A 72,089-nucleotide genomic window follows, 5' to 3' on the forward strand; every position below is an offset into this window, starting at 1 on the left:
AGGGAGACAATGCCATTGAGGGGTGCCAACTAAAACAAAGATGCACTCATGCTTACTCCCATTTTCCACCAACAGATTACTCAGGTAGCAGTGGCAAAATGCACTCTTGCATTGCACACACACTCCCTTCCCGCCAACAGAGTTAATGAATGACTTGAGGGTTCTCCCCCCTTGGGATCCAATTGGTGAGTACTGTTCAGGAAAACAAGATGCTGCTGGCCCAGTGCCTACCTGTTGCTTCTGCCAGTATGCAGCAAGAAACAAAACAGGACAACTTTTCAGTGGAAAGGTGCCGTTATAACTGTTTCTCAAACTGGCTTCATCATTCCAGATGCTGCTGTAACAAAACAGCAAATTCTGGATGTATTTCCAGCTCATCTTGCCTACCCCTACAGCATATACTTACAGGATCACCTCTCCCATTGTATACTCTTGTGCTGATTGTGGTTTTCAGAGTAGGACCTGTTGGTCATTCTGTCATGCAGGAGCCATGGACATTTTTGACTGTCATTCCTAGGTGATGGAACAGCATACCTGAATAGGAGGAACACCGCTACTTTGATCTTCCTTTCATACACTCTGCAAGAATTTAGAGGAGCTTTCCCAGCTGACACTAGTAAGATTCTATATTAGATGTTGCAGACCTGTATTTTCATTATAAAAAACCCCAATAGTATTACATGTTATGAATTTGTTTAACATCATTGCAGTCCATCTTGAGACCCCTTGTAGGAGAAAAGATGACTAAACGCACTCCAAGTAAATAAGTATTGGATGCTCAGACTAATACAGCTGTAACTTTAATTATTTTAAGTGTGTGGATGAAGAACTATTATCTCCTTGTTCTTTGGAACTACCCTTCATTTGACAAAAGGGGTAATGCAATTCACCCATGCTTTTTGAAGGCAAAGGTTCTCTCCTGCTTGTGAGGGGGCTGAGATCAGACTAACACTGGTCAACTAGAAAATCTTGGCAACATCTATTGAGCGCTGGTGGTATCTGGAGCAGCCTACATCATGTAGTAGAGCAGAAGTTATGCCTTTGCTAGTAAAATTACGTAAGTCCTCCTTCACAGTAAAGAGGTTCTTCCCCCTCCCAGAGGGACTTCCTGGAACAAGGCAGTGATTACAGCTAGAACCAGTGGAGCATTTCTATGGAAAGGAGGCTGTTGATTCTCGTGCAAACTCACGCCCCCCCCCCCCCGTGTGCTGTAATGGGGTGGGGGGGGGAAGAGGAGAAAGTCACATTTGCAGGCAGAAATTCTTTCTATACAAACACTGTAGTGGATCCAAACCAGTAGCAGCAGCAGTGAAAAGAACAGAGGCTATCTCCAGCTTTCAGTATGTTGGAGGCTGTATCAAAAGTTAGTTCAGATTCACTTTATAATGTGCAAAGTGAGTTAATCCAGTCCTGAATTTCTCTATGATTATGTCATCAAAGCTAGCTATGCTTTAGAAAGATAATCCTGAGCTGCTGTTTTCTTGTGCCAGATCAGGAAAGATTTGTCACAAATGAACAATCATGGCTACAGCTACTCGGAGGCTAAAGTTCCTCCGTAAGTATGCAACAGGTTGTAAGAATGAAAGTGGGAGAATTTCCCTGTATAACCACACACTTTTTAGGAACTGCTTTAATGACTTATCAGGCTTCTGTTCTCAATGTAAAAACCCTCAAACACTTCCACTTTTTCTTGAATGAAGGTGCATGTTAGGCTGGAGACCTATACACACCTGACAGTGATTCCAACTGAAGTGGAGAGTTGCCTTTCCACACCTTCTTGAACTCCAGGGCATCTTTGATGTGGGCTAACCAAACCAGCACAGATTTAGAAGTTAAATAAAAATTAATGAACCTGAATCAGACTCAAGATCAAATATCTGTGCTTTTCCCTCTCTCCACAGACTGAGACTTGCCCGTTAGGGACGGTTTTAAAAAATCCTCATTCAAACCAGACAGTAAAAGGCCAGAGGATATGATACCCTAGAACTCTGCTCCGCCCCATCTGCAGATGGGGAGAACGAAGGCTGAAGCTAAGCATATCTGGCCCTATGAACTACTTGAATAAGGGAACAACTAAGTACGTGTGAAGAACATCATGTCCTCCCTCCCCATGCCACATCCATCTTTAGCATCATAAATCATGTCTGCACACAGAAGTTAAAAAGTGTTAAACATTTGTGTTTATTATTAAATACATTCTTTTCTATTAAATAGACATTTAAACTGTTTTATATAAAATTCATTTTGAAAAATATATATATAAAGCACACACACATACACACAGTTTGAACCAGATCTGTAATTTCCTTTGAAAAACTTCCCAACTGGTTTCTCCTATGTAGAGAGAGAGGTGGGGGTAACTATGGGCAAATATAGGCATTAAGGGGTTTAGCCCAAGGTCTGCTTTGCCAGCAAGTACATACTCAGGATGGAGTATAAAAACTGCTGCCCCAGCTCAGCATCACAAGCTTAGCCACCCACACAAGAGGATCATTCCTATCATTTGATAGAAGTCATGATTATATCTATTCCACTCAATGGGTTAAGCAATTCAAAATAGGTTTAAGTTCTTGTCTGACACCCATCTCAAGTATGATACGGTCACCCTGAGCTGCCCCCAAGATATCATGAATTCCTTCTCTATAGCTGCACATCCTGCTGCTCTTTGGACACAGCTCATCTCCAACATAATACCTTCCAGGCCATGGATTCCCCTTGGTATATTGGGCTCAGCATACTAAGAAAAAGTCATTTGGCTGACCAAGCAAGGCAGTATGCATGCCATGTTTCTCCCTAGCATCTGGCAGTCAAGATTTACTATTAAAAATATAGGTGGTTCTTTCAGCTATTGCATCTAGCTGCTCTGATGGGGAAGATCATGATCTCATGTGGCTCTCTTCACAGCATCCTTTAAGCCCATCTAATCTACAGGAGCTGCTGATAACTCTGATTGGTACAGTTTGTTCCAGCATGCAGTTAAAAGGCAAAAATCTCTCCTGAATGATGGTAAACTTGCACACCAAAGGAGCGGTGGAAGTGGTTTTGTAGGCACTGCAGAACTATCTCTATATTATAGTCAACAGTGCAAGAAAAAGTTACTCTTCTTTACTAGGAAACAATTTTTCCTTGTTCAACCAAGTATGAGGCATGCTGGATCCAAGGCTCAGTGAAGCCACTAATGGCCTTAGATGTAAACCTCCATTATCCTTGCTGCTGTTAGCAAGGATCTTGCCAGCCTCTGACATGTCAACAAGCTGTTTTACAAGTTACAGCAGAGAAACTAGGATGATGGAAGAGTAGCAAGTGGATATTTGAAGCTGATCTCTTCTTTCAAGACAAGCTAAAAAAACATGACTGCTGGGATTACTGGATTAGCTAAATGAGCATCAAGATGTATGCTGCTAGAGAAACACACAGCCATTTGCCCTAGCAGCTCGGGATGTTGCACCCACAGTAAAACAGAATGCTTTACAGAATATAAACGTATTTGGCACACTGAGAAGACAAGTCTCAAAACTTTGCAAACACGGGCTCACTTGCATCATTATTGCAACACTATTAAGTGTCAATTCCTTACAGTGAGGTTAGTTACACCCACACCTTCCTCTGACAAAAGTTTCTCTAGCACATAGTGCAGAAAGGCAGCATTTTGAGCCCGAGGCCAGCTCAGGGTCATTAATGATTTGCCACAAACACTTAAGAGAAAGCTAGCAAGGGAAATAAAAAGGGTGGACCAAGAAGAGGCAGAGACTGGCCCTGCCTCTTGCCATCCTGCCTGGATAGCCACAAAACCATATTATGCACACATGCCAGTCACAGCCTGGATCCTAGGTGCAAGACTGGAATGTTCTCTGAACATGGCAACAACACATTTGAGTATATACAGTGCAACCAACAGCTTTGCTTCATTTAAAAAATGGGCAGTGGCAACTTCAGTTGGCACTCTATAATTAACTCTCCACTATAACATGGAAAGGGACAGTGGTGACAAGGTTCCTCTTTAAGAAAGCCTCCTGTGTACTGGCTCTGCAATCTTCCAAGACTAAAATTTAAAGCGCAAAACTACATGTTACACGGCAAGCATGCATAATGCTTATATGACAGTGGGCACTTGCAGGAGATAATTTCTTGAGGGGAGGGGAAAGTAAACCTCTTTTGGTCTTTATTTCACTTTCTGCAGACAGACTGAAACAGGGCATGAGTTCAGCTGAAGAAATATAGCTGGGGAGTGTTTACCTGATTCTCTCCTGCAATGTGAGAGGTACCTACTTTTTGTTCTTGCAAAAGAAAATCAGGAAAAGCTTACTAGGCCAATTGGAAGGATGCACTCTCCTCCCCCTCACCACTGCTCTGGTAAAGGGTGGGGAGAAAAGTGATAGAGGCAAAAATCAGGTCCGCAACAACAATTCCGATTTTTAAATCAGTAAGTTTAATCTATTGTCCAGTTAGTTGGTGACTCTTCAGCTGGTCAAGGTGTTTAAACTAAACAACTTCTAACCATCTGCAGTTTATAAGAGGCAGTTCCTTCTCTACAAGAAAAAAAAATACATGAATTTATTAATGCATTCATGTGTTATAGAAGGCATCCTCTAATATGAAGTATGCTTATCTTTGGAAGCACTGTTTCTCATATGCAATTTTATGCAGATTTAATTAAGTTTATTAAAAGGTAATGGTGTGAAACCTAGTTAAAAAGAATTAAAAGTGGATCCCACGTTAAAAAGTTGTAATTAAAAGTTTGCAGTTCTAGAACAGGAACTATTGAAACCCACTGGGATAGCCAATAGCAGCTCTGATCAATACACTAGGCTATGAGGGAAGTTAAGAAAGCGGGGGGGGGGGGCAAGTCCGGCAGGGGGGAAATACTGGCCCAGAAAATAACTTACACACATAGCATGAGTCAAAGGGGGGAAATATAGGCCTGCTTCATAGCAGCCACAAGTTGCCATGAGTAATTTTGCTTCAGATAATCTGACTAAAAAGCAGCTAGACGGCATAAAAGCCTGTTCCTTTAGAAGTGAACCCAGCCACTCTGTTAGAGTTAGTCAAACAGATTTTTTCCCTTCTTGTCCAGACATGTGGCTGTTCAATCTCAGCTATTCCTTGGAGGCATTCTGGAGTAGATGTTGCCCTTTTCATGCCAGAAAGCAGCAGGCACAGCAATTCCTAGAAACGCTTACCCCTCCATCAGATTAGGAGTTTTAATGCCCAAGTCAGTTTCCAGACTGTTGGCATCTTCTGGGTTTCTTCCTGTTTAATTCAGCAAGTTGGCCAACTGGCAAAGCAAGGGTTTCACTGCAGCATGTGGCAATAAGGATGCCAGACCTGAGTGCCGAAGTGTCCATTTTCTTCCCGACTCCCTCGGTTGCCACAGAGAAAGAGACTTCCCCACAGGAAGAGATGGTAATTATATCCCAGGTTTCAGTTTAACTTCTTGCCAAAAGGACCATATGAAGAAGGGGATTCCGTCCAAACCCCATGTGATTTCTCATCCAACAAAGAGAAAAGCCCAGCTGAAAAGAAGAGACCAATCAGACCACAATATCCAGTGCAAAAAGTAGCTAACAAATTTATCTCCCCTCCAAGGGCTTTGCTGGGCCATTGCAAGGTACAGATTTTCATGCTAAGACAGGATCCTCCATCTCAAAGGATCCTCCATCTGAAAGGAATCTAGACAATCACCAAGAAGAATTCTGGCTGGCTAACAAGGTCTATCCCAATCCACCTCATCCAACTTTGGAAGCTAAGCAAGGTCAGCCCTTATTAGTACTTGGATGGGAGACCACCAAGGAAGCCTAGGTTGTTACACAGAGGCAGGCAATAGCAAGTCACCTCTGAAATCCCTTGCCCTGAAAACCCTAACAGGGTTGCCATAAGTCAGCTGTGCCTGGACAGCACTTTCCACCACTACCAAGGTCTCTTGTTCAGAGCCATTGGTGAGGCACAGAGGTCACACTGGAAGTTTCTCCATCATGAAATGTAGAAGATTCCAATTTTGAGCCATGCATCTTTTGCCATCTGTGGCTAGCAGAAGTTGTGAATGGGCTCATCATGTGCCCCATTTCACACACTGTGCCTAACAGGACAGCAGAACTGCCAGAGCTATGGGACAAAATTTATGGAGAAGTGTGAGCCCTGCCTTTGGGACAACTGCCAAGACCATTACCTTCTAACAAAGGTGTTACCTCAAAGCTCCCCATAAGCATTTATATATAGCACTTCTGTATACAAAAGTACTTCCGATATGCAACTCTCCCTCTAGTACAGGCAGCTAAACTAAAATGTAAAGTGTATATTAAGATTTTACTTTTTGCCATGAATCTTCCCTCACTTGCACTCTGTGGCTTGAGCCATACTTTGAACATACATTGTTCCCTCGAACTAAGAAGAAGCATGATACTGAAGTGCTTCTAGACAGATCACCATTAACTCTGTATTGGCAGAGCCTGTACAGGACCAATTCATGTTATACTGCAGCTGCATTTAACCAAACTTCTTCACAAATACGGGGGGGGGGGGCAGCAGCTCATAGGTCAACAGAGAAAGGTTAGCGTTTATCCTTGTAAGGTTCCAGATGCATCTTATGCAAGGTAAAGCATCTGGGGAGGGGGATTTTCAGTGGAAAGAAGCTAGCAGGAGAAAGGTTCTCTGCCAAAGGGAACAGTGCTTTGTCAATACAGCTGCTTCATTAACATATAATCCCCCTTCCCATACCACCTTGCCCAAGGCGGCCTAGTGAGTTTATGGCCAAGGCAAAATATTAAAAGTGCACCTGGCATACACTTAGCCCAAGCCTTCTGAGGGAACTGTGAGCCAAATATTTTTTGGCTCAGCCTCTATCTGTCCTTCTGCCATATGTGTGGGGGAGGTGGGGGAGGTGGGGAGATAAAGGGAACGACTGGAAGCAGTCAAGTGTTTAAGCTACATTTAGAGTCTCTCTACACGAGACATCTTACACAAGAAGTGTAGGGAGACGCAATGCTAGCTGTGAAGCCTAGTTCAATTTCTCCTCTCTACAGAGCCAACAAAAAATCACTCCTCAGCGGGTTTGTTAATTTCCTCTTCATCTCTCTGAAGGCTCTGTCAATTTCACCTCCCCTTCCAGGAGGCTAAGATAAACCCTCTGAGGAGCTATCTTTGCTGGCTCTGTAGAGAGGTAAAATTGACAGAGCCTTTGGCTCTGTCTTTTAAAACTATGCTTCCCGCCTAGCATTGTGTCTCCCTCCACTTGAGCATTCTCATGTAAGATATCTTGTGTAGAGAGACTCTCAGAGCGGAACCACAAGTGACAAAAGGCACAGATTGGACACTTGTCAGCTTCCCTCAAGTTTTGATGGGAAATGTAGGCAGCTTGGCGGAATGTTGGACAAGTGACAGTTGAAGAGTCCATTGGACAGCAGTCAGAGAGCGAAGCTGCAAGACCAGGATGCCTACATTTCCCATCAAAACTTGAGGGAAGCTGACAAGTGTCCAATCTGTGCCTTTTGTCACTTGTGGTTCTGCTCTCAGTGAGGTCACAGGAATGCAAGGCAAGCCACACGCACTTCTGCAACAACAACGGCAATTTTCCCCATGGATAGTTCTGGAAGGGTGCATTTTGAGACTTTTCCTGCAAGGTTTGTTCAAAATGCCTCTCTCCAAGCTCCAGTCCAAATCCATGGCCTTTTGCAAAGCAGAGTGACCTTCACCCAGAGTTCTGAGCTTTGGTCTACGCAAGAGGCCCAACTTCCATTCACATTAACTGATGTCATGCTCATGTACAGAATTTACAAAGCCAGTCACGCAAGAGTGGGAGTTCTACAGCTTTCCCCCACAAACTAGGAATGTTTGGTAAGTTGCAGAGATCCCTATCTGCTACTGCCCTTGAGGAGAAAGCCACATTCCACTGCACCCATTTCCTTTGGTTGTAAACATGAAATGAGGTAGCAGGTTGCATGTGGCCAACGGCACTTGCCTGGCTATTAGGAACAATAACTCTTGTTTCTGGAATTTCCTAGCAAATCCTCCCAAAAGTGGCCCTGCTGGATCAGTCTAGGGGTCCATCTAACCCAGCAGCCTCTCTCCAATAGTGGCCAGCCAAAAAGCTCCCAAGCACAAAATAAAGGCACCAGCTTTCTCTGGATGACTGTCGCCAGCATCTGGTAGACTGATATGTTGCCCCCAAGCATGAAGATTTCATTTCCATCCAGACTGTGTGCAGACCTCAAGGTTTCATTTCCATCCAGACTGTGTGCAGACCTCAAGGTTTGTTACAAGATGAGACCATACATTCTCCTCTGGTCAAGATGCACCATCTCACCTCATAGTTCCCCCTGAATCTGCAACTCCAAATGCTCCTCCTCTGCCCTCAGTGGGCTGCAAAAAAAGGAAAGAAAGAAAAGCAGAATGAGATACTGAAATCAAAGGAGGAACATAATGTATCACTGGAGGACTCTGCCCTCCACAGTAGGATGGTAGATAATTGAGGAAGCAAGGCTCAGCAGTGTTAGGTCCATAGGCTTCTATGTGATGCACCCAAGAATTCTCTTTTTAAGGACTGAGTGTTCAGAGCTTGCAAGTATTCAAGAGGCATTGTTAACCATGGCAAGGAGAAGCCAGACACAAGAGCCCTAGCTTTACATTCCAGTTGCTGTGACAGACTCAGCTTCAAATGCTGGGGATTGCCAGGCAGTAAAGAGGAGAGGATGATTGGCATGCCCTCCCTCTTCTGTGGCTAGCCTGAAATGGCAGTTGGTGTTAGAAAGTTGAGGTGACAGTTGGTGCTACTAGAGGGAGGGGTGACAGTTGGAGTAAACTGAAGAGTGAAAGGAGTTCGAGTCTGGCTTCTGACCAGAGAGGGTCAGTCAAAGAGTCCTTGGTGTAAGGAAGTAATGGGAAGGTGTCCCCTTAACAAGAAAAATCATACTGTTTATGAAGCACTTTTAGTCCTTGTACTAAAGTGGGACAGACAAGACTAACTTCTGTGTAGACACAAGAGATCTGGGAATGATAGTGGACCAAGGAAGTGGGTAGAAAGGAGTCTCCCCTTTGGCCACAGGAACAGGGTTATAGCTGCGGTATAACTATAATACCTGCTCAGTATCTTAAAAGGGATTTGACTCAGTGTAGTACCCTAAGGTCTGCAGAAAAGGGGAAGCCGTGCTGTGTAGGTGTTAGACTTGGAGCACCTAACTTGTGAAGGAGTGCCAACCTCAGAAAGATCTCACTTTAACATCTTTAAATCTGATCACACCAACATCTCTCATACAAGCCAGCAACTTAAGATCCACACCAAGTGTTTTGTGCCTCACACCTGTGAAGTATTCAGTTCAAACACCTCTTAAGTTATTTCAATTTTAAACACCTGCCTACATGCCTTCTTATTTTACCTACTTGTAAATAAAATGTCTGTTTCATTTTGAATCTCCCTGACCTTCGTGTGCCAGTTCCTTTCTAAGGGAAGCACAAAACCCTGATTTTTCTCCTACTTAAACTTGTCTGGGTAACCATACCACTTATATAGTTCTTAAGGGTGGCACAAGAAAGAAGCTTGAAGCTAAACTCAACCACGCTACTAAGGGCTTCCCAGCCCAGTATTCTGCTGCATGCGCTTGGTGAGGAGAAGATTTACCTCAGGGTAGAGGAAGGTCAGCCCAAGCCTAAGTTAGACAAGCGTTTGTGACAGTTGCATGGCCTTCTAGCATCTTACCTTCCTTCCTGTTCTTCCATGTTACTTCCCACCCTCTGCTGTCGCCTCCTTGTTAGCATCTGTTGAAAAAGAAGAAAGACTGAGCACTAGAAAAAAGACCTCAACACACAGAACAAGTAAGGAGACTTCATTGCCCATTGTGTCCCAGTGGATGAGAGGAGGAGGGGATCTTGGACAACTGTGCTTCTGCCTGGGTGAGCCTCAGCTGTTATTGGAGCAGCTATACATTGCTCTAGCAACTGTTCACATTGTGGGGAACTACTACTTGTTTGTATTCAAACCACTAACCAGGTGCACTGATAACGAGCAATTTGGGAAGTAGCTTGCTGCACATCTTTTGGTGTGTGGAGGGAAGTCATCTCAGGAAGGTAAGGCATGCCACCAGTCTCCTAAGCTCTTTCGAATGCCTTGCAGTTTGCACACTTTCCTCCTCTGGAAGATTAGTGTTCAAGCACACTCACATGCAAGTGCTGAGTTTCTCCTTCTAATCCTACCTTGGATTATATGCCCACCAGCATACCACTACAGATCATTTGTAGTATTACAGTATTGGCAGTAGCAAACGCTTTCTGCTATGGGAAGATTATCTAGAGTTTTTAGATCCTTAAGAATAAGTGTACTGCATCCTTCTCTCCTGCCAACAAGATCTGGCTTTTTTTGCACACTGAGTGAAAAACAGCTCCCTCTGAAAAGTCAGGAGATACTCCTGGCTTCCTCTCCCTTCTCACAGTAAAAATATGTTGGATTTTTGCCCACAGAGGAAAAGGAAAGAATGCTCAATAGGAACTGTTAACACTTATCCAGAGCCTGAAGGGTAAGAGCTGTCAGCAAGATGAAGCACATGTTCACAGCATTGCAGTAATGTGCCAGGGGATTGCCACATCAATACACACTTATCCAGTTTCTGCTGAGAAGAGGTATTATGAGTTAGCTGCCCCAACTCAAATTCAACCCCTGGCCTACACAGACACGTAAGGTTACAGAACACTTCTCATTTCACAGATGGAGGCATGGCATAAGGAAGACCATTCACCAAGCTCATCCGGGCACTGACTCCTAGTGCTGTACTTTTAACAGCTGAAAGCACTTTCTAACTTTAGGATGCTGTGCCAGAAGGCATGGCTCTACCTTGAGATTGTAGAACATGTGTGTGTTATGCACAGGGAATCCAAGAGAAACTAGGAAATGCACCAGGACAGATGTTCCTTCTAGGATCTAGCTGACTAGTCCTTTTCAGCATCCTGAGCAAGTAAGACAGGTGGGGGATAAAAGGGATTGATGAGCTCTGCCATGCACTATTGAGAGTTCTGCTGGAATGGGGAGTATGCTTTAGAATAATTAAAGGCAGAGGCAGGGAAGTTCAAGGGGAAAATATTTTGTGAAGCCGGAACAGACCTTACCCTGGATCTATGCAAGTAGAACAGGAGGCCTCCTACTGCCAACAGGATTCCCAAGATGCTGGGCCCCAGCACATAAATCAGAGCCATCCTTTGGCTATCTCTGAGTTCTGGATTCTTGCTGGACTTGTCTGTGTTCGGAGGAATGAAGCTCAGATCAAAGTTGGGCCCCGAAAGGTTATCCTCAGGCTCCCTGTCCTTGGCCAGGCCCTCTTCTTCTCTTCCTGCTCGTCTCTCTCGGAGCTGGGTACTCTGCTGTATTCCTGGGGCTCTGCCTCTGCTGCCCTGGTCCCCCCATGAGTTGCTTTCCAGGGGTATGAGCCTTGGAGATGCTTTAAAGGGCTGCTGGGTCACGGAGAGTGGTTCCTCAGAGCCAAGGATGGGGAACAGTGGTGGATCACTGGGTGGGAGAACTGCCCAACTGCGACTGAAGGCCCTCCCTGAGCTGTCCAATGGCTCCAAAGTGGCAAAGGATTCCAGGCTTAGGCTAGATGTGCTGCTGCTATCAGTTCTACCACCCAAATCAGATGCAAATTCCGAAATGGCCTTGTCCACAACTCTTGTCTGAAGCCACTGATTATTGGGGGAAGGTTTGGCTAAGCCAGAAAGAAACAGATGCTGAGAAGGTGACTCACTGGGCCATATTTGGTTGCTACCAGCTCCAGAACCAGGGAGAGTAGATTCAGTTCCCATGGATTCACTTTGCTGCTGGCTGGAAAGAGAGGGGGGGATGTTACTGGGCCTTGGGAACCAAGGATGTGGGGTTAGGGCTGAATCCTGGAAGGCCACAGAATCAGGTCCCTGCAGTACAGCTGCCAATGCCAATTCTTCTGAGGATATGGCAGTGTGAGCAGCAGACCCAAAGTCCATGTTTGGGCCTTTGTAGGTACTCCTGGGCACCCTGGGCCTGGTACTACCCTCTGGCTGGCCTTGAGTCTGCGTGGTGCCAAGCAGCCTGAATAGTTCAAGAGTGCTGGCAGCTGTCTCTTTGCTGTCCAGCTGGTGTGCAACGGAAGGAAGAGACTCAGAAGTCGGAAGGAAAGAAGTCGCAAGTCCCTGAGGGATGAGGACTGTGGCTGAACACTTGCAGTCTTGGTCAGTCACCACACCTGAAAGATCCAGATACAGAAAGAGAGGCTATAGAGTAAACAGCCTCTAGGATGCAAGGGACAGAAGAGAGGCTTTAGGCTTGGCTCAGTCCCTGCCCTCAAACCACCATAAGAAGACTGACTTCAGTCTGGCAGACAAGTGTCAGAACCAACAAGACAAGCCACAAGTAGGAATTGGCAGAAGGAAGAGAAGGCCCAGAAAGGACTTCTAGGCAGCTACAAGATCAGCTAGGAGAAGCAGCAGCAAAGAAAGCTCATGCAGCTTCAGTCTGGATCCAGCTGGTTAAAGAGCCAAAGCAAATACATACCCTAGAACATGGAAGATGAGACTACATGGCTGCACGCAGAAAGGAAAGCCATACATCACCACTGCAAGAAGTTATTCAAGCAAGATACAAAAGGAAGTAGCAAGTTAGTCATACTTTGCTCTTCTTCTCAGGAGCCACACAGACAGAACACAGGAACAGAATATGCTGCATTCTCCATATCAGTACTACAAAGCACCACCCAGAGGGAAGAAGGCCTCCTGGATATCCAGAAGAACCCAGATATGCATGAGACTGTTTGGCTAAGCTAAAGAGATAGATGGCAAGAAGCCAGCTCATGGGATCATGTCTGTCTACTGCCAGCTCCAGGGAAAACACAGATTGGTCATATAGGTGAGCATCTCTCCTTAATCATACAAGCAGCTTTCAAAAGTACAATGGGCATCTCAGCCAGAAAGACTGTCTTGTTATCAGTTCCCATGCCTACTGTGGCTCTTAAGAGGGATGCAAGCTACCAAGAGTGTTGCAATGCTTGGTCAGGATGAATTTAACAAAGTTCAAGTTTGTAAGCCAAGGCACACCAGGCTATTTCTGGACTCTAGCATATCCATCCAACTACAGATAGACAACAGACAGGTACATGGGAGCTAATTGATTTTTCCATGAGCAAAACCCTTGAATGTCAAGAGTGTTCTCATTTCCAGTGGAATAACCATGTTTGTTAGCCTTAAGTGACAACTCATTCTTTGTGTTTGCCACAACAAATGGTTTTTTTGTAGCATAAGCTGTTGTGGGTTAGAGCCCACTTCCTGAGATGCATGAAGTGAAGCCTCAGGAATATTGTGCTTTAAAAGCCTTTATCCACATATTTTGCAGCTTCTCTGGAGCCATGAGGTCCTGTGTAGTTCTTTACTAGATGTAATCCAACAGTATTAGAATCCCAGGAAAATGCAATATCCTTCATGTTAAACAAAAACCCCATACTCTGGACCTTTTATATTATTGAGCTGTGTCCATATAGAGTTTTGGCTCCACTTTGGCCTCCTTACAGCAGCACTGTGGCCAAGAACATCTAAATGTCATCCTCTACTTGTCCTACTTCTGTCTTTTCCCTACTTCACTGCAATCTTTCCTAAACCTGGTCTGATATGATGTTGCAAAAACACTGCAAACAAAGGACCTTTGGGTTCCATGTGGCTAGGAAAGTGCATTTTTCTTTGATCTGCCCACATTGCTGCCATTTCCATTTCAGCCCCCATCCCAGATCCCCCCCCCCCGCAGACACACACACTGGAGGGTTTTAAAAAATTAGAAATGCTACATAGTTAATAATTCCCATCTTTCACTTTAAAAAAAGAACTGGGAACTAGTAGATCATGAAAACAAATTATAATGCTACAGCAGTTTAACAATTCCCAGTCATATTTTTAAAAGTGCTCTGGTGTGTGTGTGTGGGGGGGGGTAGGGGCTTAAATGGCATCCATGAGGGGCTGGAGGCAAGGAAAGTGTGGGGGAAACTGCTAGGTAGATGTTCAGCTGCAGCAAGAGCTACAGCTACCTATGCATAAGCAGCCCTTGACTGAAACTGAAGAGGCGTACACAGTACATTTTCGGAACTTGAAGTGTTCTAAATAACCATGTGAGAGATTTGTTATAGTGACATCTTGTAAGATGGGTACAGATGCTTGCTCAAGGTAGTTAGCAGTCTCAAGTGTTGGTCACAAACAACCAAAACATACAACTAAACACATGTTTTTAGTAGACATAAAAGCATACTACAGACATGCACATAAAAATGCAAGCAACAGATCAAACTCACTGTAAATATACACAACCTTCCCTCACCCACAAAGATAAAGGCGCAAGAACCAAGTCATTACTGACCCAGGGGGGACGTCGTATCACGACGTTTTCTTGGCAGACTTTTTGTTACGGGGTGGTTTGCCATTGCCTTCCCCAGTCATCTACACTTTACCCCCAGGAAACTGGATACTCATTTTACCAACCTCAGGATAGAAGGCTGAGTCGACCTTGAGCCAGCTATTTGAACCCGGCTTCCGCCAAGATTGAACTCCGGTCGTTAGCAGAGCTTGGGCTGCAGTACTGCAGCTTATCACTCTGCGCCATGGGGCTCCTGTCCCTCATCCATAGAATCCATCATTTAGCTTTATAAACATAATGCATGAACTGCTGTTTGCAGATACAAATCCCCATTTACCTGAAGAGGAGGTAGCTTCGTCATGCAAGTCTGAGCACTTCTCGAAGATACTGCTGCAGTCTTGACTGAAATTTTCCTCTTTAAAGATAAGCTCTGCAGCCAGACTGAAGTACCTGTGCACCAGCTTTAGCATCTCTTCTGCAGACAAAGATAACTTCTTGATGCAGCGTGCTGAGCTCTAAACCAAAATACACCACAAGTGAGACACTGATTGTCTGATTAAAAAAACATCATCTCTGAAAGCAGCTGACATAGCAAGGGGCAGTCACCTCAAACCAGCAAGAGGAGTAAGTCTGCAGAAGCAGGTTGCTGCATCTCTAGCAACTGAGACTGGTTTGGATTCCCAGAGAAGCATCAGGAACTGCATATCCAGTGCCCAAGATGGCAAGGAGGAGTGCAACTGGTGAAAGATATTTTGGAACAATAAAAATAAAAATATGCAGTTGGGATGTTACAGGATCTTTCAATTAGAAGCCTGCAACACCTGCATGACCACATTCTACACACTACTTTAAATTGCAACAGATGTGCCAGCTAGGGAAGCAGCAAGCTACTGGGGTTCAAGTGCTGGGACACCCATAAGACTTGGCTTTGTGGCCTTTTGAAAGTCAACATCATTTACTTAGCAATTGTAAGAACAAGGAACCTGATCAGCAGGAAGTACCTGGCTCTCATCAGCTTTAGTTTTAAAGCAATCCTTGTCAAGATATTCATGACTTTGGAGCAATGCGTGTTGAATTTCGAAGTTTGTAGTATTTTTCTTGAATTTCATTTCATTGCGGAGAAGGTCTCCCAGTGGGCGATATGCAGCTTTGACAAAGCAGATATGGTGGTTCTAGAAGGCAACAGAGATGAGCACCAGTCTTTATTGTGGAAACCGTCCAAAATGTACCAGAGAGAAAGACTCCACTTTACAGAGATTAAACTGAGGAACTGCATATTATCTTGGAGTCTTCTCCTATAAGATTTACTCCTAGACCTTCTTCATCCAAGATTGGTAACTTAACCTCAAATTCATCCGTGCCAAATTTACTCCAGAGCAGCAATTTTTTTACTGTCTTTCAGAGGACACTGGGAGTGATCAAGAGCTTACCAGCAACTCCACAGTGAAAAGATCAGCAACAGCAGACAAGTGGTGGAATATGCTGTTTACCATTAATCTTTACCTGCAACATGCCACTACTGGAGTCAAGGTTAGATTTGTTCCAGTTAACTCAATTTAAAAGCACAGTAAGACCAGGGCAGTGGATCACTTGATCCAAGAGCCTGCTCTGGAATATGCCCCAGAATTCTTGGCAAATGTTTTACTGCAACATCAATAATCTAGTTCTCTAGCAGCCATGCAAAATCTCCTTTGCTGGTAAGTTGATATTGAAGGGGTAGAGATGTGACAGCTGGGGGTAGGGACCTGGTTTCCTCCCCCCCACCCCAGGACTTTTCTACAATGTCTCTAATTAAATCATAAGTCTAGGAGAATATTAAGAAAAAGAATTTCACATAAAGTATTTGCAAGGAGCAAAATGCTTTTAAGACTAAAACAGTTGCCCAAGGTGAGTGTTTTTTAATGTAAGACAATGTACAGCAATAGCAGTTTGACAACTACACCACTGCACTAGGTGCTCCTAGATGGCTATAGCAGCCTCTTGTGGAAGGAATAGTAAACAAATATTCATCCAACAGTTCTTACCAGATCACTCTCTTCCACATAGTTAAAGGATAGCTGGCAGGAACTCTTCATCTGGGTATCCATCTGTAACAGAAGCAGCATGGAGTTAGGGCACATCCTTCAAGGACTTCAGTTCCTATTACCTTAAAATCAAGCTTATTGGTAAGAATCTCTCTTCCAAGCCACATTAAGAGCCTATTACAGGATTCTGGAGACCTAGGATGACACCATGCTGTTTATTCTTAGGGGCTTAAAGTCCTCATCCAGCTGCTCTTCAAAACTCTTGGAGATCAATAACAAACAAGAACACAATACTACAGTAGAGTATAGTGATGCTTAAAGTACAGCTGCATTTCTATATACATGAACATCATCTGGGATGTTGCTAGAGTACCAGCAAGCCAAAGTAAGTGCAGTTTCAGGTCAGGCCAGCCACTTGCATCCTAATTGTGAGGCGAAAAAATTGCTGTGTATGTTATCTACCTGCAATTTTATGTTATTTGCAGGTTTTTATAGATGATGATAATAATAATAATAATAACATTCGATTTATATACCGCCCTTCAGGACAACTTAATGCCCACTCAGAGCGGTTTACAAAGTATGCTATTATTACCCCACAACAATCACCCTGTGAATACCGACTGGGGTTGGGACCAGAGTGGTTTTTAATTATTTTTATTAGGCTGCTGTTTTCTGATTTTATTGAATATATATTTTTGTATTATTTTAACTCTTGTAATTGATGTGAATTGCTTTGAGATCTTAATTGAAGAGAAATGGTATAAAAATTGAATAAAACAAAATAAATACACCAGCTAAAGATCCATTATCTCTGCTGTTTATCTAGCAAGATGCAGAAATTTTCCATCTATACTACCCTTTCCTATCTGCTTCCTTCTGCTCAACCCAGATACTGAAGATTAGGCAATATACAGCATGTGTATTGCTTTTCCCCCAGAACAATGTGCATTAATCAAAAGATCAAGATTCCCTTTTAGTCTGAATGAACAAATGTATTTCAAATTGTCAGAGACAGCATACATGACATAACAGTTATCAGACTGAAGAATAGGAAATAGGTGTAGCTCTTGCAGTTCTCTAGCTAGCTACAGATGCTGCTCATCTGCTTCCAAACAAGTGGGAGTCTGGTAAGAATCTGTCATCTTCTGCCCTCCATCTTGAGTGCCAATTCCATTTTTCTAGTGACCTTGGCCATCAACTCTGCACTCAAAGCGATTCGGTTTCGTTTTCTCGGCCATGTCGGACGCTCCTCTCCGCAGGTCCTGGAGGAAGCGCCCGAGCAGCCTGACCGGGCGGCTGATCTGCGAAGATTAGCCCCCAGGACTCCCAGTGAGGGAGGCGGGAAGAGCCCCCCTGAAATCGATGCAGGGGGTAAATTGCCCGTTTGTTCCTATGGAGGCCGGCAGACGTGCGCGGCACCTCGAGTGCTGCCGGGCCATGGAAAACGGCAAAGAGCAGAACTAGGCAGAAGCCTGTAAGTAAGCGAATCCCTTCTGTTATTACAAGCGCACGCGAAGGAGTGGTGGGATCTGAAGCTATGAAGGCTCGGGTTTCTTCCCCCTCGCTGAGTTTCAGAACTTGGTCGGCGGTCCCCCCCCCCCCCCAAATGGCAGCGAAAAAGCAGAGTCCCACTTTGGGCAAGTCAATCTCGGCTGCCCTGCAGGGGAAAGGAGAGTCGCTCGAGGACTTGGTGAAGAGGTCGGTTATCGAAGCCATAAAGCCCTTTGTTGACAAGCTGAATGAAACAGATCAAAGGGTGGGCTTAATTGAGAGCGAAGTGAAAACCATTAAGAAAGTAGCGGGGGGGGGGCAGAGAAGTCTGCTCGGGAAAATGCGTCACTCGTGAGGGCAACGAACAAAGAGTTAAAGCTGGTGGAGAACCAGCTGATCAGGCTACAAGTGGAATGAACACAGACAATTTTGCGCCTCCAGAACGTGAAAGAGGAGGAAAATGAGGATTTAAGGGATCTGGCCTCGGAACTATTGGCGACACCCGCGAGGGCAACTAAAGAAGAGGTAAAAAGCGCCATTTTGGAAGTCCGTCGGGCTTCTTCAAAATATGCAACGAAGCGTCAGCTGCCTCGTGAGATCATCATCGATTTTTCATCTAAGAGGATCCGAGACACTATCCTATATAACTCATATAATGCGGACCTGGACTTTCTGGGTAATAAAGTTAAGATACTGAAGGACGTTCCGTTCCTAGTTCGGAAAAGGAGATTTAAGTATAAAAAGTTTGCAGCTCTTCTGAGGGAACGTGGAATAAAGTATAAATGGCTATTTCCGGAAGGTATCTGGTTTAGTTACAAAAATCAAGCTTACAAGATAACATCAGAAGATCAACTAAGGGATTTTGAGGACAAAAACCAAGAATTTCAGCAAGACACCAAGCAAGAAGAAAAGGATTTGAAGTCTGAGGGGGGGGGGGGAACAAGCACTGCGGTTGCAGCTTCTCAGAGAGAACTGCGTCCGAGGCCCAGGGAGGGGGAGGAAGACTTCATTTGGATTGTAATCTGTATTTTGCAAGGTCAACCACTCCATCAATATTTTACAAAGTTTTAATTTTTTAATAATGGCAGTATGAAGGGAAAGCATTATTTGTAGTGTAGTGTTGTTATATGTTGCTGTTTTTTTTTTCTTTCCTTCCCCTGCCCCCCTTCTTTCCCTCTGTATTGTTAGTTAATGTAAGTAATAAATTTTTTTAAAAAAATCTAAAAAAAACCCCTCTGCACTCAAAGCTCTGGTTGTCTTTGGAGGCTCCAAGTCATTCTCCAAGCTCTCCTAAATGGCTGGAAAATAGGGTTGCCTCCCAGCAAGGGGTGGGGGTGGGGAGACCTGGCACTCATCTTGTTCTTTTGTCTTCCCGAGGTGGCACAATGACATCACTTCCCAGAAGTGACGTCATCGCACTGCCCTAGGATCGTGCCTGGGAGGCCTATTTCTCCACCTTCCCCACCCACCACTGGCCAGGTGAGTGGTGGCGAGGGTCAGAGGGTGGGAGTGGAGTATCCCTCGCCCCCACCAGGGGACCTGAGATTCCTACTAGCAAGAGATGGGACTGCCAGGAAGGCATGCCTAATTGGAAACAATTGCTTCATTATCTAGCTTGAACAGCTGCCAACATTTGTTAGTCACTGTGCAGCCCTGGCAGAGCATAGAGACACAGCTTAATTAATATCCTAAAGACCAGGGAAAGACAGATAGCAGGAAGAGTCTCACTTTTGGTTTCATTTTCAATATTTAAAGAGAGATCCCATGTTAGTTTGCCCAAGAGCATACTGAAGTCTTGCTTCCTGTAGAACTAAAAACAACAGCAGCTGCACAGACACAGCAACAACCAGCTAAGTAACCCAATCCTTGGCAAATGGCACAATATTTCCAATTTGCAGCAGAGCTTCTTCCATAGCACAACTCTTAAAGGGAAAATGACAAAATTTACTCTTATTAATTCCACTGCTTAGAGGCAGACAGATTCCCTGTGAAATGTGGTAACACTTTAAGTCCAAAATATTATCTGCATTTCAGCTGAAGCTCTACAATAAATTTGCTTCATTTGGGTTCTATAAATAAGGCTATTTTCATGGAAAATAGAATTAATATTAAGATCCTTGCAAGTGACTCCATAAAGTTAGATGTGTGTCACTTGAGCTGTTAAAGAATCAACTAAAGATGCAGATAAGATCTCAATCCTTCTACCAGTTGTACAATTTGACACTTGAATGAATCAAGTTGCCCAAAATTCTTCTACAAATCCCATGTAGCAGATACACAGACCATCAGATGTGCTCCTGGAGTTCTGTGCCAAGAACTTGCCCAGGCATGTGGGGGCCTGATTTGGATTACCCTGTGGAGAGGAAAAGCTGAAGCCCACCCCCCATCATGCTGTTTTCCCAACTTGAAACAACTCTAGGGAACTGCCATTTGCCCAGCTGAGAAACTAATGTATCCAGATGGCTACATCTTAGCTCCCTAAACCAGGCAACAGTGGCTCCCTGGGGCACTCCATCAGGAACACAGTGCAGGAGAAGGCTTAAGCCCCTTCTTTGCACAGCAACAGTCTTAATTAGGCTCTTTTATGCCCAGGTATTAAATTCTCAGCACGGAACTTCAGGCACACATCCCAGTGGCAACCATATGGATGTTAATATGTGAACTGGCCCTCAGCCTAGCCTAACGTAGTTCACTGGATTGTCATAAGGATGAAATTGGGTAGGAAAAAAAACCACACAGGCTATGTAGACCTCTGTGGAGGACGAGTTGGAGAGATGTGAGACTTATTTCTGAACAATGTCTTTAAGAGATTCGTTCAAGAGCTGTGAACCACTTTCCGCTAGTCAAGAAGAACCTATGCTTAATTTGTGGCGACAAGATTATTATTATGCTTTGACTCAAAAGCTAGATTTCTAAAGAGGACAGGTTATGTAACTTTGGAAAATGTTAGTGCTGGCTAAAAGGTCACTAAGTAGTTAGAGTTTTATTTGCAACTACCTTTGTTCTCTCTCCTTTTCAAACAGGAGATGGAATGCAACATATGCCTTTATAGTATAATGTATTTTCTCTATAGTTTTAGTCTCTCCTTTATCAACATTTCTCACAGTGGGGTTAAGGGACCCCTGGGGGTCTGTGAGACCTTTTCAAGGACAGGAGGTGAGCCCTTTTCATGTACCCAGCCAAAGCACCCCCCCCCCCAAAAAAAACTCTCGGCTTTCTAGGAACAGAGCCCCTCTGCCTCAAGAATATAAGGCACACTGGCAAAGGGAGAGAACGCATACAGCCACAACCACTTAACTTGCAGAACACCTTTGAGCACCCAACACAAGAGGTTATGTGTGAGGCTTTTCCCACATCAATGCCCCTGTCTGGCAATCAGCTGGCCAGCCAGGTGTCCTCAGGCCTCAGATGGGCAGGGACGGGGGTTGCACCACCTTGTTCGTTCTCCTACCCTCGGAACAACAGCACACTCCAATTGTCTCTTCCCTTGCTTTTTCCTCCCCGGGCTCTCACAGGAACGTGCTTTTAAGAGATTCCTCCTCCCACCCTCCCTGGCTTTCCACCCAATCCCCACCTGATTAGCCCTTCTCCCAGCCTATCCAGGGGGAGAGGAGGAAAGCCTCTGCAGTTCCCTGGCCCCACCCTCCCCATCCCAGCTTAGGAAGGAGTGTTTGCTCAGCTTTCTGCCTGGCTTGTCCCTGTTCCTGCTGAAGCTTCCTCAGCAGCTCCCTGAGCACTCCAGAGTCAACCTACCCTGCCCCGGTTGCCAAAACACTCCCGTGGGCCTGGCTGGGGCTGGGCTGCTTGCACTGCTGCTTTTCCACCATGCAAGGTGGCCTGGGTCTCTGTGGAGGCTCCTGCAGCTGAGGGGCCGACAGAGGGGCTGGTGCAGGGCTTGGGGAAGACGCCTGTTGCTGCAGTGCTGGTGGGGGTGGTGGAAAGGAGGACAGCATTGCCAGACATCATACTTGGTGGCTGAGAACGACTTACTCAGCCCAGGCACTCTAGTTGAGCAAGTGGCACTAGGCATGTATGGTTACAATGCAGTCATCATAGTTACTTCAGGTATAAACTTGAACTGATTTTCATTTTATTTTCCAATGCAAAGGATGTCATCGCAGAGATGCCAGTTTGTATCCATAGACAACAGCCAATGGCAGCTTTCAGTGGAATACTGAAGTTCAGTTTGTACAACTCTGGGCTTTTTCTATGAGCAGCTCTAAAAGTTTCCAGGCCCTTTCCCATACCTGTTCAGCTGTCCTGTACCTAAAAGAGTAAGAAACCTTCTTGTTAGTTAATTTCTAGCCCTGTCCAATCAAGGGGAGAGACTGACTTGTATCCCTAAAGAATCAGGCACGTTACCTTTGTGGTCATACGCACCTTTCCCCCCTTAAAATTTGCTTTTAAAGTAGGTAAGTGTCTAGCTGTATTGTCTGGATGTCAGGAAATACCTGTTTTTACAAGCACCCACAAGTACTCATGAGAATCCCTTGCACTGAAGGATTCCACAATTCACACTCCATCTATCAATGGACAGCCAGCAAGCCAAGAAGCAGCACAACAACTTCTGGCATGGTAGGTGGCCTGTGCTATCTCAAGCAGGTACAGATACTGCCTTTATGGTTGAGCACTTTCTGATATTTTAAAGATGGCAGGTTGGCAACATGTTATTGATATAGTAGCAAAAGTTGACCTTGATAACCAAATCCTCCAGTATTTGAAAGCTGCCTATGGAATAAATGAGCCTCTGAATAATATTAGTAAACAAGATTTCCAATAGATGGACCAAGAGGGCCACGTAGAAAGCCCCACATGTCGATAATCCTGAATTGATATGCTAATGATACCACACAAGAACTCTTTTACTGGAGGTGATGGAGGGTAATAGTACTTCTTGTGATCTACTACGCAGGAGGAGAGGAAGATCTCTAGCCTGTTACAACTCTATGGATCAATGAGGTCCCCCTAGGAGTTACAAGTGGTGTGGAAGACCTGGTGGTTATTGCTAGCTCCAGTACAAGGTTCCATAACTTGATCTTTGTCTTGTTACATTGCTCTTATTTAACTGGCCTCTGCCTTTTGTTTATTTGGCCAGTTCCCTATTTATTACAAATCCAAATCAATTGATTAAACTGTACAGAATTTTTAATAGGCAAGATCAGAGTGTGAATCTGTGCCAACTAATCATGAGAGCTCTCAGAACAGAGGACAAATTCCCAGAAGATGCTACAACTTAGGATCATCTTGACTTATTCCAAATATTACCAGAATTTTACATTAGTGTTACCCTGTGACTGAGCCTCCAGCTTGCCTTACTAACATCAGTGATTCCAGCAAAAGCTTTAAGAGTCAGAGCTTTCTTTTTCAGATGCTATAGAAGGTATTTCCATTGCACTTGAAGAAGTGAACTCTGACTCACAAACGCTCATGCTGGAATAAATGTTTCTTGTCTTTAAAGGTGCCATTGGACTATTTTTTTTTTGCTACAACAGATATAACATGAAACCTCTACTGGAATTATGCATCTATCACTATTTTCCTTACTCCCTGAAGTAGTTTTTCTGGTAACAGAGCATAAGTGAAACGTGCCTATGGAGAAATGCCCACCACTACATTCTGTATGTGCTGAGGAACTCGGCTGCAAACTCACAGCTGGCAGAAAGGTGTGGGTTCAAGGAAGGAGCCATCAAGCTCCAAGCATTCAATTTTTGTTTATGCTAACGTCTCTGGCCCAAGAAGAACAACAGTTTACTTCTTATTTCCTGCTGGAAAGTGACCCCGGGGCAGGGCAGGGGGGAGAACACAGATTCTCCCCAGGGTAGATTATAAATTCTCTGGACACAGAGAAGAAGCTCTTAACTTCCATCTTCTGACCAGGGAAGCACATGCCATGAAGGAATAAACTTTCACCTAGGGACCTCATCAGGTCCATGGGGCAGGAGACAATGGGAAGAATTTAGACTAATATTTCCTATTTAAACAATGTTTAGGATAAATGCAGGGAAAGGGGGCTGTGTCTGCGTGTTTTCACCTTTTCATTGTACCCTTGCTCACCCTGAATGCTTGAACAGACCTGTTCCTCTACAGTGTGTAGTAGCAGAACTGCACAAGAAGTTACAGTGCATTTTAGGTCCTTATCAGCTATACCCCAATGTTAAAATCTCTATTAAATGGGCTTAATTTTATTCAATTCATTCTGTCAAATCTCTCTCTTCTTCATTTTCTGCAGTGTCTTGCTTCAACACCAGTAGGAAGCAGGCAGTTGCCCTACCTATCAAGCCTGCAAGTACCCCAAGCTTAGTACTGATCTAGCCTATTAAAATGGACCATTGAATAGCAGAGAACATGTTGGTGTACCATCAAGACTGTATACATTACGTGTACCAGCACAGAAATCAATGCTAGAAATGGTAGCTGTTCTAATCCCGTGACTTAACTACCAAAGCAAGTGTTTGTCCTGGATGACCAACTAGGGGGAAAAAGGGTGTGATGCCTGGCAAAACCACACAACCCATTAGGGTAGACTGTAGTGCCCTGCTCAGCTGCCCCATGACTAGCAAAACTGTGCAAATTAAGCATACACATTCATGTATGGATTTGTAGACAGTGGCCGATTCCAGATGACTAACCTTAAGTCGCTTCATGCCGCCCTCTTCCGGATCGCGACGGGGAAAATGCGAAATATCGCGTTTCCTCGCGCGAGTTTTGCGCGTCATCGCGCAAAACTCGCGCAAGGAAACACGATATTTCGCATTTTCCCCGTCGCGATCCGGAAGAGGGCGGCATGAAGCGACTTAAGGTTAGTCATCTGGAATCGGCCAGTGTCTCTTGATGCAGAATTTGGGAGCAAAGAATCTGATTTCACCCAGCCATGGCTTCCCTTCCCAATTCACACATTTGTTTTCCTAGCACTTGACAGCTACAGCAGCACAGTGACAGAGGCTAACCAGTCTAAAGTTGGACTTAGGCAAGCCACTCAGTCCCCCCCCCCCGCCCTGTTTATATGGGGATTCTACAACCAACTTGCATGAACTTGCTGCAAAAATGATCTTATATGAAGTACTCTGAACAATTACACGCATTGAATACTACTACACAAATCGTCTTACAAAAGCTTTCCTCATAACCAAGCATCCTTTGCGGTCCTCAGCCAGCTACACAAGGACAGGTTTCACCTCCAACAGTTATTGTGCCAGCCTCAAGCAGCCCCACAGGAACCAGGCATCTCTGTCACCATCATGAGCTCCTTAGTCCAGTTACAGGACTGGGCTGGACCTCAAGGCTACTACCAGATTAAGTGATACATTCTAGCACAGGTCCAGATACATCCCAATTATTTCATGCAGAAGTAACTCACCAGGTCTGACAGATTTTTCAGATGGTCTTTAGTGACAAGCCGTTTGCAATGTGTATTCTGCTGTGTTGCATTGCTGTTGCAGGCCACAAGGAGGAACAGAGCCAATGTAATGTGGGAGATCATGTTTATCTAAACAAAGCACAAAGAAGGTGTCATAGTGAAACTTTCAAGTGTTCTGCCCTTCCACCAGGACCATCCCCATAAACTGGGAAACTTCCCCATTTGAATTCACCATTATACTTAATAATATGTTTGTCTGGCTAGTCTGTTACAGTGTACATTGTATCCTCTTTTAGATTCTAAAAAAGAAAGATAACACTGCAGAATTCACTTGATTCTCCTAGAAGCTATTATTTTCCCCCTTGCAGTGACTTGTCACACACTGTTTCCAAGCCAAAAGGGGATCATTTCTCTTCTTCTCCAACTACTTGCAATAACTCACTTCACATTTGTCTTGCTATAAGAGATATGGTCTGGCCCTACCTTGAGGTTGGGCAGCTGCTGGGGCCCAATGTTGCTGGTGGGGCCCAATGTTGCTGACCTCCCCCCACCTGTGCCTATCCCAACCCATTTTGCCAACACAGGTGGAGAAGTGTATGTAGGTGTGGGCAGCACCACTACCAGCTGCATGCAACAGCCAGTGCTGTCAGGGAAAGGGCAAGAATGCAGAGCAGGTGGCTGTGAATACATGCAGCAGGAGGACTTGAGAATACTGAAGGATGCAGTCAGATGGTGGGCTGTCCTAAGTAGGCTAGATGGCTACCTGACAGCAATGATGCTTCCATGACTCAATATGATGGGATGCAGATGGGAAGAGGGAGGTCATGAAGGGATGAGCTGATGCTAGGCTCTCATGACCCCTTCTTAATTGCCAGGGTAATGTTCATCACCACTTCGGGGTCAGGAAGACATTTTTGGGATCAGGAAGGAATTTTCCTCCAGACCAGACTGGCTGGGGATCCTGGAGATTTTTTTGCCTTTCTCTGAGCATAGAGCAAGGGCACTGGGGAGGGTGAGGGGGGAGACAGCTGTGAATTTCCTGCAATGTGCAGGGAGTTGGAGTAGATGACCCTTGGAATCACTTCAAGCTCTATGTTTCTGTGTTCAATAATGGGGGACACACAGGTGGCTAGAGAGGGAGGCATGAGAGGGAGGGCTTGCAGTGGGCAGAAGGGCCCACTTAGAACCAGTACTGGATATGGTTAACTACTATGGACCTCTTGACACAGCCTTGGTAAACCTAACTGAGATGTGAGATCTTTATTATGTTGTTAAATTTGTTCCTTTCATAATTTGTACTCCTAGTGCCATCTCAATAGGCCTTTGCTCTGGATCCCTTTGTACCAAGAAACAGACTATAAGAGTACTACACATGTCTTAAATGGCAACTTGATCCTCTTCCTCTGCCACCCGGCAGAAATTTTATTGGTATATTTATGGACGACCACTTCCTGCATGGTAGTACAGCTAATGGGATGTTGAATTTCCTCAGTTGAGGTTTCTACTCTAACCAACAGCTGAAGCCAGATTTGGGAAAGTTAAAGTTCTGTTTGCAAGACTTCTCTTCCTGCCCCCCTCCTTGGTATTCTTATTGGACTAGGTCAACTTATTCACCAGGCTGGGAATTTCCAAATTCCTAAGACTCAGCTGGATTGCATATTTAGAGGAATAGGACTTTGCCAACATAACAGCATTTGCTCCCCTGCCTTGCACAGCAGAGAACAAAACCAAAACAGATCTTTTTTTATTCCAGAGATTTCACTTACAACCCAATCTGTTTCCTTTACATCTCTCTGCTTTCATATTTTCGTTTCATTTTACCCCTGCTCTTCTCTTCCATTCCTTCCCCCCCTCGATGTCTTAAATTAACTCTCCCCTACAGTCATCTTCCAGACAAGAATAAATTGCTCAGAACTACTTTGACATCCTTAAGGCTGCATGTGGGTTTTTTGACAGCTCTGTTCCTTGAACCCAGTCCAGAGTTTTAGACTACTATCATTCCACTTCAGAACTTAGTGCGGGCAGGAACAGGGAGAAAGAAGTTGTGGTCACTATAGGTCCACACAAAGGAAGATCCTGACTTATTAAACTGTGCTCTTGTTTGAAAGTACTCTGCCTTCTTATTCTGATGCCTAGGAATAAGAACACAACACTGCAATCCTGCCTGCAAGCCGGCCCCATTAATAAAATAGGACTTACTTTTGGGTAGACTTCCTTTGGATTGGTTTTTTTAAGTACCTTATCTTGGAATTTCACCTGTTATACTATCATTCCATTAAACTTCCAAAATTGCACAAGCCAAGAATATTCTCTCCATGAAGCTTTAACTGCCCTGGTGTGGTATAGTAGTTAGAATGCTGATGACCCAAGTTCCACCCCAAGCCTCACTATCACAAAAAAGTTCACTGAGTAATCTTGGACCAGTCATTTCTTAGCATAATCCACTTTATAAAGTTGTTAGAAAGGTAATACCAAGAGAGGAGAACCATGCCTGCCACCCTGTGTCCTTTGGAGAAAAGGTAGAATAAAAGTCCCATCCATTAGACAAGATACCATTAATGCCATCATCCTGGCAAACAAAACAATAGTCTCAAGCAGACAGCAACACTACACAGAAAATGATTGTGAAATATTTAAGCAATAGTATCAAGTCCCTGAGTTAAAGCAAAAACCAGCTGTTCAACTGAGCTTTATACATGCAAGAAAATGTACAGTAAATCTTTTCTCTGAAATAGTACATCATTGATAGAGATGGGGAAATTAGCTAGATAGGAGTTTGCATAAAACTAACGATGGAATTTGTCTCTGACGTGAATCAGTTGACATTCCCTCACAGTACTGAGCACCAGAATACCATCCAGCACTCTGCTAACCCACTGTAATGTTGATATTGCCCTTTGGACTGGAACCACATCTAGCAGCCCCAAGAACCCCCTCAAGGATATGCTACAATAAGAGGGCCACTTTGACCTCCCACAGCCACTTGATAGGAGGTCCATGGCAGGAAGTACAGATCAGTATATAAGATGCCTTCTACTGCATTTTAATGTTCCCCAGATGTCTCAATAGTATCCCTATTCACATGTTACAGTGAACACACAGCCTATATGTGTGCATCTGTCCATAAGAAAGTGCTAACGTGTTCATTTGATAAATGAAACCAGGGACCACTACCCGTATAAAGGTGGGGTTTAAATCACTCATTCAACTGAATATAATGTGAGAATTATTCAACACACACATAAAGAAAATCAAGCATACACTGTTTATATACATGCTCACTGTAACTTGTCAATAGGCTATTGTTATCAAGATTCCCCCTCTCCTAAACTATGTAAGTGATATCATATCCATAAGCAGAGGTTTTTGGTCCATCAAAAGATCTTTGGGATTTCCCTGCCTTACTCCATAGTGTTTATGCAACAACTAAGCAAGCCACTGCTGCTCAAACATAATGGAATCCTCCATCAACCCTTCCGCCCATCCTTCCCACATGCTCCATCTTCCTTTCTTCCTCTGTCCTCCCACTCCAGCACAGAGGTCCTTCCTTTGCACTATATACAGGCCTTTACATGTTCCATTTTGCAGTTCACAGACACTTCCCCACAACTCCTATTTTTAAACAAGAAACTTTTTCTGATGTTATGGCACAGATCTAAGGCCTCCGTATTGCAATCCTAGGAAAATTCCCCCAAATACACCTTGCTTCCAGAGAAGCAGAGAAAATAGTTAAGGGAAGGCTGGGGGAAGAAAAATAAGCAAGGAAGATATGAAATCATATGGAAAAGGCTTCTATTCATGCTTTGTTACTCTTCATTTAAACATGGAAAATTAAATCTTCTACAGGCTCCTTCTTCAATGAAAAGTGTGCACCCACTTACAAGTAGTTCTATTGTATTTTAAGTTAAGTAGTAGTTAACTGATGACACTACAAAGCCATATGGTACATTATACTGCAAGCCCCTTTAGTATCAAACCAAAAATGACACTTAGGTCCCTCTCAGCCTTAGAGTTCACCTAGCAGCAGCGTGTAGTAGGGCAGGAAGGCAGAAGGAACCGGGCTGCAGCGCAGGTGGCAGCTGAGAGCAAGAGTAGCGCAAACAAGCCAGTAAAGTGAAGAACTTTGAGCCAGACAGAGGCAAAAGGACACAGGCCTAATGCTGAGTTCTTGGATCCGCACCGAGCAGCGGCAGAGGCAGGCTCCATTCTCAATGCACACTTATACTCTTAGGCAGCGCCTACAGGAACTCTTTAGACACGGCCGCTTACTCGGGAGTAAACTGAAAGCGGTTTGGGCGCTGCGACTGCATGCCCAGGCATACTTCGAAGGAAATGCCACTAAAACCCGCCTCTGCGTGGCAAAAACAGGCTTCGGGAGTCATCTGCAAGCCACTTTTAGACTCGGTGGCTTAACTGGCTCGGGGTTCAGCTGCTGCTGCTGCTGCTACTTGCAACTCTGAGCGTCGGCGACGGAAGAGAGACCGAGAGAATCCGGTATCTGCCCCCAGACACCGCTCCTCAGGGCTGCCTGCCTCTCCCTGCTCCCCCCCCCCCCAAGGGCTCCTACCTTCGGGCCGCGCGCTTGCTCCAAAAGCGGCTTGCTGTCTGGGGACACTCCGGCTGGGCTAGCGGCTGCAAGGGGAGGACGCGCCTTTCTCGTGCGCACTAATTCCGGTCGCGGAGTGCCGGTTCTGTGGGCTGGGACTTCCCCTGCGTGTGGAGCCGAAGACGAACTGCCGCGGTAGCGCTGCCTGCCTCGGTCTCGGCCTTATAAAGGGCTCTTTCCGAACATGTGGTTTACGGGAAATTACCCTTGGATGGGCGCCAGTTCCTGCGCGCTCCCTCCTCTGCAGTTCTTTCGCCGCTTTAAGTCTTAGTCCGCTTGCCTGCTGTCTCGCTGAAACCTGAAGCTTCAGATGGGAGAAAAGTTTAAAGATGGCTTTTGGTGACCCTCCTTTCTCCGGCTCTGTAGATGGGATGGGCTGAAACCACGCAGTGTCGTTTCCGATCCCAAACCTGTAGGAATTTTTCGGCTATATCGAGAACTGTTCCTGTCATTATAGCACACAGAAGGCACATTGTCGAGGGACAATAGAGCTGGCCTGGCCAAAAGGAAATCTGGGTTCAAGTCCCATCAAAGATTCACGAACAGAACTCAGAGGAAATTCCTCTTCCAGAGCATCAGTTTTCCATTTGAAAATTTGGTCTAATAGTGGCTTGCTTCACAGGGTTGCTATGAGATTTAGTTATATATTCACATGCTGTTTTTCTCCCTATAGAGACCCAATATGGTAGAAATATCATTTGCCCCATTTTGTCCTCACAACAACCATGTGAGGTAGGTTAGGAGGAGAGAGTGATTGGCCAAGGTCAACCAGCAGGTAGGTGTCTGTGGTAAAAAAACCCAAATCTCCCAGATCCTAAACTAATACTCTCACCAACATACCATGTTCCATTAAACTCCATTAAGATTCAGGCTGTAATCTAAAATACATATAGTAGCTTTGTTTAGCATTGCATCTAGAAAAATGTCCTCTAGCACTAAATATAGTGGCGAGGCAATGTGTAAGTTAAATAAATAAAGAAGAGTTAAAAATGGTACTTGATGGATTGGAACCTTGGGCCCAGTTATTCAGATACCCTGGACTGATAAATATGTGGTGGGAATTTCAATTCTATACAATTTTGCCGGCATTTTTAAAATTCTGGTTGCTCTTCCTCTCTGGTTATGGAAAATTAAATTCACACTTGTACACCTGATAACTTTAATGTACAAAAGTGCTTTCACAAATAAAATTATTTTTCATAACCACGTGCACCAGCCATACAAATATTATTTTAGAGGTGTCATTGGCCTTGTCTACTTTCCTGAACTCTTCTGCCACTAGACTTGCTGGGTGGCTTCCATGTCTTTAAGATAAATCAGCAGCTGAAGCTTTTCAAAATCAAACACAATCAGCTGCTGCTGCTGCTAATGATGGGGGGGGTGTTAAAGGGATAGCTGGAGGTTCAAGGGCTGGGTCAAAGGGTGCCACTGGGCTATGGATAGGGGATGTGCTCATGAATTGGGGGAAGGGGAAAAGAGAGGGAAAGATGGGCTTAAAAGGCTCAGAAAAATGTGGGGAAGTGCTTTGCAATTGCCCAAGAGGGGCTGTGGGTTTTTTTTACTTATTGTGGTGTGTCCCAATGTGTCCTGAATTATACAGCAGCTCCACAGTGTGTATTGGTTGTCAGTGCTGTGATTTTAGAGAAGTATGCAAAGATTCTCTAGTTACTCTACCCATCCTATCCATCCATCATTTCTCCTTTGGCTGGGGGCCAAGAACAAGAGTGAGCTTTCCTTTCTGTTTTTTTAGTCTCCAAGTTACATTCAGGGATGAGCACTGGTATTGAGATCCTTTGCTGTAAAGCAGCCTAGTCCAATCAGCCCTCTAGTCAAACTTTTCACTTTGCTGTTGGCCCCAGAGCTGCAGTCCACATTCAAAAGCCTGAAAAAACTGAAAGGACAGGCAGAACAGAGATCTGAGCTGATACAACATGGCAAGCAGCACATGTTAGGAAATGTGGGCCCCAGAAACCACCAACTTTTCTGTGCCAGATGCAGAGATTAAAAGGTGCCCATGAAGCAGCCTATAAACTGCCAGGATTGGACCTCAATATCCACCCTTCCTTTTTCCTCAGGAAGAAGGATCCTGAAGCCATTTTCTGTTTTTATTCACAATGTTACATGAGACTGTTTCTAACCTTGATAGCATTCTATGTAGCAGAAGTACTTTGTTTTCTCTCTCTGTGTGTGCGTGTGTGTGAAAGAGAGAGAGGCTGATGGGCTGCAGTTTCTATACCTTGCTAAATTTATCCATGGCTGTACTCAGACCCCTTTGAAAGTGGCACAGTGATGAGAAGTATTTATTTATTTATTTAACATATACCCCACCTTTTTCACAATGGGGACCCAAAGTGGCTTACAGCATTCTTATCTCCTCTATTTTATCCTCACAACAAACCTGTGAGATAGGTTAGGCTGAGAATGTGTGATTGGCTCAAAGTCACTAAGCAAGCGTCCATGGCAGAATATGGATTCTGCTGGGAGTCATGATGTCATTTCTGGAAGTGATGTCACCATGCCTACCAGGAGGTAACAAGGTAATTGCCAGGTCGTCCAACTCCTGCTCGGGAGGTAAAGGGGACCTGGCAACCCTAAGTACAGCAATTACAGGAAGGATTCATAAATGAAAATTAACCTACATCATATTAACTGCTGAACAAAACTGATTTAATATTATCTCTAATGCACACACTATTTGCAAAAGAAATACATTGGCAGTTTTGTGGTGGCTGGTGGTAGGCAAGGTGCATAATACCATATTCTGCAGCTACAACTGCAACAGAACACCATGCAGTCTACTAATGTGAAATTGCCCAGGCATGATCCTTCTGTGCATGTTATCCATTGATGGTGTAGTTTCTGGAAGGAACTAGGAAACTGTTTTTGTTCCGTGTTCCTCCCTCATTTGCAATACCTGTCAACAGATTAACATTTATTCCTCTCCAGTTTCTAGCATGCTTACTGTGTATGGTACCACACTGTTATCCCAAAATCACACTATAGACATTTAACATCATGCACATGCCACAGTCATAAGGATTGTTTTGTTGCACTGTGTCTGCACATAACATTATCTTCCACTCTTCTGTCTTAAAAGGAGCATCTACTATTTGATAACATGCTGCAGACTTTTTGCCAAATCTAGAACAATAATTTCTCTTGTCATGAATAATATTATACCCAGTTCCCAATGATGTCCACTGATGTATAAATCAGTGTTGAATGGAAATGTTCTTGTTGAAAGCCATTGTGCAAGCCAGAAATGGATTTTAAAAATTAGGTTTGCTGAGAGCCACCATTTTTATGTATGTTGTACAGAATAAAATCTTTTCATTCAATTGTCTTTAGCAGATGAAATTTGCAGCGGCATCTTCTATGGCTTTCTCACAGAGTCATGCTCCATGCTTCGGTGATTCTCTGAGATTCTCTGCTCATTTCTGTGGTTGCTGTATTTCAAGGATCCTCCTGGTGCTCATCTTCTTTTATAATGCCTTTTCCTTTGGGAGTGGAATGTGTTGGCTATGCATCTTGTAATGGATCGCCTGGAGTCTGTGTTCTCTCTTTCTGAAGCATTCAGTATATTTATATATTAAAATCCTCATGTATGAAAGTATACACTGCCTATAGTATGAGACAGGATTTTCTGCAAAGAGACTGTGGGGTGGGTAGGGTGGGTTAGTGGTCAACACAGTGGGCAAAAGTACCCAGGGAGCTCAGGCCTGGTGTGATACATAACAGGAATAAGGAGCATATGAAGGAAGCAGGCCTGGACACTGGGGTGCTTTAGGGAAGAAAAGTGTGGAAGAGGAGAAAAATATTATACTTCTCTACACCAAAGAATGAGGCCACTGATACCAACTTCATGACCCTAAAGCACAGCAAAGAAGCAGGCAAACTAAAAAGACAGAGTAGATTTGTGAATCATTGCACAATCTTCAGAAAAATTAATTGAAATGCAAGGTACTTCATTCTGCTGTGGTGACTGTGATTCCAGACACAGAATACTGATCCCAGTCCCAGAGCAATGTATCTGGCCTCAACAGCCATCATCCCAATGTGGAGGCAATCCTAGGGCTGCCCCCCAGTAGGGGTGGGGGATCCCCCTCTCCCAGTCTTGGCCCCCCTCTGCCAGACACCTGGCTGGTGGAGGGGAAAGGCCCGGGGTAAAGGCCCGGGAAGCAAAAAACCACCAGGGCCAGTTTGCAGCAGGTGCACTCCAACCAGGTGTGACAACATCACTATCTCAAGTGATGTCATTGCACTCAGCAGTAGGCATGCTCCTGTGCTTCACAGGGGCCAAAATTGTGTACCCTCCCACAGGGAGGGTAAGGGAGCCTGGCAAACCTAGGCAGTCCTTCCAGTGCCAGAGCAGTGTATCTGGTTGCAGGGACCATCATTCTGGTCCCAGAGCAATTTATGTGGTCTCAGGGACCATCATTCCACTGTAGGGGATGTCATTCCACTCTCAAAAGAAATTTTTCTGATGCTGGGGACCATCATTCCACTCTGAGGCCTGCCAACTCTGGCACCTGTCATTCTCATCCCAGAGCAGTGAATCTAGTCCTAGGGCCTGTCATTCCACTGTAAGGACAATCGTTCCAGGCCCAGAGCAATTTTTCTGGTCCCAGGAACCATCATTCCACTCTGGCAGCCATCATTCAAGACCCAGAACAATTTAGGAACCATCATTCCATTCTGGGTGCTGTCATTCCAGTCCTGGAGCAAGATTCTCTAACTCCATTTTCATTGCAACTTTTCAGTGCTGTAATGTATTTCAGTGGAGCCAATACAAGTCAATGGGCATTCATGGCTCCTATCCAATGGGCAGTCAAGACTATTCCATTGTTCTCAATGGGCTTTCTTGGTTTTAATACCCCCCTCCATTATGATCATCCAGCTCTGGCAGGCAGCCCAGCCCCACTGCTATATTTGGGTATATATTGATCACCCCACCCTCCTGCTAGTTGCCAGAAAGACCTGGCAATCTTAGGCATGGCCCAGGATCATCCTAATTGGCAGGAGGCCTCCAGCAGCCTGGGTTTAGAGAAAGCAGGCCCTTCTCGCCTGCAGCAGCTTTGGTAACCAGGTAGAGCTTATAGGTCCCCCAGTCAGGGTAGGAGATCCCCCGCTCCCAGCCCCCGCCCCCTCTTATCTGGCTGGGGGGGGTGAAGGAGTACAGAATAGAATGTCATTCCCAGCATGACAATGAAGGGAAGGCCCCTGCCCTCCACACAAGGGCCTTCCCTTCCTTGTTGTCCCAGGAATGACATCATTCCCGGCGTGACAAGGAAGGAAGGACCCTCCACAAGGGGTATTTTTGCTTAAAATTGGCTGATTTCAGTAAGTTCCCCCCATGCCCCTGCATCTTCTGGTTTGGGCCCCGGGGGACCTGGCAACACTGGACCCAGGACCATCTTACATCCTCCCAAGGAAAGCAGCAGGCCCAGTCCAGAAACAGCCTGGCCAGCAGGAAGCCTCCAACAGTTTGAGCATGGAGGAAGGCCCCTGGACTAGAGCATGCAAGCCAGGGTGGGGCTTTAGCAGGTCTGACCAGGGAGTGGGCAAGCAAACCAGCCCTGAATGAGCTGGAAGGGGAGGAGCCAGGAGGGCTAAAAGGCTGAAACAGCCCTTGCAGCTGATAGGCTGAAGAGAGAGCCATTCAGAGAGGCCAGGGCAGGATTGGAAAGAGGCATAAAGGACAAGGAAACTCCTGTATTAAGTGAGTTCCTATGAGAGCTGCTGATGGCTGTTTTGGCGGGGACAGCTCTAGAAGCTGTGTTCCTCAGTCAGGAGAAGGAACGAGGTAGTGCAAGTCCCTCCCCTGGCTGGTCTGAGGCGTGAGGACACTCATTGACACAGTCAGCAGAATGGCAGGGGCCAAGCTGGGGAGTAAGTGAGAGAGGAGCCTCACAAACAGCAAGAAGTACCTGATGAGGCAGTGTTGCCCCCCACCCCACCCCACACACACGCCAGAATCCCACTAACATGTGGTCAGAAAAACCAATAAGCAGAAACCAGGAGCACTGCTCTGTTTGCTGATGAATCTAATTGTATTTTACCAATTTTTGAGATATAAAATTGCTGTGTTAAATTCTGATGCCAAATATAGGTTTAAAAAAAGATTCCATAATATCTATTTTCCTATCAGAATAATTGATACAGTGCATAATGAGAAAGAGGGGGGGGTCTCAAATCAACATTCAGCCTCTGGTAGGGTTGGCAGGTTTATTTACCCTCCCAGCAGGAGCGGGGGGGGGGGACCCGGCACTTACCTTATGGATGGAGCGATGACATCACTTCTGGGAGTGATGTCATTGCGCAGTAGGGTTGCCAGGCCCCCTCAATCTCCCAGCGGGAGATTGGGGGCTGGCTCCTACCTTTCTTCTGTGGGGGCTGCGCGTGCACTCCCACAATGTGCAACGATGTCACTTCTGGGAGGTGACATCATCACACAGCAGCCCCCCCGAGTGCCCACGCTCCACAGGGGCTCATGTTGGGGGCTGTTGTGGAGCACAGGAATGCTCCTGTACTCCACAGTGGCCCAAAACATGCCCACGGATCGGGCTCCACAGCACCTCAAAACGGGCCTGTTTTGGCCCAGATTGGGCCCATGTTGAGCCGCTGTGGAGTGTGGGAGTGCTCCTGCACGCCACAGTGTCCCAAAATGGGCGTGATATGCAGGAGTGCTCAGCTCTGCAGGGGAGCATGCACAGAAGGTGTGCGCACCCCCCGCTGGCCAGATAAGTGGGGGCGGGGTGTGGGGGCGAGGGCGAGGGTGAGGGCGAGGGCGAGGGTGAGGGCGGGGGATCCCCTGCCCCCACCGGGGGTCTGGCACCCCTATTGTGCAGGCCCCAGAAGTCCTCCCAGGCTTTGTGGCCAGGCTGATTTGCACCCCCAAATGGGCCAAATCAGCCAGCGGAAAGCTTGGAACTACTCCTAGGGCTGTGCAATGATGTCACTTCTGGGAGTGATATCATTCCACTGTCTGGGGAGTGTGCCCTGCAAGGTTTATTCCTGCACCCTTTCCCCCACCAGTCAGGTGAATGGTGGTGGGTGGAGGAAGCTGGGAAAGGGGATACCCAGACCCCACTGGGGGAATTACAACCCTAGTCCCTGGGCTTCTTCGAAGCCCTGGAAGTATCAGAAATATTACAACTGGCCCCTAGTATAGGGAAGCCTGAAGCACTCTGCTGAACTTCCAGAATGTGGGGCCTCAGAGGTTTCAACCTCAGGATTCTGGTAACAGGAATCCTTATTCCTTGTGCCATCACAGCAGCTTGGAAGCAGAGGAAACAGCTGACCCAATCTCTGCAGCACTTCAGCACCACCACTGCAGCTGAGCAGATGGTGGTATTGCAGCATTTAGTCCAACAAGGTTTCAGGTAACATAAGAAACCAATAAGGTTCTACAAATAGCAGATTCTGCACTTTTTAAAAAGCTGAGCTGCTTATGGATGGGTAATAAGATAGTGATGTTCTCTAGAAAGGGTCCTCTACAACTGTCTACACTAGGGCAATTAGGTCTCCAAGTATAGTGAGACCTCCTGTGGCTGGGCTCTCATTGTTGCTTGGTGGAGAAGTGGGAGCAAAAATTTAAAAGTGGCATTGTGGCAATGCCATGACATCCACTTCTGGTTATGTACCTGGAAGTGACATCACGGCATTGCAGTAATGCTCTAGGAATACCTCAAATCTCAAAGAAATTTTGGAAGTTCCTAGAGCACCACCACAATGCACTGCCACCCCTTCTGCATACATAACTAGAAGTGATGTCACACCACTGCATGTCATGTTGTCACCCTGCCTCACTCCAAAGAACTACTCAGGGATGGCCAGCAGACAACAGGCAACCCTATCTACAAGGGTGATACTTAATAGCTCAGAAACCCGTGTGGCTCTTTGACATATTATCTGTTGCTCCTTCTTGAGCACTGTTGCCCAATATGGCACTTGACCCGCATTTTAGGAAAGTGGGCAAGTCCACTGCCCATCCAGTGGGGCTTGTGGTTAGCGAGCAGTTTCCATCTTGACCCAGCCATTGCAGGAGCGATATGCGGCGGTCTCTTCCCATGATACTGACAGCTAAAAGTGAGCTGAGCCTCAATGGTGCTCCCAGAGCTGTAAGGGCTTGGACCAGGCTGTTGATGATGTGTGTGTGTGGGAAATGGGGGAAACAATGGGGCAAGGAAAGTGGGGTAAGACAGACAGGAAGGGAAGGAGTAAATCAAAGATGGAAGCAGGGATGAGAGTCGGAGGCAGACTCTGGTAATTTTCTTCAAAATGATTTTTTAAGACTTTATTACAAGCCAACTTAGCAGCAGCAGGCAAGCCTCATAGTATGTTATTGTTTTCACTTATTTGTTGTTGCTAGAAGGTCAGTGGTGGTGCCCAAAGTTGCACAGGAATGTGCAATTGGCCTCTGACACCCAGAAAGCTTAGGAAGCATATGTTCAGAGACAGGATTGTTTGAAGGAACTATTAATACCCCTGCCCCGCCCTGGATCATCCAGGTAGCCTGATCTCATCAGATCTCAGAAGCTAAGCAGGGTTGGTGTTGGTTAGTATTTAGCCGAGAGACCACCAAGGATGGCCAGGGCCAGCTGGGCCGCTACACAGAGGCAGGCGATGGCAAACCGTCTCTGTTAGTCTCTTGCTTTGAAAACCCTACAGAGTCACCATAGGTCAGCTGCCAACTTGTTGGAGAAAAAATTAATACCTACTTGTATTCATACCCCTTCTTGTTCTAGTGATGTTTTAGCTACAGACCTGACTGTTAGTGGTGCTAGATACAAAAGAGATTATTGTGGTATGTATGAATATAACATTGTAACAGGAGTTGCAGTGAATTTTCTCCCTGGAGAAGAGTCAAGCTTCCTGGTTCAGTTCTTCGTCTGTCTTTCCCCCCTTATGTTTCATAAAGGCTGTTCACCTTAAAAACAAACAAACCAAGCACAGCATGTGTTTAAACAATCATGTCCCACCCACCGTATTTGTTTGGGGGATGATGTTTATGATGTATTGTCACAACAGCCAATCTGTGCTATGCACAGCTAATATCGACTGCAGCTGAGAAAATTGATTTCCCCACCCAAGTGTGATATTGGAGGGTAAATTATCCATTTGAATAGAATTTGGATAATATCATTCTAGAATGGTTAAATTTTATATAATGAAAATGAACTGTGGAAAATCCCCAAGCCATTTTCTTTCCCGCATCTTGGTTTCAAAGTGGTAAAATGATTTTATTTAGTACAATCAAGTTAATAGGGGAAAATATTGCTTGTTGTGGTCTTAGTCTCCATTGTGGGAGGGCTTTTGGTAAGAAGAGTACAAGCCTGGTTCCTGTGGTTTCAAGGGAGGAGATGGGTTTATTTACCACCAGCTTTTCTGTCTTACTCACCATCATCTGAGTTTTGTCTTCTTGATGCTACAGACAGGAAAAAGAAAAGATGTAGTATGGCCTCTTCTAAATGGGTGGGGAAAATTTAATGAATTTAGCAGTCCTGGGAAGTTTGACTAAACCTTCTGTAACAGATAGCAATCTCAGCAACTGCCACATGAGCAGAACACACAAGTCCCCCCACAGAGGAGACTGAGGTCTAAGTGTGTGTTATGTGCCATCAAGTGGCCTCCAACCTATGGTGACCCTATGAATGAAAGCCAGTTTTATGTAGTACTTAAGAGTGGCAGGACTCTAATCTGGAGAACCAGGTTTGATTCCCCACTCCTCCGCTTGAAGCCAGCTGGGTGACCTTGGGTCAGTCACAGCTTCTAGGAGCTCTCTCAGCCCCACCCATCTCACAGGGTGATTGTCATGAGGATAATAATAACACACTTTGTAAACCATTCTGAGTGTGCCATTAAGTTGTCCTGAAGGGTGGTATATAAATCGAATGTTGTTGTTGTTGTTGTTAATATCATTAACAGACTCACTCAGATCCTGTAAACTGGAGGATGTGGCTTCCTTTACTGAGTCAAGCAATCTCATTTTAGGCCCTCCTCTTTTCCCACTGCCGTCCACTTTTCCTAGAATTTTGACTTTTCCAAAGAATCATGTGACCAAAGTATGATAGCCTCAGTTTTGTCATTCCAGCTTCTAGGGAGAATTCAGGCTTGATTTGATCTAATACCCACTTATTTGTGGTTTTGGCTGGAAATTTAGAGATGTGCGTATATAATTATGGAAAAACAAACATGCATTGACTTAATGTAATGTGAATTCTTTAATACTGCAAGCTTACCTGACTCCAGGTAATTTAACAGCATTGGTCCCAGACCACTTCATACCACTGAAAGAAATATCCACTACTATTCTTTACATCCTAATCTTTAGTCACTCACAAGTCCAGGAGCGTACCCTTCTTATCTTATGACTCATGGGTCTTTGGTTGGGGTCTTGCCAAAGTTTTGAAGTAAATAATCATATGTCTGCATGATTGTTGATAATTAATTCTAAAAGACTGATGAGACGAGATTTGTTTGCAAGAGAAGCCCTACAGATTCTACCTCAGCAAATCATGTTTTCTCTACTCTGCTTATTTATATCTTTAATCTAGAACCCAAGTTAGGCTAACTGACTTGTAATTTCCAGACTCCCCTTTAAAATAAATTGTGTGGTGTTTTACTAAGCCAACAGCAGTAGGTTGTGTTAGGTGTTCAGAAATTTCATATATGACTTCTTGAGGAACTCTCAGGTACATGAATCCAGATCAAATTACTTGTTAATCTTTAATTTGTCAACTAGTCTTAGAACATCCCCTCTAGTTCCAACTATTTGATCCAGTTCTTCAGATGCTCTTCCTGAAAAATGCTTTTCAGGCATGATTTGTTTGTGTCTGCCTAAGATCTTCCCCAATGAAGACCAATGGAAAGATTTCTTTTAAAAAAATTCTACAATCTCTCCATCTTTCTTTAGTGTTTCTTTCACTCATTTGTCTTGTAAAGGTCCAGTTGCTTTCCTAGCTGGTCCTGCTCTGATGTTTTAAAAGAAATTTTAATGGTTTGTTTTAATGTGTTTAGCAGTATGCTCCTTAATTTTTTTTCTAGAGGAGTTAGCCATGTTAGCCTGTAGTTGCAAAATAGTAAAAAGTCCAGTAGCACCTTTAAGACTAACTAACTTTATTGAGACATAAGCTTTCGAGAACCACAGCTCTTTTTGTCAGTTGCATAACGAAGAGAGCTGTGGTTCTAGAAAGCTTATGCCTCAATAAAGTTGGTTAGTCTTAAAGGTGCTACTGGACTTTTTACTAATTTTTTTCATTTGCCTTATTGACACCTTGCATGTGTGTTGTCAGTCTTTGCTCCCCCCCCCTGCCCAGCTTTCATGTGGGCAATACTTCTACCCTTTAAGGAAAGCTTTCTTGCATGTTAAGGTTCAGCTAACCATCTCTGTTTGTTAACCATGCTGATACAACTTTGGACCTGCTTAATTTATGTGTATGTAGTGTTTGGGCTTCTATTATTAAAAAATTTACTTTCCATATCTTATTCCGTTGTACCAAATCAATATTATATCCTAAATTCTGTGCCCATTAAATTTTACATTTTTCCTCTCCCACATTCGCCTTCATTTGCATTAAGTATAAGTACTTTTTCTTAATCAATTTTTCATCTGAGTCTCATAACAGTTTTTCAAACTCCTTTTGTTCTAAGTAAAAACCTCCAATTTTTTATCTTTATTGTATCTAGATTCAATCTGTGCCCTTGACCACCAGTCTAAGTTAATACCTTATCTCTGTAATTCCTCTTTTGTTTTTAACACTCCTTTATCATCCAAAAGTGCTTTATATCTAATAATCTTATCTGGGGAAAATACACTTGGCTGTGTAAATGCTTCTAATGAGGAAAGCCATTGTGAGATTTTAGAATATATTTGGGGAACAGTTCCTTCCCATGTTGTTATAAGAGATTTTCTTATCCAGTGATTTTTAAAGTATTTATGTCCACTCGTTTTTCCGTACCATATAAACACATGCCATCCTAACTGTAGGTCATGACCTTCAAGAGCTAAAAGTCTTACATTTTCCAGCAGGATCCACTACTCGCTCATCCAAACTAGGCAGCACGCTTTGTGATAAATTTTCCAGTCTGGTAAGGCAAGACCCGCATTCTCTTTCGAACCTTGAAGCGTTTTCAATTTAATTCTTGGTTTCTTTCCTTACCAAATAAATTTAGATGTAATTTTATTTAATTCCTCAAAAAATGATTTGTTTATACCAATAGGGATGGTTTGATAAATAAATATTATACATGGCAATATATTCATTTTAATGGTTGTAATCCTTCCCATCAGTGAAAGTTGTAGTCCTTTCCATCTCTCCAAATTTCCCTTAATTTCTTGTAGGAGGTTCATATAATTGTCTTTCATTAGCGAGCTACGTTTAGAAGTTAAATGTATCCCAAGATATTTTACTTTCTTTTCTAGTTGGAAACCTGTCAGTCTAATTAGTTCCATCTTTTGCTGTGTAGTCATATTTTTAGTTATTACTTTTGTTTTTTGATAATTAATCTTCATTCCTGCCATCCAACCATATTCCTTTATGTGTTTCATTAATTGTTCTATTGATTCCAGTGGTTCCTCTAGTATGAATAGTAGGTCATCTGCAAATGCATGTAGTTTGTATTTATGTCCCCTAACAGATGCTCCTTTTATTATAGGGTCTTTTCTTATAGTTCTTGCCAATATTTCCTACATCAAAATAAATATTAGTGGTGAAAGGGTGTCAGAATATAAACTCACTTGCACATGTGTAGAGGCTGTTGTGCCCTTTAACATAGGGTGAGTCAGCAGTTTTTCTGACAGCTTCACACCTGGTCAATTAAGCTGGTGTTGCAGCAAGATTGCATCAGCCGTGTGCTGATTGGCTGACTCCACTTCACCCTATAGGCTAGTGGACAATTAAAGGTCCAGCCAAAGGTCTGTACTTTGCTGATCTGCTCAGCTTGGTGCCTGGTGCAAACCTTTGTCGCTCTATACGAACTTGGATACCTCTGGATATTGACCTAAGGACTGGACTCTGGTTTTTGCTCTCTCATTCTGTCTGTATGTATGCTGAGCACCTTTTGCACCTGTAATATATGGACTTGTAAATACACCATCTGCACTTTATCACAACGTCTTGGCTCCAGTGTTTTTGTTGTTGGGCTAGGCGGGTTGCTTGGAAGCACTAATTACAGACGGCTATTCCATCAGAGGGGACAGCCTCGTCTTGTCCCTTTTTCTATCAATATCGGCTCTGTCATTAATAATTATTCTTGCTTTCTGTTTCTTATATATAGCTTCAAAAGCTTTTATAAATTTCATTCCAAATTCCATTTCTTTCATCTGTTCAATAAAGAATTGCCAATTATCATTATCAAAGGCTTTTTCAATGTCTAGGAATACCATCGCTATCTGTTTTTCCGGATGGGCTTCGTAATACTGCAGTAAATTTAGGGCAATTCTAATATTATTTCTCAATTGTCTTTTGGGGAGGAAACCTGTCTGGTCCAGATGTATTATATCAGGTAATACTTTTTAAAATCTTGTAGCTAATATTGTAGCAAATATTTTATAATCACAGTTAAGCAGGGAGATGGGTCTATAATTCTTGAACTCCTTCGCATCTGTTCCTTCATTGTGTATTAAAGAAATTGTTGCCTCCATCCATGATTCAGGCAAAGATGTTTCCTCTAGTGCTGTGGTGATCATATTTTTGGATGGTAAGATAATAACATCTTCGAATGCTTTATAGTATTCTGCTGGGAGTCCATCTGGACCAGGGGCTTTCCCATTGTTTTGTTTCTGTATTGCTTCCACTAGTTCCATCACTGTAAATGGATCATTCAGCCATTTTCTTTTCTTCTCTGATAATTTAGGTAGCTCTTGATTTTGTAGATACCGCTTTTGAATTTCTACTGAAATCTCCTCTTTTCTATATAGTTGTTTGTAAAAAACTCCACCACCTTTTTCATTTCCTTTTTTTGCACCTTTTCTCTCTTTGTATCATCACACAGATCATCACATCTCTTTTCTTTTTCCTTTCTAAGCTTATAAGCTAACCATCTCCCTGATTTATTTGCATGTTCAAAATAGTTTTGTTTAGCAAACTTAATATTTTGTGCAATTTCTTCCATCAATAGTAAATTAACTTGATTCTGTAAAGCCTTAATATTACTTTTTAAATTTACATTTGAAGGATCCTTTTTGGGCAGTGCAATCCTAAAGGACACAGGGAAAGTGAATAGGAACTGAACTAAGGCTTGCAATGGCAGAACTGTCTCCTACGTAAGTGTAAATGCCCTACCGTCAGCGGTGTCATGAGGCGCAGTACCGCTGGCGGGCTGGCACCGCTGCAAGCAAGATGCGGCCGGGTGAAGATGGAGAAGTGGTGTAGAGCCCCGCATTGGCGCAGGAGGGGGTGGGGAGGATGGCAGCGCCGAGGTTAGTTTGCTCCCTAAGCCCTTCCAGAAGCGGGAATGCCCACAGCGGCGCAAAAGAGCTACGCCACAAAAGAACAAGGCATAGCCCATAGGTGCCCATTGAACGGCAAAAACTCAGCCCCATCTCCGAGCACCCAGCCCCGCCCCCGTGGCCCAAAGGGGCATAGGATGGGAACTATCATGGGGACCAATCCACATGCGCTCCCGGCGTGGACAAGCCCTCCTCCCTGCACCCAATCACCCGCAAATGCACCCTATAAAACATCCAGCCAGCCCTGTCCGCGCTCTCAGGTAAGTGAGCACATGGCTGGAAGCTCTGCCTGTTTGCTGTGTGCCATGGGCACTTTGAACACGAGGCGGGAGAGAGGGTGCCCACGGTGGCAGGCACTGGGTGCACTTCGGGAACTTTGCGAGAAAAGTGGGAGAACTGCACTCGCTGAAGGGAAGAAGGGCAAAGTCCAGAATGTCTGGCTAACTAACAACAGCCACTCCTGTTTCCTTGCAGGTGTCCTGACTCTGAAGTTCCAGCTCAGTAAGAAACGAGGGAGCACTGACAGGTAAGGAGGACATGGGGCACCAGTTAACCCATCTCGCTGATTAGTGCTAACTGCCCCATCACCTGAACTCACTTGTCCACTAGCCTCTTCAGGTGAGGCTCAGCAGGGGGGAAGGGCAATGGCGGCAGCCCCCGCCTGCCCCAGAGGCAGTTGCCCAGAAAACTACTCTTGGCCAGGTGTTTGTAACTACCTGCCCGTTTCCTCCCTTAAAGGTAAAAGCACCTCAAGGCAGAGTGCATCCTCACCAGACGGTCTTGCATCAGCTGGTCACTGCCACTGCCGCTCTCTACTACGTGCATCTTCTCAGATGTTGGAGTGTGGGCTTTGCCTTGGCCGTGGACCGAGGCAAAGCCCACATGTGTGTCTTTCTCTCGCAGGCACATCGTGACCTGTCTGGGAGATGACCGACCAAGCATGTCTGCTTCCCGCCCTCCCCCCACCCCCGTAATCCTCTGTGAGTGACATTCGGATCCAGCCCAGGAAGCAATATCTCACAGCAGTCCACATCTCAGCTTCACCCCTGGGAGCACAGAAGGAAGGCTGTGCGAAATGCCTAGGTTCCCTTTCCAGCCTAGAAACAATGGCACTTTTTCCAGTTTAATAAAACAAGTTGAAAAACAACTAACTTCTGTGTATTGTCGAAGGCTTTCTGGATATTTCTGTGAATTTCTGTGAATTTCTGGATACCTTGGTCATCCACAAAGCAAACTTTCAGTTAGGTCACAAGGTCTACAGGAAACCACCTCACACTGATCGGTACTTACACAAAAACTCCAATCACCACCCCCGACAGAAAAGAGGCATAATGAAAACATGAGTGGATCGCGCAAGACGGATATGTGAGCTGCACTTTCTCAATGAGGAAATTAATCATCTAAACCACGCACTTCAGGCAAATGGCTACTCCAGAAATGAAATCCGAAGAGCAATCAAACCCAGGATGAATCAAACAACCAAGGAAAAACAGTCTCCTACAGGAAAAGTGTTTTTGCCATATATCAAAGGAATTACTGATCAGATGGGAAAGCTTATGAAAAAGCATAACCTTCAAGCAGTGTTCAGACCCACCCGAAAAATACAACAGATGCTATGATCAGCAAAAGACAGTAGAGACCCCCTCACCTCTGCAGGAGTATACCGTATACCCTGCAGCTGTGGACAAGTTTACATCGGGACCACAAAGCGTAGCATCCAGACAAGAATAAAAGAACATGAAAGACACTGCAGACTTGGACAACCTGAAAAATCAGCAGTGGCTGAACATAGCCTAACGCAAACAGGGCACAGTATCTTATTCCAGGACACCAAAATACTGGACAACACTTCCAACTACTTTGTCAGACTGCACAGGGAAGCCATTGAAATTCACAAGCATAAGCAAAACTTCAACAGGAAAGAAGAAACCTTAAGAATGAACAGAGCATGGTTTCCAGTTCTGAAAAACACCAGGCTAACAAAACACTCTACACCCGACAATAGCCCTGCAGAGAAGATTAGCACATCAAGCACCAATCCATATGCAAAAGAACCTCCTCAGGATACAGTGAAGCCTCCTGCCATTAGCATTCCACACCCTGGGAAACTCTTACAGGATGACTCAGCTCAACCCCACCCCTCCTGAGTAGATACAAATGACCTGCCAAGATCTTGTCCACACTGTGACACTGAGAGATCTCTGTCTTTTGGTGCTACACCTCTGAAGATGCCAGCCACAGCTGCTGGCGAAACGTCAGGAACTACAATGCCAAGACCACGGCAATACAGCCCGGAAAACCCACAACAACCAACTAACTTCTGTGTTTGCATGTCTGACTGACATTGTCATTAGCCTCTCTCTAAACACCCTGTCACACATTTCCACTCGCACATCACCACAAATATATCAAGCAGCACCCCATTCAGCCTCCCCACCCCCTTCCTCACCGCAATGTGACGTCAGGCAGAGGGGTGGGAATTGGCTGAGCAGCTGGCACCTGATAAGCCAGGAAGACAGGGTGCAGGTGGAAAGCTGCTGCCAGGGGGTGGGGGTTATGTTAGCGGAAGCAGCGACGGGCTCGGCATGGGGAGGGTCTTTCAGTTCAGTCTGGGGGGGGCATCTCCCCAGTACTGGGACATGGCTGTCAAGGTCCGGTCCCCACTCTCGCTTTGTAGAGATGCAGTGATGTGTTCACGTTGCAAGGCAGCAAGTCTGAGCGCACTTTTCATTCCCCTCGTTTCCAAACAGCCTCCCACGTGGTTCCCAATGGGCTTTCCTGTCACTCATTGCTGGCCCCACCTCCCCCCACACCTGCTTCTCCAGAACCTGGGGACTAATTAGGGTTACTGGTCTCCAGGTGCTAGCTGGAGATCTCCCAAAATCACAACTGCTCTCCAGGCAACAGAGATCAGCTCCCTACTGTCTGGCCCTACTTTTCAGGGGGGGTGGGAAACCTTTTTCTTTGGAGGGTGGCAGTGGAAGCAGGTATGTGCAGGTGTACCTAGCGCCTCATCAGAAATGGGGGCTGGACAGGCGAGGGGAGTGTTTGATCTGGACCTTCACTGTCACCTCTGCCCCCCTCCCTGGCAGGGATGCCTGCCCTCTGACGGGGGCCTACTGGAGGCAGCGGCGGCGGGGATCGCAGCCTCCCCATTGGCTGCACTGCTGCTGTTCCCTCGCCTGGATGTGAGGGGAGGGGTGTGGCCATTGGCTGGGGTGTGCGGGGTTGTCAGGGGAACGGTGGGCGGGACCTCCCAGGGGCTGCTGCATTTCGCCTTGCCATGCTCGGGTGCCGGCGAGACTATCCTGCAAAAGTCAATAGGGTGCTGTTCTGCGACGCCCCATTTACACTGGTGCATGAGCGATGGTGCTGCCTGGGGGGTTAGGATTGCACTGTAAGCCGTTTCCCCTTTTTCCAGGTTTCCATTTATCTCCTTATATCATTGTTGCTTCTCTCTTCTTCTTTTTGCTGCATATCTTATGGCCAGTCCTCTGAAGTATGCTTTACTTGTGTCCCAGACGATATTCATGTGTGTTTCAGGATTTATATTTTGCCTCTTTCATTTCCTCTTTAACATCCTGTACAAATTTTTTATTCTTCAGTAATTCAGCTTCCATCTAAATTTTTGTTGTTTCTACTATTTTCAATAGTAAGAGATTATGGTCCGCATACGTTCTGGGAAGCATATCAACATCTCTAACTTCTTGTACTAAGCCTGTGGAGATCCAGCACATATCTATTCTGGACCAAGACTTATGACAGTCTGAATAAAACGTATAATCTCTTCCTGTTGGATTCCTTGCTCTCCACACGTCAATCAATTTATATTCTTCTGCCAATCTAAGAAAGGATCTTGGGAGGAGCCCTTTAGAATTCTTGGATTTCTTTGTTGTTTTCCTATCCAAATCTTGGTCAAATACCGCATTAAAGTCCCCAATTAAGCATATATCCATATAATCAAACCTTGCCAAGATTTCATTCGGATTATTATATAAATTTTCCTGATGGTCATTTGGCACATATATCATTGCCAGTAAAATCTTCTGTCCAATAAAGATCTCAACCAGTAGTAGTCTGCTGTCCTCGGCCTAATATATTAAAGTTGGTTTCAATTCTTTTAAAATATAAGCTACTATGCCTCTTTTCTTGATCAAATCTGCAGTAGAAAAAGTATCACCAAGTTTTTTACATTGTAAATAGTGCGGGTCTTTCTTTCTTATATGGGTTTCTTACAGGCAGGTAACATCCGTGTTCAAACCCGTGTTCTTGCATCTTTGTGATGAGGTGATGTGTTCAAATAGCACCCCAACAAGTCTGTGGGCACTTTTCACTCCCATCACCTCCAATAGGCCTTCTGACCTCTCATATGGTTTCCAATGGGCATTCCTGTCACTCATTGAAGAAGCCTCCTCCCCACCTTCTCCAAAACCCGGGGGCTGATCCCAAGTGCTGTAGGCTGTGAGTGGGACCCTCGCCAGGTCCTGCCATCTTTCTGGTCCCACTTTTCAGGGAGGGGGAAACTGTTTCTTGCAGTGGTGGCAGCAGGGCAATTTGCAGGCATGTGGAGCTGCAGCCACTGGCCACTGGCCTTCATCGAAAATGAGAGTTGGATGGGCGAGAGGGTGTGTGCCTGCTCCACACCTTCAGTGTTACCTCTACCCACCCCCTGCAGGAATGTCTGCTCCCTGATGGGAGGGTGTTGGTGGGCAATGGGGATCACAGCCTCCCCATTGGCTGCACCCCTCACCTGCCTGTCAGGGGAGCAGTGCAGCCATTGGCTGGTGTGGGCAGGGTTGTCAGGGGAACAGTGGGCGGGTGCTCTTGGTGGCAGCCGCGCCTCACCTTGCCAAGCTCTCACACCGGTGTTGTTCTCCATAGGGAGTCCATAGGGAGTAGCGGAGCAGTGCCGCTTTTACATTAACACATGGGCGGGAGTGCTGACTCAGGGCTTAGGATTGCACTGCCTGTGTTTCTTTTCAGCTTTATTCTAATTTTTGATATTATTAATTTATGTTCTGTACCACAATCAGCTCCTGGTCTTGTTTTAGCAGAGAAAATAGAGCTTCTCCATCTTCTGTTTTTGACTATGTAATCTATTTCATTCCTGTGTTGGCCATTCAGTGATTTCCATGTATACAATCATCTGTTTGGTTGCCTGAACCATGTGTTTGCAATGAACAAGTTGTTGGCTTCACAGAATTCTATGAGTTGCTCTCTTACCTCATTTTTAATCCTGGTCAAAATTTTCTGACAATGTTTGATTCTGCTTTGTCTCCTACTTTTGCATTCCAGTCATCTGTGATTATCAGCACATCTTGTTTAGGCATATGATCAATTTCTTCTTGGACACACATGTAAAATCTTTCATTTTCTTTCACTTCAGCACTTGTAGTTTGGGCATAAACTTGAATGATAGTAATGTTGATAAGTGTTCCATGAAGTCTGATTGATATTGGCCATTTTCACATGTCTTACCTGCCGCCGGAACATCGCACAAAACACCTGGAATACAGCGTCTTCTCATGCGAAATTGTGCCAGGAAGACTCTGCCTTCCAGGTGTTTTGCGAGATGTTCCAGCAGCAGGTAAGACGTGTGAAAATGGCCATTATTAAGTCAGACTTAACATTATAGCTTTTGATTGCTTGTGTTCCATTGCTAGGCAACTAGCCCTGTTCTGATAGCCTTCAAGCTTTCTTTCTGTCAAAAAAGGGTTGAGGGAGAAGGCCTCTACAGCCAGGGCTGGATCGAGAGGAGGCAGGGGGGTAGCCTGCCCCTGGCACCATCAAAGAGGGGGCACCAGGCATGGCTCCCAGCCGCCAGGAGTGCGCTGCAGCTTGCCGTGCGGGAGGCTGAGCACAGAGTTGGGAGGCCCTTGCCTGCCCCACCGATGGGGCGGCTGGCTTACCATGCATGCAGGACCTCCCAGCCCTGCACTCAGCCACCTGTGTGGCAAGCCAGCCACCCCAATGCATGCATGCACCACCGCTGCCACCAGCTCTGCAGTGCACCATGCACTGGGGAGGCCAGCTTGCTGTGTGGGTGGCATGGGGCAGCGGGGCAAGCAAACTGTGCCGAGAGTCTCCTAGCCCTGTGCTCAGCTGCCCATGCAGCAAACCGGCCTCTCCAGCGCACGCCTGCACCACTGTTGCTAGCTCCGTGGTGCACGGATGTGACATCATCATGCAGCCCCGGGAGCATGTGTGCGTGCAGAGGGCCGGACAAGGGTTGCACTGGGCGCCAGCAACCCTAGATTCGGCCCTGTCTACAGTTGCCCTAGAAACTCTAGGTATAGTCCAGGATCCTAAGATTTGCAAAAGAAAAATGGACTTGGGAGTCCCCTATGCCTTCGTTTGAGATCATGGCCATATAAACTATAGGAAATGTAGAGAAAGACAAGAATTACTCATACTTTAGTAATTACAATCAATACTTTTGCTTTTGATTTCAAACCGAAGCATACTTCCTGGGAAATAATTTCCATGGGACGTTTATTAAGTAAAATGTACTCAGGTTTAGTGGGCAAGACCAGGCAAGATTTTGAGAGAAAATCTCTCTATGAGCAAGACTAGTGACAATCATTGTACTGGTTTGTTGCCAGTATAAATGCTGCCAGCCACGTGGTACTAGTCTTGAGGTACAATCACTGCCATTGTTCTTATCCCCTGAGGCTGTTTCATACCCACACAGTAGTCCACAGAGTAGCCACAGTGATTTTCACACTTTGCAGGAGCAGCCTGCAAGGCATTCCATGGCTCTGGATCAGCAAAGACACATCCCTTAGATTCGAGCAGCAGCAACGTAAGGGCCAAACCACAAGAGATGAATTACATGTGTCTATTCGAGTGAATATGATCATGTCTGTTCCTACCCACCAGCGTCCATCTTCCCCAAGGTGAGCACGTGTCCTGTAGTCTGTGCACTTATGGGCCTTACATGTAATCACAGTGGCGAGTGTCTTTGGGCAGCATCAGCAATTCACCACTGTAGAGTGGCCACTTTTATCTGCTTCTGCTTCCCGATGAGGAGAAGTGGGGCGGGGGGAGAAAAAAGGAAAAGATGCTTGGCAAAGTGGAGGTCTGAAGAGAAATGCAAAAGTGGAGATGGGAAGACGGTGCAGCTGGTAGAACCTTCTCTCTTAAAATCATCGGTACAACCCATCTCCCAACCAGGAGAAAGGGTGTGGTGGATGAGGACAAAGGGAGGGGAGAGAAAGAGGGGAAAGGGATGCTTGGCAAAGTGGATGTGCATGATGGGATAGCATCCCACATCATGGAAGAACGCTGAAGAAACCCATGCCAGCCTGAGCCAGAACGAACACGGGGATGTGTGCAGTGTGGCCATGCTGTGCGAGTGGACAGGAGAGCAACGGGGAAACATGTGGAAGTGCATTCTCGTGCCATTCCTGTGCCATTCGTCTCCTGTGGTTTGCTCTGAGGCACAGGACAACATCAAAAGCAGATGGAGTGAGGGAGAAAAAGGAAATGAAGTTAATAACTGTAAACCATGTGGTTGTATTTGACAGTCATTGCATTCTTAGTAAGTTCCAGAGGACCCTTTTCCATATCCTGGGAAAGAAATTTCTGCCTTTTCCTGTAATCTGCAGTGCTTCAAGCTTAACTACCCACAGCTCTAGAAAAAAGTAGTTAGAACATAAGATTTGCAGCACTTCTGATGAGACAACTGGCTAATCTTAATTTTGGGAAGTGACTTGGCTCATCCTGCTCTTTCAATTCTTCTTCTGTCTAGCAGAGGAAATACTTTTTAATGACAATTTGCAGTTGCCTCAGATTTGTGTTAATTATGAGCTTATTATTTCTATTACCTTTCAGAGCTGCATTTTGGTCATCATCTGATAAGAAGCCCATTATCTGAATTAGTAGTAGCCATTTTTTTAAAAGTGTGCTGACAAAATATGTACTCCTTCAGTTGGAGGGTCAGTGGGTTTTGGAAGGATATTTGGAGAATAAGCACCTTCATGTTACTACTGGTCTGGAGCTTCATCAGAGATCTATCCTGGGATTGCCTAATCAGGTGTTGTAACAAGGGCCGTTTCCAGATGGCTTACCTGAAGCCGCTCCATGCCGCAATGTTGTGGATCGTGCCGGGGAAAACACGAAATATCACGTTTTCTCACGCGAGTTTTGCGCGACATCATGCAAAACGCGTGCTAGAAAAAACGATATTTCACGTTTTCCCCGGCACAATCCACAACATTGCGGCATGGAGCGGCTTCAGGTAAGCCATCTGGAAACAGCCAAGTTCTGTGTCTTATGCTCCTCTATTGAACAATGCCTCCTATGCCTCAAATGCCTCCTATGCCTGCAAATATATGTCTCCATTTGGTGTTTCCACTGTGTAGTAGGAATGTGGTTCAGCAGTTTTCCCCGTTACTAATGCTGATTCCCATCCTACATGTTTCTGTATTTACATACACTCCCCCTCTTGTACAGATGGAAGAGGTACAGCCCCATTATCAGAGTAGGGGTTTTTTTTTTGTTAACACTGGAGATTCTTTGACTTCCGATGAACATTAGTCACTAATCTGGGAGTTGCTAATGTGGCTGAAAGAACGCTGCTTAAGAGCCTTCTCATCAGCTGTGCAGTGGCATATTAAAGACTTGAAACAGGAGAGTTTCTCACATTGAGTAAAGTCAAATTGAGATCTGAACCATCTATTAAGTATTTTGGATGTATGTTTGATGATTTTGACCTGTGTGTTCAAACTTACCATTGGAATGGGGGTAGCCCAGACTGGAATGTATAATGGCGATGCCCCAGTTAGAAGCAAATTGTTCCATCACTGAACTAGCAAAAGAACCATGTTCACAAATGAGCTCTTTAGGAATAACAAAGAACCAGCGCTTTCATCTTGGCTATGACTACACCTGCTGTCTTATCCAGCAATAATATAATTTCATTTTGAATAATAATCAACAATTATAGGATTGGCCACTGAGCTCAAAAATATCAGCTGCCAGTTTGAACCAAGGCAAGTCTGGAATGTCTGCAAATACTAGGTTGGAACTCATGGCATGATGCACAATATTCAGCCCACTGTTCTATGTGAGAATTCATGTTGAGCCAATACATGATTTGATGAACTTGAACTCTTGACTTCTGCATGCCTTGACAAGGGGGAGTGAAGCAGGGTTAACCTGTGAGACTGTGCCCCTTTGGGAATAATTATTTAAGAACCTATCATCAGGAAGTCATCTTCAATCCTGATTTGGTCTCTTTGGAGACAGTAAAGTCTAAGAACTGGTTTAACCCACTTCCTTCTGCATTGTCATCCTTGGACATACCCTGCTCTTGTGTGGTCTTGCAGTTCTTCTAACAATGAATTACTGATAGGCTCTATATTCACCGGACTGTAAATCACTTTCTCCTCACAGATAGGATCTGGGGCAGAAGGTGGAGGGATTGTTATAACTCTGGAAAGTGTCTTCCACAGAATCAAGCATACTACTAAGCTTCTTCAGATGCATCTGCCTGTATTTCCAGGTGTTCTCTTGGATTAAAATACCAGAGTACAGGGGCAGTTGTGATGGCTGTCTGAGATTGTCCAAGGCTTTCTGTTCTCATCCGTGTTGCCAGAGAGCATCGTTTCTTAAAAAGGGTGCAGTCAAAGTTGATTCATTTAGAATGTGTTGTGCCAGGAACTGCAAAGTTGCTACGACTCGAGTCTCTGAAGGCTTTTTTGCCCTTGGGTGGGGGCATCTGATAATCATGCCTAATACCATATTTGGTAAAAACATCACCTTTAACACTTTTCATGAAGAACTAGATCTTGTCCTGACTAAACTTTACAATCGCAATCTGTCAAGAACACAGTTCAAGGTGGCATTGTGTTCTTCCTTGGTCACTGCTGCAATGATTATGTCATCTGCAATTATGTGGACACCTGCAATGTCATCATTGAGCTAAGTAAGCACCCCAGAGGAAAGAGGGGAGTTGTGCTATATTTATTGTATATATTACAATGGAACTGTCCTATCTCTCCTGTGATATTTGTGTGTGCTGACTTATCCTCCTGAGGTCCCTGCTTCTTAGTTCTGTTTGTTGGTTCAAAATGTAGACCACATGAGTTACCATGTCCTGAAACCATTTGCTCCCATTTCTGTAAGTTCTTGCTAATAAATGGATGTTGTTTTGAATGCAGATGTCTGTGTGAATCTGAGCAGGAAGAGAAAACAAGAGTAAGTACCGTCTTTCTGATTTGCAAGCATGCAGAAGGTTGCAGGTTCAATACCTGACAACTTCAGTTAAGGTAAAGTAAAGTAAAATGTTGGGAAGGCCCTTTCCTCCACACCTTGAAGAGGTACTGCAAATTAGAGTGGACATTCCTGAACAAGATGGTTTACTCGGTATAAGGAAAATTCATATTTAACGTAAACTAGTTTTGATCAGATTTATGGAACTGTTGAAAGGCTGGTGGTCAAATAGGTTTGAATTTCCAATATTATTTTAGAACTCTTAAAGATTATGATAATTAGTTGTATTAAGAAACCAGCATTGTTATTGTTAAGAAAAGGTAATGATAAGATAGGAGTAATAATGGAATAATAAGTTTTTTATTTTCTTAATATAAGTAGAAATAAGTTTAAATTCTGCACATGTTGTTTATTTGAAAATATATAAACTAAACAGTTTTAATTATTATTCTAATACCTTTAAAGGTTATGATTTTTGTATTATGGACTTTAATAATCCTTGTAGCACATAGCTTTATATTTGTTTTTCTTGCCCCCTTCCTTGATCCCTTTTTTCTGTATACCCTTTTTGTTATAATAAAATAAGATATTCAATTAAAAAAAAGAAAGGCTGGCAGTTATGCAGTTTCTGTTGATCTATTCCCACTCTTTATGTCCTTCATGAACTGTCTTCTGTTCACTTCCTCAAGGGTAGTGAAGCTCACTTTGGGAAGTCCTGTCCTGAGCTGGCTCCGCAGCTGTTGCTTCCAAAAGGGCACTGCATGAGACTTAGCATTATGTGTGCAGAAATTTGAAGTGGGTGTAAATTTGCATACACAGGAGCTGATAGCCATTTGCAGGGGTCATCCAGAATCTTTCCATTCTGTATTGGTTCTCCCATTTGCCTTATGCGTAGTGAAATCCTGTCCTGGTCCATGTATACATAGGACTGATCACTTCCTATCTTTTCCTGCTCATTCACAAAATCCAGTCTGAATTTGTACACATTCCACGTATGTAAAGGCCATATATGTGTACAATCACCTCAAGTGGCTATGCTCCTTACTAGCTCACTTCCACACCAGGTATTTGACCCAGAATTGCTGTTGATGAGAAGCCAGTATTTTCCTACTTCCAGACAATACCATAGAGCTCTCGTGCACCTTCTGGTTTTTCCCAGCTTTCCCAATATCTTTCCTAACCTGCTTTACTATGAGCTTTTAGAAAATACTGCAGCAAAGCAAGGGTAGCTGCTGTTTGGACAGAGAAGTCTTGATCCTTCAGTCCTGCCCACACTGGTGCCATTTTCCTTGACTTAATCCTTGTATCACCAGGTGTAATGATTTTAAGTAAATGCATGTATGTGTCTTTAAATGCTTGGTGTGGTATAGATGAAGAGTGGGGAGGTGAAAGAGAGAGATGAGAGTGATATGATTGGGTAATGACAGTGTGGGCAGAGTGAATGCAGTTTTAGACTGAGAGTGCAGAGAAATATAACCTGTGTGGAAGCCTGAACTGTGTGTTTGTGAAAGAACATTCAGTCAGGGAAAAGCAGGCAAACTGTGGGTGTGCCTGAGAAAAAGTCTTACTTGTAACTGAGAGAGAAATTAATAACAAAAGCAGGCAAACTGTGTGAAGCCTGAGAGAAGATCTATGTGACTGGGTTTAAGTAAAGTAACTTTAAGAACTGAGAACTACGCTTTTGAAACCATCAGGTTTTAGAAATAATATGAAACCAATATGCTTCTTATAAAAATAAAAGTTTACTTTTTTTTTAATATCCCAGAGTATCTGTCATTCCTATATCCTATTCCTTTCCTCAGGACCACATAGTACCATGAAAAAGCCTGACCCATGGGCATGTTACTAAAAGGAGAAATTTAAAATATTCTGGAATTTAATTCTTGGTGGTAGCAATCTACCAAAGAGGGGGCAAGAATAAAAGGCTTAAAGACCAAATCTACTCAAGAGAAAGAATGGGTCATAACACCAGGGTTCTTTTGTTTATTTGAAAAAAATCGACAAATTACTATAGCATTATAATTTTATAACTATCTGTATAATAGACCATCTAAATCCCCAACTTTCATTTTAAAAAAGGGCAAAATCTCTATCCCATTTCATTGCAGAGATTCAAGGGAAAAGGCACATCTTTACAATAAAAGGGGCTAGAGACTTACTTTTTTTAAAAAAATGAAAGCTGGGAATTCAGAGGATCTAAGATACAGACCGCTATAATGCTATAACCATATATTGAAAGACTATTTTTAAAAACAATGAAAAGCCCACCCATCCCAATAACACGCCTGGGGGACTGGCCACCGCACAAGACTGGGGTGAGGAAAACGTGGGAAAACTTGCCATGTGGAAACCCAGTTGTCACTATACTGAATCAGCCACAGCAGCAGCAAGAAAACCACAGCATATTGTTGCTGTATGGCAGCCACCTTAATGCTATGACCACAGTCCAAGACAGCATTAAGCATTCTTAAGCACACTGATGCAGTTGACTTAAGCTTGCTTAACTCTGTGTTGCATAGCGGCCTATGTTTGCAAGCTGTTGAACTATAATCAGTAAATAAATATTTTGGTTAATGTTTTCATATTTCCCCTCCACAACAGACCTCTAAATATTTGCACAGAATCCTCTGGGAAAGATCTTGTCCCAGCACATATCAGCACAACTCTTATTGATTCCTGTGACTCTGTTAATTTACAGCTGCTAAAGGTCTTTCTAGAACAAAATTTTATCCAGGGCTCAGCTCTGGAATGTCTAAATTGATGAAAAAGAATGATCCAAGCACATATAGAATGCCTTTCCCTTATAACTGAATAACCACAACTAGCTGCCACTATTTGGATCAGAGAGTAGGACTTCTGGGCAAGCATATGTGTGGCTCCAGACAGACTTGAGCCTTGACAACTTTTTTAAAAAGAAAGTCATTGACCATTCAGTCATCATCTATCTTCTTGTCCTTACAAATGCTTGTTCTCGAAATCATGATTGTAATGACTTTCTGACCACAGAGCACTGTGCAAAGGGGGCCCTTCCAGAAGTAGATGGCTTTTGCTGGCATGGCATTTCTCTGCTATGGAAAGGAGAAGAGCAGTGGCTGGCTTAATGATGGGTTTCTTAGCATACCTTTACCCCAGATCTCCCCAACCCACAGTACACTTCTCAAGGCAGGATGGATTGAAATCGACCAACTGCTGTGTCTCCTAGGGATTTGCCTCTGTGACCTCTGTTCTTTTCTTGCTTTAAATATATATATGTATTTGTTTACAGTACGAAAGGCAGCCATGCAAAACCAGGAACCCAATCTCACTTGGGTATTGCCCCATCAGCTCCCAAGTCTGACATTCTCTTGGGCTGGCTGTGTTTACTTTGACATTCTTGGTTTCCTTCAGTGGCTTTTCCTTCATTGTTAAGAGAGAAGAATTTGGTGAGCCAGTGGCACAGAGAGGCCCTCCCAGGAAGGTCTGCACTGCAGTTCCTTGTCTAAGCAGCGATACATGTACCATCTCCTGCTGGGTAAGGATGGTTCCTGCACTGCTTTGCTTCTGTTCTAGAATTCTGAGTTTCTGTTTCCCTATTCCTACTGCTTCCATACTCTTAATACCTTCCTTCCTTGCTTGCTTAAAAATACACGTATCCAGGGTTTAATCTGAGAAACAAAGTTTATTTATTTACTTCGTTTATATCCCTCCTTTCCCCTTCCATTAAAGCAGATTCCATTATTCTCCTCTCCTCCATATTATCACGCCGACAACCCCATGAAGTAGGTTAAGCTGAGAATATGTAACTGGCCCCAGGTCACCCAGCTTTCACAGCACAAGCCAAGATCTAAACCTCAGCTCTATAGGTGAGGTATAGATAATATTAGCATACCAAATTACATCAAATTTAATTAAGGAATTAATTCAGGAATTAATCTAGCAATCTTGAATCGGAGGTATATACATGGTTAACAAAGGGCAATTAAATAGACATCTGAATGACATTGGTTTAACACAGGGATTGTAGAATTTTAAAAAAGAAATTATTTTTCCAAAAAATAATATTGTTAAAATCAGCATCAGTTTGTGATGCTGTTTTGTCAATAATCCCAAATCTTGCTGAACCATTTCTAGAGGGAAGGGTTTTTTTATTTGCTTTTCCTTTGAATTGTCACCTGTGTTCTAGCTGCTGCTAACAGTACTGAAGCAAGGTCAGCCACAAGAAAACTGGTCTTTTTGGCCATAGCTTTTCCAGCAGAGACCTGATTTGTTTCACGTGCTCCAGTTCAGCTTATCTGGTGGAAGGTGGCATCATCATGTTATTTCATAAATGATTTTTCTAATGTTACGATATCTAGAAATTGATGGGGATGATCTTAATACCTTGTGACAAACTTTTATTTTCCCCTTACATATTCTTCCCAGGGTTTTACATACTTAATCCCTTTTCTCCGTGATAATTTTCTTATTAAACAATAGAGAATGCAAGTGCTCCCTTACAGCTGCTGACAGTTCTTTGTTCTATTAGTTGTTCATATGAAATTATTTCTCTTGAAACTTATTCTTGCGAAATAAAGATGACCATTTTGGAAGTATCAGTCTGGAAAAACAATATCCTTACAGTTTAAAAGAGTGCTCTTCTTCAGTCTGCATTTTGTTCTATAATACATATGACTCCATCTGTTTATCCTATATAGCTTCCATTTTTAAGGGTGCCCATTTGAGAGCTAGCTTTAAAATTGGAATGCATAGATTTATCTTAAATATGTCCTTTTTGGCTTATCGGATTTAGAGAGTGACACTGCTCATTTTTGCATTTCTTTACTTTAGGGAATTTACATTGTCCTAAAATTATATGACAACTCTACATTAACCAGATTTTTTTTTTGCAATTGAATTGTTTTCTGTTTTAATGACCACAAGTTCCTAGGAACAACCACATGTCCCAAAGGGCAACGCAAAGCAATCGTTTGATCCAGACACAGGATGAACTTCTCACATAGTGCAAGGACAAAAATATGTTACAGCCTAATAATGAGAAGAATCTTTAAAAAATAGCGAAAGTGCCAAGCAGAGCAGACAGTGTGCTGGGAATTAACTGATCAAGAACTACTTTTTGAACATAAAAACATAAGAATATTCCCAACAGCTGTCTAATCCAGCATCCTGTTTCTAGCAGAGCTGATCCAAGGTTTTTCACCCCAAGAAGTGTGCAATTTTGCCACACACATCCTGCTAGTTTTTGAACAGTGCAACATGGGTTTGTGTGGTGGTGCATGCTGCTGCTGTTTTTTCCTTATGTCCCACTTTTTGCCCTTCTTTGTGTGGAGGGAAAGGTCACTGATAATCATTGGGCCACTTCTGACACCTTAACATGCTTGTGGAAAGACTTCTCTGTCTTTCAAAGCTGTAAGTCCAGCATTACTTGGACCTGCTGCTATACTTACCCTTTATCCCACTCCTATACCCTATTTCCTTTTTGTTTTTCTACCCAGCTTTTTCTTCTTTCTAACTACATCTGGGCGCTTATTCTGGTGACCCATTTCCACCCCCCCTCTCCTTTTACTCACTCTATTACATGGGCTGATGTTACAGGGTCCATTTTATTATTTTCCAGTTTTTAATAAGAATAATAAAAATAGGAAAGAACTAGTGAAAATCAATGGGCCATCTTGTACTTAGGGTTGCTGGCCTTCAAGTGGGGCCTGGATATCTCCTGGAATTAAAATTGATCTCCAACTGCTCCATCTGGCAGTTGGCTTCGGGGCTTCTGGGGGCCTGGGAAGGACCCTTGGCAGCAGGAAGATATGGTGCCACAGCCCCAGGCCTTCCCACCATCTCGAGACCAGTGTGGTGGTTCTGGGGCTGCCCAGCCCAGCAGCCCACTGTGGCACAGGGCAGCTCAGTCCAGCACCCACTGCTAGAGCCCATTGTATTATTTCACAACAGGCTCTGGCGCTAGTAAATAAATAAAACGGCTTTGTAACCAATCCACCCATTAAAAAGGGATTATAAATATGGTCTACCTTCCACAGTTGTTCTAGGGGCCACTGAGATAACACATGAAGTGCCTGAACTTAACCAGTGTGTCTATAGAAAAAGAACTATACAAAATAGTTATGCTTGCATATAATAACAACAACAACATTTGATTTATATCTTGCCCTTCAGGATGACTTAATACCCACTCAGAGCAGTTTACAAAGTTTGTTATTATTATCCCCACAACAACAATCACCCTGTGAAGTGGGTGGGGCTGAGAGAGCTCCTAGAAGCTGTGGCTGACCCAAGGTCACCCAGCTGGCTTCAAGTGGAGGAGGGGGGAATCAAACCCGGTTCTCCAGGTTAGAGTCCTGCACTCTTAACCACTACACCAAAGTGGCTCTCTATTAACATTAATAGCAATAATCATATCAATAAAATGATCATTTAAGTAATAATAGTGTGTAGCAATAGTAATAGTCATGAATCATGATTATTTGGTATCTGACTTCCCCGCAAGCTCCTCCAAGCAAAGGCCACTCTAATGACAGGAGTGGATGGTGTTATTTCTCTCCATTCTATCCCATCACAAAGGGGATGAAAAGGACACAGCCCAGCTGGACCCTCTCCTTCCCTCTCAGGCTAGAGACCTTCTGGAATGACAACAAGGGTTGCCAGGTCCCCAGGGTGTGGAAGTGGGGGCTGGAAGTTGTGGGGGGTATCTGGAGGACTCACTTTGTGCGTGTACACTCCAGAACACTGTTTGTTTGTTTGTTTGTTTGTTTGTTTGTTTGTTTGTTTGTTTGTTTGTTTGTTTGTTTGTTTGTTTGTTTGTTTGTTTGTTTGTTTGTTTGTTTGTTTGTTTGTTTGTTTGTTTGTTTGTTTGTAGCGAATGGGCTCAGGGTGGATTACATCAGTTAAAACACAAACACAATTTCAGCTAAATTTACAGAGCCATAAAACATATTAAATCATACATATAAATAATTTAAAAACATCAAGAGGGCAGCAATCACAGTATAGCTTAACTTATCTTCACTCAATAAGACAATATTCTAAAGCAGAATAATGGTAACATATCTGGTGTGTGGGGGGGGGGGCGTTAAGTATTCATTGACTCCCTCCTCCCACACACATGGCCAGTGGAGGTCAGACCTGGCCTCAACCATACGCAGAACATCTCTGTCTTACAGGCCTGGCGGAAGGACAACAAATCCTGCCGGGCTCGGGTCTCAAGAGACAAAGAGTTTTACCAGGTGAGAGCCAGGACCAAAAAGGCTCATGCTGGGAATTATGTTCAGCACAGAAGTGAAAGGTCACACATGGGACTAATTTGATTTTTTTAAAAAAACAGGCCCCAGTCTAGTGTTTGGGGCCAGTTTTCACTAGAGCAGTCCCGAGTATGACCCGTCACTTCCACGTCACACAGGGAATGACGTCATTCCCAGCATGACATGGGAATAGGTTCACAGGCCTGTTCTCACGCCTCCCCCTGACCCGCTGGCCAGTTAAGAAGTTGTGGTGGGCAGAGGCTATAAATAGGGGATTTGGGGGCTGGTAACCCTAATTACAACTGATCTCCAGATGACAGAGATCAGTTCCCTGAAGAAAATGGACTCTATGGCATCACACCCTGCTAAGGTACTTCCCATGCTAAACCCTGCTATCCCCAGGCTCCGTCCTCAAAAACTTCGGGAATTTCACAGCCTGGACTTGGTAACCCCACCTGTTTCTGAATTGAGCTCTACTGTGACTTGGCTGGTGGAAGCATAGCCCTGGAAAGTGATGGTAAAAATAGGCTGTACCTGTCACCTCACCCCAACCCACCTGCCAGAGGCAGCTGAATAAAAGCTGAGCCCCAGTGACATGTCCATGCCCTCCTTATATTTCTACCCTGAGCTGCTCCATGACTGGCCTGGGAGAAGAACAAGCCGTGGGGAAGACTACAAGCAGGGTATGAGGACAACAGCTCTCCCCTGTTGTTTATCCCCTTCTTCTTCTATTCAAAGATATTCTGCTTCTGAACATGGAGGCTCAGCTCACCCATCATGGCAATTGATTGACCTATCCTCCTCTAATTTTTCTATAAAGAGCAATCTAAAGGCCTCTAAACCAGTAGTCATTCCCACTTCTGTTATCCAAATAGGAGGACTCCTTAATTAGTTGGGGGAATTAGCATTAAAGAGACAAGTGAGAGGGGGTAACTGGGATTCTCCGTCTATGTTTACGGGGATTACTTCATTAGAGAACTCTCAAATAAACAGGCAAATGTTCAACATGAAAGGGTTTTTTTAAATTAGCAGTGGAATAAAAGGCAAGCATACAGAAAACACACGCAGCATACACACAGAGCTAACTAAGAAGATAGTGAGGAAATGGGAAAGCAATTTTGGGGGATGAGCGATAATTAATAATAATAATAATAACATTCGATTTATATACCGCCCTTCAGGACAACTTAATGCCCACTCAGAGCGGTTTACAAAGTATGCTATTATTACCCCACAACAATCACCCTGTGAGGTGGGTGGGGCTGAGAGAGCTCCAGAGAACTGTGACTCGCCCAAGGGTCACCCAACTGGCTTCAAGTGGAGGAGTGGGGAATCAAACCCAGCTCTCCAGATTAGAGTCCTGTGCTCTTAACCACTACACCAAACTTACCCATCTCAGAGAGGAAGAGGATCAGTGGACAAGCAGTAAAACAACCAGCATTTCACAGTGAGAAGAAACCCAAATGGATTGGGGGTTCATGGACAGGTACCAAGGCACACACACACTGAGCATGTGGCTGGGAAGCCCAGTTATAGGGCAAAACATTATCTGGGGCAATGCTGATGCCTTGCTCCCAAAAACAATCTTAATGGTTTGTCTGGAGGTATGACAATAAGTTGGAAAAGGTTTGTTTTGACTCTCTGGGATGGTCTATAGGTGAAAAGATTGTTTGATGACCTGGTAAGTACAGGATGGGAAGGCTATCAGATGTGCTGTATAGCTATGATTAGGTAAGTGGGAGAGAGGAGGTAGAGGAAGACTTTGACGAGACTAGGCAGAGAGTTTTCTCAGGAAGTCTCATTAGTTCTGTTTCTCTCCAGGGCATGGGGGCCATCATTCAGTCATCCCTCTTCTGACTCACATCTTGGTAACTTTCCAGTCTTCAGGCCAGCTGGCATACACACTGCCTGGGGCCAGGCAGTGTCTAGGACTTATGGCAAGGTGTTTATGATATTCTATATCTATAAACTGTCTTTGCTGTGTGGGAAGGGGATCTGACTGCTAACACTTCTTGTGGCATCAAATTCTGTAAGTTAATTTTACCCTTTGGAGGAAGAATGGGATACAATTTGAATAAATCAATAGATATGTAGACAAACAGTATTCCAAAATATTTGGAGTTCTAGAATTCTATGGACTAATACTGTCACAAACATGGGAAATTCTGGTTCTGAATACATTAGCCAAAGCAGACAAAATGTTAACTATAAAGTAGTCAGATAATGATACTGTCCATGTACAGATAGTACAAGCACCACAGGAAGATTTGGGACTGGGCTGTAAAACTTCCTGAATGGATCAATACATTAAAAATATTTTCTTGTCAAATAATTTAAGAGCTACATGGCAAGCCTAAGAGTTTAGCACTTCAGTCTAAATGAAATGTTTCTGTATTGGTTCAAAAGGCCTAAACTAGTCATCAAATCATTTAAATCTGATGTTTGAACAAGATCCAAACTGGAGAATTAGTGAATACCAGCAGGATTTGAGTCCAGTGGCATCTTAGAGACCAACAAGATTTTCAGGGTATAAACTTTCAGGAGTCAAAGCACCCTTTTTCAGGTACAGGGAGGAGTGGAAATCCTGGACCCTTTATATCCTAGTAAGAGGTGGGAGGGATGAAGCAAAAAAGGGAGGATGTAAAGACACAATACAGCTTGATTAGAGCAGAAATTAGCATCTGTAGGGAGATAAGAATCCTATGCCTCCATTCTGCCCTGGGGATCCTATTGCTCTGAACTTGTAAGTGAACTCAAGTCCAGCAATCTCACATTGTGATCTGCCCTTAAAGTTTCTCTGTTTCAGGACAACCACTTTTAGGTCAGCTGAGGAATGTTCTAGAAGAGTAAAATGTACTCCCCCTATTTTTTGAGTGTTGTGATTTTTAATGACAGATTTATGTCCATTTATTCTTTTGCATAGGGAATGACATGTTTGTCCAATGTAGAAAGTGGAAGGACATTGCTAGCCCTTGATAGCATATAGAACATTGGAAGATGACAAATGAATGAACCTGAGATGGTTTAACTGGTATTGTTAAGTTCAGTGATTGTGTTGTCAAAGTGAATATGGGGACAGAGTTGGCATGCTGATTTATTGCAGGCCCTAATCCTAGAGTTCATGTTAGGAAGCACATTATTGTGAGTGAGAAGTTGTCTAAGGTTAGGGAGCTGTCTGCGAGCAAGAAAAGGTTTGCCTTCCAACGCTTGAGAGAGAAGAGAATCATTGTCCAGCATAGGTTGCAAGTCATTAATGAGGTATTGAACTGGTTTGAGCTGAGAGCTGTATGTGAAGAAGGGATCTGAAGAAGGGAGCTTTGACTCTCAAAATTTTATATCCTGAAAATCTTGTTGGTCTCTGAGATGCTACTGGACTCAAATCCTGCTGTTCTACTGTAGACAAACACGGCTACCTACCTGAAACCCCAAACCTTAATAGTTTGATTCTGACAAGAATTGTGCTCAGCCTTATATTCTTTGTGGAAAATCATATCTGCTTGATAGATTTGTGAAATACAAGGACTCTGTGTATGAAAATTCAATTTTTAAAAATTCTCCTTGTAAGTATCACTATTTGTTGTCTTTGCAACAAAGTCATTTTAATAGCTATAAATGTTTCAAAGCAATCGCTGGGTTCTTTTCTTCCAGATGTTTGGAGGAGACAAGTTAGAGACTGATGTGAGGTCCAATATCATGCCTGCCATGGAATATCACCTTCAATAAGCCACAGCCTCACGTCTCCATTTTAAATAGGAACAATAGAGGCCTGTCCGGTTTGTTGCAAGACAGCCTTTGAGAATATTGCCAATTAAATTCCAGGATATAAATGATAGTGATTAATGTTGCCTCTGAACTGCAATGAGTAATCTGGGGTGAGGGGGTGAGAATCAAAGATGATTATCTAACAATGGAATTTTTCTTTCACATGCCTGGCATGTATTGCGGTGTCCCAAAGAGTTGTCTAATGATGGTCTGCTTATCCACCTGTCAGTATATTCATAAGTGCAAATAGTAAAACCATGCAGGCTTCTCCTGCTGGATTGACTCAGCTGTGCTGGTGAGCAATTGCTGTCTGATGCAAAACAATGACAGTACTGAGACCTCTTCATGCTAACGAACAGGGAGAGGAGTGAGTTATTTCTGAACAGCGAAGACCCAGCAGCTTTCACTGGTGCTTCGGGGAGGCTGTAGTATGAACCATTCCAAAAATAGTTCATGGCTGAGTCATGCTCAGCGCCACACTGACCCAGCAAGCAAGGCAGAGGGAAGGGGGAAGTAGAGCCATGAATGAAACAATCCTTCCTACACAGCAGATTTCGAGGGACACAATGCAGTCAGGAACACAAGACCTTTAAAGGAAAGGGCACAGGAAAGAATAAATCTATTTGTTCGAAGGTTGCTTGTGGAACCCGCTGCCACAAGATGCCACTAAGGCCAGCAACTGCAACTCAGTCAAAGGAGGCACTGAATACTACTGAATCAAGATAACATCAACAGGCATAGATATGAGAGGAGGCGTTTTTGAAAGGTCAGAAGATTTAGAGAAAAAGAACCTTAAATGTCATGCTTCCGGGTGTGTAAGAAATACCCTCCAGCATTTGCTAAAGAAATATTGGCAATTGGCTTTGTGTGCAGTCCTAAACAGAATTGTAGCTGTCTAAGCTCACTGACTGCAATGGAGTTAGAAGGGTGTAACTCTGCTTAGGCTTGCACTGTAAGGGAGGTCAAAGTATGGTATTGAGAAACCAGATAAGCAAGACATTCCTATTAGCTGTGCTGATATGCCTAGCCCAAAATATTTTAGAGGGATAACTTCGAAATGTATGTTTCTCTACAACCCAGAAAGTACATTCTATTTTGTACATTTGCATTATTTCACATTATCATGTAACCAGGTTCTTGAACACTTACAATATGAATCCTAAGCACATTTATACCCTTTTAAGTCTATTGAAGCCAGTGGGCTATGATGAACAGCATGGATTTGCTGAGGATGGTAGTTTTAAAATGCCTGTAGTATTTTGTGCTATTTAAGTGCACTATTTTTTATCAGCATGGAAGAGTCAGAGATGAAGCACCTGAATGGAATTTGTATTTTGGGCAATGTAAGTTTCCCCTTTGCATTACAAACAATAAGCAAATGTTGCTTAAAGTCAGGTGTAACAGAAAGAAACAAAGTAACAACAAGAAAAGTTACCATCCTGAAATCCTAAATAGAGAAGTCTGCAAAGATATGGGGGGCAAAAGGCTGCACAGAGGTACAAAAATATTTTTTTAAAGGAGAGGACTTCAGAACTCTTGCTGGAGGACTAAAGGAAATACAGACATCTTCCCTAGAGGTTGCACTTCCATTTTAAGAAGTGTGGCACTCAGATGAATTCAATGTTACAAATAACTTTCAGTCCCAACCCCAACACTCAAATGATGAGCAGTTCTATTGCCATGGTACTTACAAGTTGTGCAACTGTCATGGACACCTATTGGACAATGTGACTATACCACAGTCATTACTGATGATAAAACAGCACCTGCAGAATTTCTGATACTTTTAAACAAATTGGTTTGTATTTAACTTCTTTGTACTTCTAAGTGAGTACTTCTCTGTTTTATTTCATAAGTGCTCATCTATTCCTCTACCAAATGTGCTGCAACTTTAAAACCTTGGCCGTCATCACACAGCCATAAATTTAGCGCCAAACTAGCGCCATCTCCTGCTGAATGCTCATCTTATTCCGGTTCTATTGCAATTTCGCCATTCTCCCCAAATCACACTTTGTGACTCTTTATGTCGTCCTCATCCGCTTCCATGTGAATGCCCTGGATCGACTGTGAATGTTTTGCAACACCAAAGCGCTCACTCCCCCGATTATCTGTCCCACCTAATGCTGATTCTCCCACCCCACACTCCCACAAGCCCCAGCATAACCCACAGTTAAGCCTCAAAGTAATTTTTTAAAAAAAGGTAAGCCCTGTTTCCAGAGGCACTTTGTCAGTCAAATTGCGCTTTTCTCTGTTAATGTGACTGACTGGAAGCACAAGCAGTCGTCAAAAGATGGGAGAATCCATTCTGATAACGATAACAGAGGAAACGATTTCTAGCGCAAAACTGGCGAAATAAGTGGCCCTGTTTCAGAGAATAAAAAAAGCACATGAAGGAGAAAAGGGCCGTCCCTTTTCTCCTTTATGTGCTTTTTTATTCTCTGAAATATTATGTCTCGTCCTTATCCTCCCCCCACCCCAGCATTAGAGCACAAATATCTTGGTTAACTTCTTTTGAAGGAGTAAGGGGTTTTCAAATCCCAGCGGGGCACTTGTGTTAGCCTGTTGCAGCAAAAGCAAAAACAAGTATTTTAACTTAATGGGAAAGTTCCTGGTCGGCCTGACCTAGAGCTGCCAGCCTCCAGGTGGGGTCTGACATTCTCACAGGATTACAGGGTGATCTCCAGACTACAGAGATAATTTCCTCTGGAGAAAATGGCAGCTGTGGAGGCTGGATTCTACGGCATCGCTGCTGAGCTCCCTCCCCAAATTCTGTCCTCCACAGACCCCACCTGCAAATCTCCAGGAATTTCCCAAACCTGAGCTGGCTTGACCCCAGGAAGCCCACTGGGAAACAGGAGCAAGTGTTGATTGCAAAACAGAACCTCCAGATTCAGAGGCAGTGCATCTTAAATGCCAGTTGTTCCAAACAGATAACGGGGAAGTGCTGTTGTCTTCATGTCCTACTTGTAGGCTTCCAGGAAGCATTTGGCCGGCCACAGTGAGAAACAGGATGTTGGATTAGATTTGCATGAATCTTCTGTTCATATGCAGCAGTTAGAGTAGCTTGAGGCACTACAGTTAGCTCAAGAAGGAGACTGAAAGCATACCTGAGAGTCACTTTTTTGCTTTGATCATCAGCTGCTTTGCACAGTCCTGGAACCTGATGGAAGATAAGGGGGAACTGGATCAAACTCCTAAATACTGCCTGTGGCTTTAAGTGCCTTTTAAAGCACACAATTAAAAAAAGATCTCTCTCTCTTTTCTACACATATTGACAACAATTCTTCATATACGCACAATCAGGGTCCTTGGGAGTGGAATATAGATGGACTTCCACCCATCTTTCAACACATGGCTATGGGGAAGGAATTCAGTTTTGCATTTAAACACAAAACTAGCTGTGATGTGTATTTCAGATTACTTCTTTCTGGAGTAAAAATGGTGTTTGGAGGCTGTTTAGAACAGGCTATGAATGGAGAAAATACAACAGAATTTTCCATATGCTCACTGTTAGTTATGGCTGTTACCTAATAAAATATACCTTCATTGAATAATTGTGTAACTTTCAATTGTTTAATCAAGCAATTCAAATCAGCCTAAATTTGCACATGAATTGACAACAGTTTAGAAGGGGAGGAATGCTATTCTCTTTTCTTTTCACATGATAATTACAGTTATAATATCAGCTACCAGCTTAGAAGAAGCATTACCTGTTATGTGGGGCAAAAGGCCAGGGGGATGCCTTTTCTAAAGTGGTGCCATCCATCCACAATTTTGGTATTAGAAATTGTTATGATTTGTACATCTGCTGTCCTGTGAATTTGGTGGCAACTTTTTGAAATGATCAAAAGCATTTAAATAAAGGAATCTGCAATATCATGTTGAACATGATCGACAGTGGAACTTACCTTGTTTGACTGTGATGATCAAGCGTGAGCCAATTGCTGGGTCGGTTTGATTTGGTACCAAATGACTTGAATGAGTGCTAAACATATTTACATCAATTTTCCCCCAGAACTGCACATGCACCAAAATGCTGCTAATCCAAACATGTCTGTTGCCAATAAAACTACTGAGGACTACTTAGACAGATACCAAATGGTAGGTTTTTTTAAAAAAAACATACATCCATTTTTATTCATAACTTATATTATTTGTGACTGATTTAACTATCTATGCATTCTCCCCTCTGGGTTGTGAAAATTCAGCAGTTGCTACAATCTATTGCCATGATCTATTACCTTCTTTAAATTCCCAATTTTCTCTTTTTAAGGCTCTATCTGTGTTTGTTGATGAGATCTCTGCGACAAAAAGAGCCAAAGGCTTCTTAAAAATGAAAGCTCGGAATTTAGAGAAGCTAATCAGTCATGGCAATAGATCATTACGATATTATTGTATATTAGTATTCTAGCAAATGCTAATTTTTTTTTTAAATCCCTCTGCTGGTATGGGAGAAGCAATCTATCTAAACAATAGGGTTGGCAGCCTCCAGGTAGTACAAGAGACAGGAGGCAACTGCCTACCAGAGGGTAACAATTTGTGAAAAAATCAACTACAATGCAAAATATGAAAAGTTTATAAAGTGCTCAAAGTCTTAACAATAATTATGACAATTTCAATTCACGTTATCAACAGAATGTACCAAAGAACTTTTTTGGAAAAGTTCCAACAATTTTTCAACACTATACAACAATTTTCTAATGAACACACACCATGTACAATATAATGATCCTACAAAGCCCAGTGCAATAAATATTTCATTTCTAAAAATGAACATTCAGTTCTTGGAAATCTTACAGGTAAGTGTTAAATACACAAGTCCATAAGTATGATGTAATTGTTTCTTCTTTCTTTGCAGATCCACTGAGAGAAAGACGTAATATCTGTATTCTTCAAAGAAATCCTGTACAGAATCTTAAAGAAGAGACTGTCAGGATGGAGCCTAACAGGCATTTGCCAGCATTGCGAATCCCGTTTTGTAACACCAACTTTCTCAAAGGCTCAGGATTCTCCATCCGTGGCACACACCATTTGGGTCATTGAAACTGTTTGGTAATATGCTGCTCTGACAATCTACCAGGTAGTGGCTGGAGATCTCCCAGAATTACCAACTGGTCTCCAGGCCACAGAGATCAGTACCTGGAGAAAATGGCTACTTTGGGGGGTGGACTCTATTGAATTATGCCATGCCATGCCAAGGTCATTTCCCTCCCCAAACCTCACTTTCTCCAGGTTTCACCCCCCACCCCCGATCTCCAGGAATTTCCCAACTTAGAGCTGGCAACCCTACTAAACAACTGCCTGCTGAGTGGATTCATTGGTTTCTTATTGAGGGAGGGGGTAGAACTCAGTTGGGCTATGTGAAAACACACATGCACAAAAAGCTAAGTGTGCTGAGTTACATGGTTAAGAAGGCATATGGTGATGCAATGGGTCAAACAGCCATGAACAGGTGAATAAACAGAAAAATTGGCTTCCTGTTCATGGCTCCCCAAAAAGGTAGGTGTTAGCACATTCCTACTTTTAACTGATTTGTCTAACCAATTAATCAAGAGCATTGTAGCCCTACCGTTAGCCAAAGAGTCACTCAGACTGGAAAGAATAGATGACGTAAGAAACATGACTATGAGTCAGGGGAAGTAGGGTCAGTGGAAACAGAGTTGAGCTGTTTGTGTGCTCTCCAAGAAACGGCACTATTCCTGTCTTATAAGGGAATCCTCAGATCGCAGTCGCTTCTTGTTTCCTCCCACAGTCCTTGTGAAAAGCAGAAGTAGCAGGGGATCCTATGGTGATGTTGTACAGCAAAGGAGAAGCCAACTGGTTGCTTTCTTCACCAACATCTATGTATGACCATGACTAAAGGACAAAGGGCAGGTCAATATTGCTTCACCTGCAGCTCAGTGAACTGCTTAAAGTAGGAGACAGAGAAGTCTAAGGAAAGGCTACTATATTCTTTTCTGGCAAAGGTAATAGCTGAAATTCCACAGATGCAGGCTCCCCAATAATTCCCTCTGTGCTGGGGCAGCTGCCTCTGTCTGTCATACAATTAATAAAGGGAGGGGGTGGCAATTCTAGTCAAATGGCAAAGATGAAAATATCTTCAGACTATAATAATGAATTATCTTGTTTGGTGATTCACCAATTGTTCAGCATTCAGGGTTTGAATCTGCTCCAGAAAATTGTATTCATGCACCACACCCTAGACAGCAGAGCATACTTTTCAAATGCCAGTTATCTTCATGTGAACATCTTTCCCCTCTACTGTAGCTCCTCTCATCAGTATATGTTCTGTACTAGCTATCCTCTCTGTCCCTTTGACGCATGTGATGAAATAACCTCTTGCCTATGGAAACTCATGGTATAAAAACTAGTTACTTTTTTAGATGTCATAAGAAGATTCTTAGATAATTTTTATGACTGCTTTTCTGGAAATCATATTTAGGAATAGGCTCCTGTTTTGATTGTCATTAATGACAGCGGAAAATTTATAATTGATTCAAGTAGCAGCAAATGGGAATTAAGCTAGCTAACACATTTGCAATGCTGAAGCACTTTGTGCAATTTGCTTCTTGTTTAAGACCTATTTTTTTTTACTCTTAAGGAGAAGCC

The 72,089-nt window shown here is 43.9% G+C and overlaps 1 protein-coding gene across 1 annotated transcript; it reads right to left on the minus strand.

Annotated features, from left to right (window-relative positions):
• Window positions 1–2,163: 2,163 nt before the first annotated feature.
• CSF1 (colony stimulating factor 1) lies at window positions 2,164–29,971 on the minus strand. The gene is made up of 9 exons (XM_054981542.1): window positions 29,784–29,971; window positions 25,217–25,345; window positions 16,366–16,428; window positions 15,343–15,513; window positions 14,679–14,856; window positions 11,089–12,194; window positions 9,689–9,747; window positions 8,300–8,355; window positions 2,164–5,513 (listed from the first exon to the last, which is right to left on the minus strand). Exons 2-8 carry the CDS (start codon window positions 25,337–25,339, stop codon window positions 8,301–8,303), a joined length of 1,755 nt encoding a protein of 584 aa, XP_054837517.1. The 5' UTR covers window positions 25,340–25,345; window positions 29,784–29,971; the 3' UTR covers window positions 2,164–5,513; window position 8,300.
• Between the last annotated feature and the right edge of the window lie 42,118 nt (window positions 29,972–72,089).

The sequence above is a fragment of the Eublepharis macularius genome, chromosome 5 (genome assembly GCF_028583425.1).
Source record: "Eublepharis macularius isolate TG4126 chromosome 5, MPM_Emac_v1.0, whole genome shotgun sequence".
Taxonomy (NCBI): Eukaryota; Metazoa; Chordata; class Lepidosauria; order Squamata; family Eublepharidae; genus Eublepharis; species Eublepharis macularius.

Coding starts and splice junctions, on each gene's coding strand:
- CSF1 (XM_054981542.1), bottom strand. CDS start 25,339: ATGATCTCCCACATTACATTGGCTCTGTTCCTCCTTGTGGCCTGCAAC. Junction 9,748..11,088: donor TCTACTTGCATAGATCCAGG/GTAAGGTCTGTT, acceptor CTTTTTCAACAG/ATGCTAACAAGGAGGCGACA. Junction 8,356..9,688: donor ATGGAAGAACAGGAAGGAAG/GTAAGATGCTAG, acceptor CTTTTTTTGCAG/CCCACTGAGGGCAGAGGAGG.